Source organism: Puma concolor, chromosome B3, assembly GCF_028749965.1.
Source record: "Puma concolor isolate L17-30 chromosome B3, mPumCon1.1.hap2, whole genome shotgun sequence".
NCBI lineage: Eukaryota > Metazoa > Chordata > Mammalia > Carnivora > Felidae > Puma > Puma concolor.
The window spans coordinates 11520592-11589595 of NC_141672.1; the positions used below are offsets into that span (position 1 = coordinate 11520592).

Consider the following 69004-nt stretch of genomic DNA (forward strand, 5'->3'; position numbering starts at 1 on the left):
AATGGTGAGCACGCCCCTCTCACACCTGAGAGACGCTTGTGGACACCGAGGAATACTTATGCCACACCTGTCATTTGTAGGCTGTCGCCTCGTATATAAATTCAAACCCGCGACTGAGAGGAGAGTGGAACAGGTTGTGACTCCTTCCCGAAGCTCCTAGGACAGCGGGTGACGTGAGCAGGAAGGGCGGAGGGGGCAGGAGGGACCCTGGGGAGCAGAGGATTTGCAATGAGGGGACAGAATCCAGCCTGGGTGCTGACCCCATCACTGACCCAGCCACCCGGTCGGCGGCCACAGCCACAGCCACAGCCACAGCTTTACCTCCCGACCACAGCTGTCAAGAGAAGGCTGGCTGGCTGTTGCTGTCGCTCTTTTTAAATGGAGGACGGTGTAGGAGAACCCAAGCCCCTCAGAAGGAGCCTCCTTGGAAACTGCCAACTGGGAACGAGGTCCAAGCGAACGTCGTCCCAGCAGGGATGAGTCAGAGCAGAGAATCACGGCATCTTGGGAGCCATTGAATGACATCAGACGATTTTCCTGGGCCACTGGCTGCGTGCCAAGTGCTGTTCTCCGCATGTATACATGTTACCTCATTTCATCTGATGACGCTTCCAGGGGCTGTATGCTCTGATTATCTCCATTTTACAGATGGGCCAAGTGAGGTCCCCGGGGTGGGGGAAGTAACCTGCTCCCCATCGCACAGCCAATAGGTGGCAGGGCCAGGGCTGAACCCGGGCAGTGGGACACCCGTGGCTGTACCACCTGCCGGTGCAGTGATCTTGATAACAGCTCCGCTTCCAAGGTTTGACTCATTCATTCATTCATTCATTCATTCATCCAGCATTTAATAAACATCTACTGTGCATCTGGCCTTGGGTTACGTCCTGGGGTCATGACACGAATGTGATAGAGTCATGCAATTTGGAAGTTTCTGGATTCTATGGGGAGATAGGCCCAGAGCAGGCCATTAGAGCAATGGAGGCAGCTCTGGATGCCTCAGACATCGAATCAGGGAGGCTTCCTGGTGGAAGAGATGCTTGAACGGCATCTGGAAGGACGACTGGCCATGTGACAGGCAGGGAAGGGCCGGGAAGGTGGATGAGCCGGGTTCCGTCTATGAACAGCCTCACGTCTGGAAGTGGCTTGTCCCGGCTCATACTCCTGACCCCGGTCCCCGGTTGAGAGGCAGCCTGGGGTGCTGGATGATGACTGCCAGCTCCCCTCCTTGGCCCATGCCCTCCCAACCATGCCCCCATCACCAGTTTTCCGATAAGACACCGACGGAGCCACTCCTCCCACCGCAGCTCCCAACAGCCCCGGGTCCCTACCCTCCGCTCCAGAGCCACTGCCCAGGCAGCCCCTGGTTGGCAGCAAGCTGGGATCTGTGGGAGGGAAGGGACTGAGGGCAAGAAGGACCACTTTGCAAATGCTATTGTTTCATCCTCAGCACATCCTCAGCCCCTGCAAGGGCCCATGTCTGTGTGCCCATTTCACGGATGGAGAAACTGAGGCCCAGCCTAGAGGAACACTGACTATGGATGGGCCGGGTGCTGCTCAGAGTGCTTTGCATGTGCTAAGTCAAGGAACCTTCAGAGTCGCTGTTGTCCCATTTTACAGATGCCACCTGGAGAGAGAGCTCCACTGGAGCCAGTGTTTGGGGTGCTGCAAAGGGGGCAAGAGAGGGGCCCCCGGAGGCCCCAGGGGTGGCCCTGGTCTCTCCTTTCCAAGCTGGTCTTGGACTGGCTGCCCTTGAACTCCCCTCCCTCTGCAGGCCCCTCGCTTCCCCGGGTAAAACCACCTGCCTCCTGCTTTCTCTGGGAAAGGGCTATTTGTTATCCCAACCAGCCTCCCAAAAGGTCCCTAGGGATGGCTGGCCTCTCTCCAGGACTCAGGCCTAGAAGGTGGCCCAGCCCTGGGCAGAAGCCTCAGAAATCAAGCTAGGCAGCATGCAGAGAAAGGAATCTGAGGCCAAAAGAGGGACAGGGCATCTCCCAGGATCAGTGTCCCTCTCTCTGACATGACATAGGCACTCTTATTATGTCCGTTTTATAGACAGAGAGCTTGGGATTCTAAGGGATCACACAGCTAATCACTGGCAAGGCTGTGACTTGAATCTGGTCAAGCTGACCCCACAGGCTGCTTTATAACTGCCCCTGCCGCTGAGACCGAGCAGCGCCAGCCGCCTCCACCCCCCACCCCCACCTCCTCCTCCGGGAGACAGACCCCAGTGTCCCTGGCAGGCATCCCGGGCCTGTAACTGCTTAGGCCCAGGGCTGCAGAGTCCCCTCCTGAAGCAGCCTGCCGTCACCTACTAACGGCCAGGCCCAGAGCTGAGCCTGTGCACCCCTGGGCCCTGATTCTACCACCAACCCCTTAATACTACTTACTCGTGTCTCCATTTTGCACGTGAGGAAACTAAAGATACATGACTTTCCCAAGGCCCCTCGAAGGCTGAGGATCTCAGTGGGGAAAGCAAGAGCTATCTAGGCTCGGTGGGGTGTGGGGGAGTTTGCCCTCTCCGGGGCTGAGACCCTCTCCCTCGGGGTCCCTTCAAGGCCATTTTCTACCTCGCCTGTCCGTGTGCCCCTTCCTCTGGGTAGGTCAAGGGCCTGATGCGGGCTCCCTGCCCAGGTGTAGGTCAGGCATCCTGGCTGGCTGAAGATGGCAGTGTCACCCCCGCCTGCTCCGAGCCGATGCGTGTGCTGGTTACTTGGATGGCGTTCCTGGAACACGGGCGCTCCAAATCCCAGCTTTCCAGCTATCTGTCCTTCCTTGTGTGGACCTTTTCCTTCCCCTTCCTGCACCTCAACTGCCTCATCTGTAAAATGGGAGCAACCACACAGGGGCATCAAGTCCTTTCAGAAAGAGTAGAGGTATAGAAGAATTAACGTCAAGCCGAGGGAAGACGTTCCTACTTTCTAGAGCTGTTGTTGGGACAATGCCATGAAATAACTGACAAGTCTCTGGATGCCACCAGACCCGTTGGGGAGGGTCTGGGCCAGACCCGTTGGGGAGGGAGTCTGGAATTGGCTGTAGGAGACTGACAGGTCCAGGTCATGGTTACCTGGCTCCTCCCACAGGCGTCTGGTCAGGAAAGGGGCCCAGGAGCTGGGTGCTGTCCTTACGCCTCTGATCAGCTCATGCCAGGCTGCAGGGCCAATGGCTGCGGGAGGGGGTCCCGTCGACTGCTTGCTGGGCCTCCTACCCAGACACTGCCCCCGCACAGGCATCGGCTTCTAGAACATGGTGAAGTGGGTGGTCTCATTCCCATTGTTACTGATAAAGGAACTAAGGCCCAGCAAGGGGAAGTGATTCAAATAAGGTCACACAGCTAGTAAGTTGCAAATTGAAACTAGACCTGGGGCTTCTGACATCCGGATCTGAGACCCTTCCGCTACCACCGGGTTCCTTATCTCCTCATGACTAATGTTAAGCTCTTTGCATATGGTAGACCTGTTAAGGTGGCCATAGGGGACCCTGGGGGACAGGGAGTTTGGGGTTTAATAACACAAACACAAATCAAATGTCTCACTGAGTTGTAGAGGCTAAAGGACTAGAACAGCACTTGGAAACCCAAAACTCTCTTTTTGCAATGGGAAACTGAGGCCCAGAGAGGGGCAGGGACTTGGCCAAGGTCACACAGCACTCTAGTATCAACATGGTTACTATAACCCAGGTCTCTGTCTCTCTCCAGTGTCTTCCCCCTTGTCAACCTGGCCTGGAGCAGATGCCCTCAGACGGGGGCACAACGATGCCAGGCCAGGCGCTGGGCACCAGCACTTCCGGTCAGTGTAGCACCACATGCGGGGATTCCTGCCTTGTGCCAGGTCGGGGTGGGTCGAAGCCTGACCCTGGCCCTGGGGCAGCCAAGGGGGTCACCTCTCACTGGGCAGAGCCCATTCCCCACCCTCCCGAAGGTGAGCTGGGCCCACCCAGACCTCAGGCACAGGGAAGCAGGGCGCCTGGGTCAGCTGGGCTGGGGACCCACCTGGTTGCACAGCGCCCCTGTAGGGACCAAAGGATCAGAGGACGCGCTCTAGGCCATCCTGATATTTAACACGTGGAAAAATCGAAGGCCAGAGAGAGGAAGAGAGGTGCTCACAGTCAGTTGTTATGTGAACCTAAATCTCTTGATTCCCCGTCTTTGGCTATTTTTACGATACACAAAACTAATGTTGATGCTGCTACAAAAAATCAACATCCCAAACATCAGGCACAAAATGATTCTGAGGTCACAATGCCCCTTCCCCCTCCTCTGGTGTGGAAAACCAGCATGGCCACCTGACATGTTGATCTAGAAAAGGGTTCTCAGCCCTGGCTACGCACTACAATCGTTAGGGAAGCCTTGAACATTGCAGTGCTTGGGCCCCAGCCCTGGAGGCTTTGAGTCCATCCATCTCGGGTGAGACCAGGGCCTTGGCATGTTTTCAAGACTCTTGGCCAGACCTGAGAACCATACTTTAAGATGATTTTGACTGCATAAAAAAAAAAGCCCAACTAACATTTGCTTAAAGCAGAAGGATCTTCAGTCTCTACCTATCAAGCCAGAGAGGGCAGACCAGCATTGGTTCAGGACGTCAACAATACCATGAAGGACCCAGAAGACCTAACAACGTTCACTCTGTCAAACTCATGGTACCAGCACTTTTCCCCTCATGGTCACAAGATGGTTGCCGCTGCTCCAAGCATCAAGTCCTCCAAACACAAAGCAGGGGTGTGGGTGAGGAGTTATTTTCTCCACTGCTGTCTCTTTTATTAGGAAGATGAAGTTCTTTCTAGGAGGCCCCAGCAGAATTTTCTTTATGTGTCTTTGGACAAAGCTAGGCTATAGATCCACCCTAAACGAGTCACTGGCCAAGGGGGTGAGATCATTCCAACTGGCTTGGAATAATCATGATTCATCCATGGGAAAGGGCACTCTGTTGTCTGAAGAGTTCTGCTCGGGCACTGCTCTGTTGTCTGTTGTTCTGCTGTCAGAGGAGATGGGGGAACTGGATGTTGGGTAGGCGGTCATGAGGGTACAGTAAACTTTAACCAGGCATTCTCTTCCCATGGCCTCGGGAAGAGGACCCAAGGTCAGGTCCACACATGAACTGCTGACCACAGCCCAGAGGGAGAAGTTGTAGCAGCAGGATACTTCTTGGAAGAAACTAGGCAGGCATCCTGGAAGAAGAGACACACTCGATCTGGGCCTTGAGGAGTGAGAAGGGATCCTGAGGAGTGCAGAAAGGAGGAAGATGAGTCGGCACAGCCCAAGCCAGGGCGCTGGGGTGGGAGCCGCAGGTGGGTTGGGGGAAAGGTGCATCTTCGCCTTACCTGGAAGGTCAGGTGTGCTGGGGGAACGGGTGCAGGGAGAGGAAGAAATGGATTCAAAGGGCTGGAAGTCCCGGGCAACAGGTGCAGGTAGAGGAGGGACTTGGTGAGGTCTGGGGTGTGGGTCCTCAGAGGGGACGGTGGGTGGGTGGGGCTGGGACACCGCCGTGAAGGCCACTGCCGAGGCAGGCAGGAGGAGATCCAGGCCTGAGCCAGCCAGGATGGGTGGAGAGAGGCAGACAGAGGGGAGTGATAACCAGCGAGACTGAGGCAGGGCACAGAGTCATTGTTCCCAAATGCCTGTGTGCCGCTCGCTTGCTGATCTGCTGTCTTCAGACCTGCAGCCTCCTCTACTGTGCTTGAAAAGCCCAGACCTGCTTCATAATAACTTTGCTAGTGCCGGACGGAGCAGTCGTTGTGACCCTCAGGGCTGTTACCAGAATTAGAAGGGTATCTATCAATATCAGGGTATTTTTTTTTTAACTTTTTTAATGTTTATTTAATTTTTGAGACAGAGCACGAACGGGGGAGGGTCAGAGAGAAGGAGACACAGAATCCGAAACAGGCTCTAGGCTCTGAGCTGTCAGCACAGAGCCCGACCCGGGGCTCGAACTCACGGACAACGAGATCATGACCTGAGCCGAAGTCGGCCGCTCAACCGACTGAGCCATCCAGGCGCCCCTCCTGCTTTATTCTTTATTCTCCAGTTTTTCTCCTAAGTGGTGGTTTCCAGTCACCAGTGGAGCTTTTCAATAGAGGTGTCATCCCTGGGCCACACTCCCAGAGATTCTGACTTCATTGGTCTGAGACAGGGGGTCCCAAGCACCAATACTCTTTAAAACCTAGTTTGTATACTTTTTAATGATTTTATTTTTTTATTCTTTTTTAAAATTGTTATTATCCCTTTCCAATAGGCTCCATGCCCAACATGGGGCTTGAACTCACGACCCCGAGATCAAGAGTCGCATGTTCTGGACCGACCCGAGCCAGCCAGGCACCCCTACTTTTTAAGTAGATGTGTTATTGCAGTATGATGCGCTCACAGAGGTGTGTAGATAAAGATCACGCTTGAACAGTTTCCTCGCAAAGAGAACCGACCAACCATGTTACCACTTAGCTCAAGAAATACCAGGGGTGCCTGGGTGGCTCAGTCGGTGGAGCGTCCGACTTTGGCTCAGGTCATGATCTCGCGGTCTATGAGTTCGAGCCCCGCGTCGGGCTGTGTGCTGACAGCTCGGAGCCTGGAGCCTGCTTCGGATTCTGTGTCTCCCTCTCTCTCTGCCCCTCCCCCGCTTGCTCTCTGTCTCTGTCTCTCTTTCTGTCGCTCTGTCTCTCTGTCAAAAATAAATAAACATTAAAATAAAATTAAAAAAAAAGAAATACAGTGCGGTTGGCTCCCCAGAAGTCTGGCCCATATGTCTTCCCAGTTAGTAGCCACCAAAGGTCACCGTTGTGACTCCTGTCACCACAGTTTAGTCTTCCTGTGCTGGCCCTTTGTATAAACGAGTCATGGATAGATGCTCTTTATGATCCGACTTCTCTCGCTCGCTATGGTTTGTAAGAATCGTCCCATTGTGTGGAGTGGTGGTTTGTCTATCTTGTTGGTGCATCACGCGAATACACCCCAACGCGGTCACCCATTCAACACTCAACCCATTCAAATGTTCAGAGACACTTAGGTAGTTTCCACTCAGTTTTCTTATGAGTGGCACTGCTGTGAATATTTTGGGGCTTGTTTTATGGTGAATGCATGTACATGGTTCTTTTGACCCTAGAGCTGGGACTGGAATTTGGGGGTCACAGGATGCGTTTGTTCAGGTTTAGCAAATGCCATCAATTTTCCAAAGGGCTTTTTACCATCTGATACTCCTACCAATGGTGGTGGGTGATCTGGTCGCTTCACATGCCCCTCCCCCCACCCCCCAACCCTTGCTATTGCACATCTTTTCCATGTGGGCCATTCTGTTGGGTAGACAGTGGTGTTGTATTAGGATCTTAATTTGAACGGCCTCCCAAACACTTGGGAAGTCCGGCATCCTTACATCTGGTTCTTGGCCACTTGGATACCCTCGGGCATCGGTTAGCTAGAGCCGCAAGGATGCTGTGTAACGAAGCACCCCAACCAAGCACTTATTCTCATGCTGTGGGTCTGCGGGTCACTGCAGCTGGGCTGATGTAGACTTCCGGTTGCAGTCTTGGCTGGGAGGGGCTCCCCTGTGCGGGTTGGGCTCAGGCTGCCCCAAGTAGGTCCACTCTGGGGCCCAGCTAACGGGCAGCGGCTCCGGGGCGACACAGACCCACTGCACGTGCACATGTCAGTAGCTGCTTTACCAGGTCTACCAACGTTCATCGGCCAGAGGAAGTCACAGGGCCAAGCCCGATCTCAGCGGGAACAGGGATACCCTTGCCTCCGGGGAGTGGGGAGTGAATATTTGCTAAACAAACCAAATTATAGCACTGGTATTTGGGGTAGTTTTCAAACGGCCTCATGGGTTCTAATGTTCCGCCAGGGCTGAGAACTACTGACCTACAGTCACACTGCCTGTTCGCCGGTCAAAACAGAAAGCAGGCTTCGTTGATTTGACTTTATTTCCGAAAATGAGTTGATTCAACCAAAGTCCACTTCTCCCCGAGGCAATTTCTTTCAAGAAGAGAGTCCTTGGAATTCACACGGCAAATCGTTTTAATGATTGGTTTTAACTAGATCCTGCGGACCCAAGGGGCAGGCCCATGTCTGATTGATCTCTAACATTCTCAGCCCCGGCCCAGCACAGAGACCAGGAGACGTGCTGGAATGGGAGGTTGTTGGAAGGAAGGAACATAGACATTGTTGTGTAATCTCGGTGACGGCAGGGATTTTTGTCCATTGGCATCATTTTTATATCGCCAGCGCTTAGAGGCGCACCTGACACGGAGTAGGTGCTCAATAAATACTCTGTCAGTTAGTGAAGCATGCATGCACGTGTAGATGAGCTGTCTGGGACGGAAAAATGAATGGTGGGCAAGCGGATGGTTGGTTGCATAGAGAGATGTAAGAGCGGGTGAATGGGAAGGTGGGTGGATACATGGATAGGTAGGTGGACAGATAGATCAGGGGACGGGTCACGATCGGTTGGATGGATGATTAGGCGGTTGGATAAATGGACAGATGTAGATGGGTAAATGAGTAGGTGGGTGGACAGATGGCTGCACGGGAGAATGAATCAACGGGCAGATGGGCAAACGATCGGATGGATGACTAGACAGGTGGGTGTGTTGATGAGCAGACGAGTGGATGGAGAGATGGGGAGCTGAATGGATGTTTGAGTGGATCACGTGACAAAATGAATAGATAAACAATGATCGTGAGCTTGCCAGAGGAAAGCACAGCCTTCCCTGCTGGTAAACATAACTCTCTTGCCAAACTGTTAGTGACCAGGATGGTTTCGGTCTCGTCACAGGGCTTTCTGACTTACTGCTTTCTCCTCCCCTCGGAGTGCCTCTTCTGGAGGCCGGGGTGAGAGGCAGAAGAGAATGACCATGGAGATCAGCGCTCGGGGCGGACAGCGTACCATTGGGAATGAGGAATACAGCCTGTATAGCAGCCTGAGCGAGGACGAGCTGGTCCAGATGGCCATTGAGCAGAGCCTGGCTGACAAGACTCGGGGCCCAACCACGGCTGAGGCCACTGTGTCCACACGAGCCAACCGCCAACCTGCCCATTTCTACCCATGGACCAGGTGAGCGAGGAGAAGCCAACTAGGATACCCGTGAGGTGCAGATCCCAAACGCTGCTAACCCAAGACCAGAGCCTCGGTCTGTGGGGTACCTTTTTACAGCTTAAAGACTCACGTTTGTTATCGAAACTTACCGAGGTTTGACAGGCCAGGCACTCTAGTAGGCGCTATACTAGTTTTGCCTCATTTAACCCTCTTAAAGACCTTCCAGGAGGCTCTCTGCTATATTCCCATTTTATAAAGGAGGATACGGAAGCTCAGGGCTGGTAACTAGTCCCAGGTTGCACAGCTAGTGGATGGTGTTGCAGAGACTGGAACGATCCGGTTCCAGAGATCATGGCTCGGCTTTGTACCACTGGCTTTATATTTGAATGCGGTGGGGTTGATGTTCTGAGTCCTGAGCAGAGCTCCCCACCTTACCGATGCAGTCTTCCTGGGAAAACACGTCTGAGAAGCAAGGGACATTTGCCCAGCAAAGTCACCCATTCCTCCTTGGCTCTGGCTCCCCTGTCTCAGCAGGACCTCAGTGGCAGGACCTCCTGGGGCAGCACCGTAGAAATATGATGGGAGCCACCCCCGAAGTTCCACACAGACAATTCTGAATCTCCTAACAGCCACACTACACACAGAAAGACAAAGAGGTGAAATTAATTTAGGTGGAAAATATTATCATTGCCACGTGTCCTCAATAGGAAAATTACGAAGGAGACTTTTACGTTCTCTTTGCCCTACCAAGTCTTTGGAATCCAGTGTGCGCTTCGCCCTCACAGACCGTCTCAGTTCAGGCTAGCCGCATCGCCACGGCTCACCAGCCACATGTGGACAGCACAGATCCAGAGGGTACCTTCTTTGCAGGAGGTGGGAACCAGAGAGGTAATCAAGCATTGGATCTTAAGATGCTTTTAGGAAGGAAAGCTGTGTTTAAAAATGCTCTGTTCCTCCCTGAATCCAGGTCAAGTCCGTATTTGGGGGTGGTGGTGGTGGGTGGAACAGTTATATTCTGTGGCCACAGGACACGGGCCTCAAATCTCATTGTCTCCAGGGGCGCCTGGCTGGCTCAGTCAGTGGAGTGTGCAGCTCTCAGGGTCGTGAGTTCGAGCCCCTGGTTGGGCATGGAGCCTACTTAAAAAAAAAAAAAATCTCACCGTCTCCAGCAGCCAGCTGACTTTCTCTGTGGCCTTGGGCAAGTCCCGTAAGCTCTCTTAGCAACAGGGGACAGACCGTCTCTAATATCCAGTCTCAGTTGACAGGGTTGAAGGTGGGTGGTGGTACCTCCCAGCCCTGTCCTGATGATCGCCACCAGGCGCTCCCCAAAGTGACTTTGGCCCTTGTTGAGGCTGGACCTCCTCTGCCAGGCAGGTTGGGCAAAGACTCGGGCTGCCCTACACCGAGGAACCCCTTCTAAGGGGGAAGATGGGCAGCCTCCTTGGGCGGTGGGAAGGAGTAGCAGGCACCAGGTTACTGGGCTGCACCTTGAGGGTGTCCCATTCTGGAACCCAGCCTTAGAAACAGAAGTGACTTCATGGCCGGTGCTCTGGGAGGCCCTGGTTCCTGTTCCGGCTGGTTCATCCTAAGTCAGACCACAAGTTCCTCTTTCTCAAGAGGAGATCAGATAGAGAGAACATCCCCTGGGGTATCTGCAGCCTTCTCCCCAGTGTGGGGGGGCCCCACCCCCCGGCCTCCTGGGGACACTTACAAACATTAGAACCGAGTGGGCTCGTGGGGTCCGGACCCTGACCTCCTCTTTCCTCTGGTGGGCAAGGAAGGACAGACCCACCATGGGACACAAACCCTTATCCAGCCTCCTGAGACAAAAGCTCTCACAGAGGAAGGGAAATGACTTACCCAGGGTCGCACAGCCATCACCTAAGTTCCAGGCACAAGTAATACAGGGGAGGGGATTGACCCTGCACCTTCTCACTCCTGATGGGAGCTGAAATCTCCCAGATTCAGCTCTGCCCTTTCATCTCTGGAAGACGGGCAGGCTTGGGTCCTGCTGGGGAAGCCCATGCCTCCCGCACCCCCCGCCCCGCCCCAGATGCACACTGAGTGCTTTCCATGCGCCCAGCACACAGCCTTTCAGCTAATCCTTCCAAAAGCCGAGCAAGGTGGACATTTCTGGGCTCGATGTTATAAACGTGCGCACAGCAGGACCAGGAACAGAACCGACGTCTGTCCCGCTCTGCCGCTCGGACGCTTAACCAGCTCTGCCCATCCTGCAAAGGCCTCTTTCCGTGCCTCTCCTTCCTCCGCTTTGAAGTGGGGTTCGGGTCTCATTACAGCCACCTCCTACCCACAGAGTTTCAGGGTCCCCAATGGCAAGAGACACACCGGTTTGTGCCCACATTCCCAGACATGGCATTTCAAGAAGCACAGGACCCAGTAGAATCCTTTTATCCCCAAATAGCAGAGTCGCCATCCAAAGCCCAGAGTAGGTGTCGGGACAGGACATCATACATGTCCCAGGGCTCCACACGGCTGGCTCCTTCTCAATGGAAGGTCACCTCCTCAGCAAACCCTGCCTGATCACCCTTCCAGGTCAAACAGGTCTCCCCCTTACTCGCTCCCTTGGCTGTTTCCTTCATCGCCCCGACTATGACTTACAGTTTCTATGTACTTGTTTCGGCCACGAGGGCAGGGGCCTCACTCATCTTCCTTCCTGTGAAGCCTCTTGTCTAGCACACAGCTCTTGACCCATAGCAGCCACCAAATGGCTGTCTGTGAGCGACTATTGGGTGAATAAAGGAATGTATAGAAAGGTAGCAGAGTAGAGTGGAAAGGGAAGTGGGTTTGGAGGTTCAAATCCTTCTTCTGTTACATATTGGCTGTGTGACCTTAGGCAAGTTACTTAACCTTTCTGAGTCCCAACAATCCTACCCTTAAAATGGTAATAACAAAAACTTGCCTAGCCGACATGCAGTGTTCTTATGAAAAGCAAATAAAAATGGCACCTTCTTCACATCTCCCGGTTTGAGGTGACCTTCCCCCACCTCCTCTCTGAGCACCCAGAGCGCCCACGTCATGACCGCCTCTGTTTCATGGACAAGCTTTTGCGTCACTATAGGAAGGCATTATCTAGCCTCCTGAGAGTGTCCCCAACTATACTATACAACCTCTTTGGGGACAGGGAGCAGATATTGCCTACTTTGGTATCCTCAGTGCCCGGCAAAGGGCCTAGATTGTTGTAGGTGCCCAAGAAATGTTTTGAGGCAAATAACTGCATTTCAAAACCAATAAAATGCTCTATAAATATAATTTATTGTTATCACCTTGTGACCAAAATGGCGACTGTGGACGCAAAGGTCAACTGAGACTTCGGGGTCCTAGAAATGAAAGCCAGATCCACATCCCAGAGAAAATGTAACGTCCCCTTCTAAAGCCATTTTTTTCCAATTTGCTTCTCTCCCACCACGATGTAAGGGATGAAGTCAGAAACATGCATAGGGATCATCTGCTGAACTCTGGCCCCCTGAGGGCTCCCTGAAAGGCAGACCCAACTTCCCATCCCATGGAGAAGTAGGGTTCATGCAGCCATGAACCAGAGAGCCCAAGGTTACGATGATGGACCAGCCCACAGTGGGCCCAGGAATCTGGGTCTTCCCAGTATTTAAACTTCTGCGCGTTTTTAAGGTTACATTTCTAAGATGACAACGGAGGAAAGCATAAAGTAGAAATTTGTTTGGGTTGATGTGTGCACAGCTGCAGAGAATTCAAATCAAACCACCCACACCGACCGTGCTCTTAGGAGGTGCCAGGTGCCTTCTTGGCACCTGGATGTGAATCAGGCCTCGTCCCTCTCCTCCCCAAGTTTGCAGTCTAACAAGGGTCCCAGATGTACACAATGGTCCAACAGGAAGGGCGCAGCAAAGAGGCTTGCCTCAGTTTCAGAAGGACACAGAGAGGGTCGATTCCCTTAGTCAATCAGGTGAGTTTTGCAGGATGAACAGGAGTTCGTGAAGTAGGCTGGAGGAAGCAAACCTCTTTGAATCTCTGGTTTGAGCCACCGGTGTTCAGCCGGGTCCAGCCGAATTTAATGCCCTCCCTGGGGTTGTCAGCTCTCGGAGAAGTTGGGGAGCCTTGTCATTGCAGCCCAGGTCCCCACTCTCCCTGAGCCTGACCCGTGTCTGGAGTAGGGGCCAGGACTTTTGGTGACAGTGCTGTACTCCTGACCCCCCGAGCTGCCGCCTACGTGAAGGACAGGGGCCCTACCTGGGCCTCTTCCAGGGCATGACCTGTGCCCACATCCTGCTAGGTTTCTCTTACCTCTGATGACTAACCCCGGTGGTTTTCTCTGCTGGGAATTCCCCCCCTGCCTCGGGGCTGAGGGGAAGTGGGGCCCGCAGCCTTGACCGGACCGGCTCCCCATGTAGCGTGAGGCTCAGCTCAGCACTCGGTTGCTCTGAGCGCTTGCCCTGCCCATCCCCCTAAAGCCGAGTTCACAACTGACCACAGGGTTCCAGGAGGAGTCCCTGCTCTCTTTCCCCCCTCCCCGGAGACTCTATGGTCTGCATCCCGGGCCCTGGCACAAGGCTTGGGACGGAGCAGGGAGTGGGAAACTCTTGTTGCACGGGACTCGGTCTCCCTGCTTCCTCCTCTGCGAAGCGGGAACAACATCCAGCTGGTGGGGAGGACAGAAGTGAGGCGAGGCCCTGCACGGTCGTGAGGGACATCCCTGTCACCACAGCTGTCACCCCCAGCCGCCTCGCCATCCCTGTCTTGCTGTAGTTATTTTGCCATCAGAGATAGTCCTGGTCTTAGGGTGGTGTGATGGGTTTTTATTGGTGCTTATCGTCTTGCTAAAAACATCCTGACAGCAGTAACACACGGGCCAGTGATGAAGGTGGCTGGGACTCCAGGATCCTGCGCAGACCGAGACCCAGAGCTTTGTCAGGACCACACAGTGGGGGGGGGGGGGGGGGGGTTCTGTGAGCTGGGCCCCAGGCCGCCTTCCACCCTGCCCAGCATGCTCCGCTTTCCGGGGGGTGGAGAGGGGCCTCGGCAGGGCCAGGCTTTGCACAACCACCCCCTTCCCAGGATGTGGTCTCTTAGATCTGTTTGACACGCAAAGTTTCCACGTGAGTTCATTTCAGCAAAGGCTCCTCAGCTACAGAAGCAGTGGGGAAACCCCCCTGTCCGGTCGCGCCTCCACATCTAACAAATGAGGAAACTGAGGCACAAAGGGGGGCGGGGGCTTGCTCAAAGTCGCAGGGCCGGTCAGAGTAGAGCCCTTAGAGCCAGAGACAGGATGAAGAGGCAGGAGGCAGGGGCATCAGGACCTCTGCAGACAGACCTGAGTCGGCCTCTGCTCTGCTCAGCTGCGTGCGAGCCCGGGGCAGTGACCCACCTCCCGGAGCCTCAGTTTACCCGTCTGTCAAGGGTGAGGACGTTGGTACCCGCTCTAGAGGACTGATGGATGGGAGCACACAGGTGGTGGTCAGGAAAGGTGAGTAGTAACATTCAGAAGAGCACGGAGGAATGCAGTGACAGTGAGGAGAATGAAGGTGGCCGGCCTGGCGGTCCCCCCCGCGCGGAGATGGCCAAAGCAAAGCGGGCCGGCTTCCTTGCCTTGCCTCCGCCCCTCTCCACCATGACCTGGCCTTGCTGAGGGCACCCACAAAATCTGCAGCTTCTGGCCTATCTTGGAGGAGCGTGGGCCTCCTCAGGGTCACAGTTCTAGCACCTGCAAACGCCACAGGGTGCTGGTCACACGTAGCAATGTCCTCAGTCCCACAGGGCACCCCCGAGGGGTGCGGGGGAACCAGGCCAGGCCTCCTGGAGTGTCCATGGCACCTGGCACCCCAATCAATTCGATCTGTGGTGTGGCCACCACACCCCCTTTCACCCCTCTCATCCTCACCAAAGCCCAAGGGGGTGGGGAAACTGAGGCTCGGAGAAGTGAAATCATGATCAAGTTAGTGGCGGACGTGTGCCGAGCACCCCCGTGCCTGGACCCCAGCTGAGCTCACTCGCTCCAGCCTCACGGCTTCCGACACTGGGTTATGCAGAAAACTAAAACCCAGAAAAGCTCAACCGGTCTGAGGTCACAGGGCCGGAGAGTGCCAGAGCCTAGATTTGAACCTGTGTCCGTCTGACTCCAAGCCCTGGCCCACCCCCCCCCCCGATGGCCTTTTGCTGTAACTTCTGTCCTGCGTGTTCCTGGGACAGCAGGACCCTCTAACGAGGACCCGGCGAGGCGGATGCGGGAGTCCAGACCTGGTTTGGCTTCCCAGCCACGCTCCCTTGTCCCCCCGACAACCTCCAAGAACCTCTTGCCCATCCCTGTTGGGACCCAGCCTGGCCAGCCCGAGACTGAGCCCCTTCCATCCAGGGACCTGCCGCTGACCCTTCTCACATCCTCTCTGGTGAAGAATGTCACCTTGCTTCGTATCTGCCTCCTGCGGGGTTGGCTGGGGAGGGGGCCGTGGGGGCGGGGATGAGGTTAACCTCATTGTTGTCTTATATGGTCATTTAAATCTCCCAGGGCTTCCTCCAAGGGCCAAAAATAATCCGGAGACACAGCAGCTGTGTCCAGCACACAGAGAGGACCCGGCCATCTGCTTTGGTTCAGAGCCCTGTGTCTGTCAGTCTTTCCCCTTGCGATCCCTCCATCCTGGATCCTGCCTCCGGCCATGACCCGCTTCTCTTATGCAGAGTATTTTTCCCTCTTTCACTCCTGCCCTGCACCCTCCAGGTCGACTGTGCCTCCTGAGAACTCGCCTGCCTCGGGCCCCATGGGCCTGTTCCAAGGGGTCATGCAGAAATACAGGAACTCCCAGCTGGCGTAAGTGACCCCCAGCCCCTGAGACCGTGCAAGTTCACTCTTCCACTTAGGGTTAGTGGGGGGTGGGGAGTGGGAAGCAGACCCCAGGAAGGGGGGCATCCTGGAGGGACCTCCCGGGCATATCACTCCCACGTGTGTCCCCCCTGAGACCCAGCTGAGCTGAGCTTAGCAGTCACAGACTCAGTTCAAGACTGTCAGCGGGGCTGTGCCTGTGACTGAGCCCGCAATGCCCCCCACGTGGGCCCCGGGGGACGGAGCAGCCCCGTGGGAGACGGCCCTAGGACCCCCCCCAAAAGCCCAGAGGAACTCCGAGCCGAAGCTGATGAGTCAGCCGCACCTTCTGTTTATCTCAGTTTCCCCCCTGCGTCACCATGGGTGTATCTGAGCACATCTACAACGCTCACGCCCGTGGTCTTTGTTTTGCCTCGTTGCCTGTATTTGTTCAGTGCCAGGCGGTAAAGTCCAGAAATAATCTGGGCTGCAGGAGGGGTTCTGTGTGCCTGGCACCAGGGTGCTGGGCTAGGTGCGTCCTTGGAAAACAGATCCGTGCTGTCCCTTCTCTGCCCCCCTGTATCGACCCCAGAAGCAGCTAAAAGCAAAAGAGGGGCCCCCCATCGCGGGAACCCCTATCTCCTTGCTCCAGTTATGTTGCAGAGAGGGGAGGAGGCAACGGGCCAGTGTTTTGAGTCTCTTCCCAGCTCTTTTCAAACCCTGCCGCCCCGGCTTCCTTGGGGCTGTGGGTGGAATTCTGACGGTCTGGAAAAGGGGGCCCCAGATTCTGGTCTCGGCACTGCTGCCCCTTCCTGTGTGGCTGCCTGTGAGTCGCTGTCCCTCTCTGAATCTCCCCTCTCTGTGAGAGAAGGTTGGAGAGGACAGAGCGGCCTCCAGGGTCGTGTCTAGCTCCTCGGTCTCTGATGGTCTGACACCCCCAGCAGCCTCCCCCTACCTCAGGGCGGGGCTTTGGCTGAGCTCCTAGAGCAGCAGTCAGCATGTGCGCCCGAGAGCTTCAGGGTCCTTGCACCACAGCTGGACGAGAGCCAGGCTGGGCGGCAGGTCCTGGGAGTGTTCTCATGAGACTGCGCATCCCCCACCCCCACCCCCACCCCCCGCCCCGTCCACGAGAACAGCCAGCCCTCCTCTCTTCCACTTCAGCTGGGGTCCCACGGGAGACCTGCCAGGGGAGCCGGGATACATACCCAGCCGGGCTCTTCCTGACGCCAGCAGGGGCTGCTCTGGCCGCTCGTAAGAAGAACTCACCAAGGTGGTAGTGATGGCGTTGGTGGGGACTTCGGGGCTTATCTGGTCAGTTGCCCAGTTTGCTCGTGGGTCTGTAACTTAACCGGCATCTGTGCTCTGAAGCTATTAATAACCGGAGGGGCTGAAAGTCAGGAGGAAGTGCCGCTCACGATGGAGGAAGCAGCTGGGAGGGTCAAGGGGCCGGCCCCATGGACCCTCGGGGCCCATCCTGCCCCCTGACGTGGGTGAGCGCCCTGGGAACAAGGCCTGCCTCCGGTCTCACCTTCTCCATCTAAGAAATGGGAGCACTTATGCAGAACATTCCCCAGGAGTGGGTCTGGGACTCACAGCTGTCCTGGTCCTCACTGACGCAAGGGTGGAGGGAAGGGAGCTCAGTGAATGAATGAATGAATGCATGAGTGAAGTAGCAAAGAAGTTGTCATTCATAGGAGCCCTGAAATCTCTCGGACATTCAGAAGTTTAAGACTGTGCAGACTTCACATGTATTAGTCCTTCAAGGATGGAAGTCTTTCAGCAGCTAAAGCTTCTAGGGGTGAGGGTAAAGGGTGAGGAACAAGGAAGGGAAGACCCCAGAGACATGCTCACTGGAAAGAGCCCCCCTCTGAGGGACTCTGGTCTCAGAGCTGCTTGATGTGCAAACTGGCCCCAAAGGTTCCCGGTAAGTGCTAGCACACTGCACTGAAACAGCTCCCACGGGGTCAGTTATCCATCCGTCTGGGGGCCGGCACTGTCTGCCCGAATCCTCTTGGTAGACATGGTCTCGGTGTAACATTAAATGCAGCCCTGCAAGGCGCAGGGACAGAGGGCTTCCTTCCCTAATTTTCTTTTGGCCACCAAGGAGCCTCGTCTAAAAGAGACCCTCGGTTTCCATCTGTGGAAGTGAACGAGCCTGCCATGTGTCGTAGACTTTCCCTACATGGTGCCCACTTGGAGATAAAGGCGTGGAAGGACCCCGGGTCCTGGGCTGCTCGCAGGGGGACCAAACACTGGCAAGGCTCGACCGGAGCCCCCACATTTACTTGTATAGGAGAGTTTGTCCTCCAAATGCACAAAGGAGGCCGTTGCAAAGAATGTTTTGAACAAGATACAAATAAAATTCCCAAAGAAGCAAGCAAAATGCTAGTAGGGGAGAGGTCATCTTTTTGGAAATGGAAGGATATAGAAGAGATGAAGGAGTGAAATAATCATTTGGGTCTGGAAGTTTCCTTCCTTCCTTCCTTCCTTCCTTCCTTCCTTCCTCGTCCTTCTTCCTTTCTCTCCTTCCTTTCCTCTCTGCCTCTTTCTTTCTTTCTTTCTTTCTTTCTTTCCTTTCTTTGAATATTTACTGAGTACCTATTATGGACCAGACACTGAGCTAGGCCCTGAGAATGAAATCATGAGAGATGGAAGAAATAAAGGTGCTGTCCCTGTCTTCCTGGGACTCATAGTCCAGCGGGGGACACAGATAGCATCAAATAACTGTTCAGAGACACGCAAAGGCCAGTGGTTACATGAGGGCTTAGGACCGGAGGCAGGGAGAGGCTGACCTGGGCCTGCGGGCCGCGCTTGACAGGCCTGAGGAAGCTGTGATGGATAGCTGGTGGATGGATAAGCCAGAGGGGCCAAGGTCAGGGCCAAGGTCGGGGCTGAGTTCCAGGGCACGCCCATGTGGTTTAGGAAGGATTATTCTCCTTATTGAGGAGGACACTGCCGGCAGGGGGCTGAGCACCTGTTCCAGACCAGCAGGGGCCAAGCAGGACCGAGTGGTCCCACAGCCAGCACTGCCCCCGGCCACCAGCAGCCCCGCGTTCCCTCTCCCTGTGGGGAGAAAAGCGGCCCGCCCCTCCTCTGCCGCCTGGATCCTGAGGAGTGCCCCGCCCCTTGCTGTCACAGGCCTGTGGACCCAGTGCTGAAGGCCATCAAGGAAGGTGATGAAGAGGCCTTGAAGGCTATGATCAAGGCAGGCAAGAACCTCGCAGAGCCCAACAAGGAGGGCTGGCTGCCGCTGCATGAGGCGGCCTACTACGGCCAGCTGAGCTGCCTCAAGGCCCTGCAGCAAGGTGAGGCCACAGCTCCGGGTGCAGCCAGGGCTGGGAACAGGACTGGGGGTGGGGCTCCTTCTTTTCCAGAGCGTCAACTGTCTTGGGCAGGGGGAGGGTGAGAGGCAAGATTCTTACCCCCGTGGCAGAGTTAAAGTCACCACACTGGGAGAGAAAAGTGGTTTGTCCCCACCCACCCTGCTGCCACCGCTCTGGGCCTTTCAGGACAGCAGAGCCTAATTCCTAGAAAAGGAGTGGGGGAGGGCTGACTTTTGGGAGAGCCACTACCAGCTTGTTCCAGAATGTTCCAGGGGCTGATGTGGTGTGGAAAATACTGCAGCTGTGCCTATGCCCTGCCAAGGCTGTCCCCCACAGCTGTGGGAACCTGGGCAAATCATGCCTCCTCTCGGAGCCTCGCCTTGCCCCCAAGCCAGATGTGGATAAGGTAACACTTGCGGACAGGACTTACCTCTGCCCTGAAGGAGCATGAGCCCCAGACAGCCCGCCATACGCTAGGGCAGAACCAGTTGTAGGAGACGGAGCTTCTGGCCGTGGCTGGTGGGAAAGGACAGGGTCATTCAGAGACGGAGAGGGGTTCAACCAGGGAAAGCTTCCCAGAGGAGGTGGCATCTAAGCTGAGATACTACAAGTGGAAAGCTGAAACAGCCCCGTGAGAGCAACGGAGTCCAGGGCCAAAGGATGGATGGTATATTTAGGTGGATGCCACACATGTCTGTCGTTGGAATTGGGCAGAAATCGGGGCCACCTGTGTGTTGGGAAGGTGGGAGAGTCTTCCCCCTTCACGAACTCCCTGTCTGTTCTCCCCAGCATACCCTGCAGTCATCGACCAGCGCACCCTGCAGGAGGAAACGGCCCTTTACCTGGCGACGTGCAGGGGACACCTGGACTGCCTCCAATCCCTCCTCCAGGCTGGCGCCGAGCCTGACATCTCCAACAAGTCCCGAGAGACCCCGCTCTACAAAGGTGAGCCCTCCCACAGTGGGCTTCCCTGGGGAAGGGTCCAGAGGGTAGGTGGGCAATTGGGAACATTGCTCCCAAAGTGCATAACTCCCTCCCTAGCCCCCCTTCTCCCCAGCCAGGGGTCTCCTGTGAAGGGCGGATGTCTACGGGCCACGCTACCCAAGTCTTCCTGTGGGCCCGGCCCGCCGAGGAGCGCTGAGGGCCCAAAAACAAAAAGCTATGATCGGTGCCCCAGCGCTCTCCCCGCCCAGTGGGCAGCGACACACAGACAACATAACAGCCAGGCAACAAAGAGCTCGGCATGATGCACCCGGGAGCATCAGGGAGGGCTCTAGCGTTGGGGATGAGCACCCACAAAAGGGGGCGTCGGAGCTGAGCTGGAACAGGAGGCTGTTTCCAGCTGGACAAGCAGAGGGAACAGCATAGGCAGAGGCAAAGAGGTATGAAAGAAAATCTGTACCTCTGGGACATTTAAAACAAACCAGAAACTTAGCCTGGCTCATTCAGTACATCACCCAAGGACACTGGCATCTCTAGCAAAATCTGAATCATCGTAATAGCTGGTATTTACTGAGTGTTTACTCTGTGCCATGCACTGTTCTTCAATTTAATCCTAATATCCATCTACATAGGAGACGGGCATTACATGGGAGGTATCTCCATGTTATAGATGAGGACCTAAGGCACAGAGACATGAAATGAGGCACCCAGGATTTCACATATGCTAGCAAGGGGCAGACCTGGGATTTAAACTCAGCAAGCTAGCTGCCTCACAGTTCATATGCTGAACTATGACATTATAAAGCGTCCAGTTCATGCCCACGGGCTTAAGCAATCAGGCTTGGGTCTTGCACATACAAATATGAGAGGGCCTTTACACTTTGAAAAACGACAGACATCCCTGCTTTCCCGTGTGACTGGTATCCAGTACCTGGAATATTCCACGGGAAGCAGGTGCCTGGCAGCTGGTAACTGGGTCCACTGTAGACCCGAGATGGAAGTGTTTCTCAGAAGTCGTGTCTGCCCAGGCACCAGAGCCATCACCTAGAGGCCGAGCTGCCCAAAGGGAGCTTCCCGAGCACACTGGGCAATTCTCAGCCGAGGCTTGGGCCCTGGTGCTGAGTGCACTTCTCCCACGTGCCAAGTACTGTGCTAGAGTGTTCCATGCACTCCGTCATCCAGTACTCTCACAAGGTCCTCTCAGGAAGGTTTTATTATCTCTGGTTGACAGGCGAGAAAACCAAGGCTTCGAGAGGTGGGGAGCTTTGCCTGGGGTGCTGTTTGAAACACTACCCAGGAAGCCCCCTTTCTCTTCTTGCCCTCACCCCTGCCTGATTCGAAGAAGTGGTAAATTTAGACAAGAGCCCAGCAGCCTCCCTGGTGATAACCCTGGACCAGAGCCAACAGTGCATCTAGGTTCTAGAAAGCAATGAGGCTTGGGGCGCCAGAGTGGCTCAGTCCGTTAAACATCCGACTTGGGCTCAGGTCATGATCTCATGGTCTATGAGTCTGAGCCCCGTGTCAGGCTCTGTGCTGACAGCTGGGAGCCTGGAGCCTGCTTCGGATTCTGCGTCTCCTTCTCTCTCTCCCCCTCCCCCACTCGTGCTCTGTCTCTGTCTATCAAAAATAAATAAACATTAAAAAAAATAAAAATAGAAAGCAATGAGGCTTAAGAGGGAGGTGTGAGCAGATCGAGAAGACTCGACAAGACTTTGTCTTGTACGCAGAAGACAGATTTTACCTCAGTTTAAGCGTGTAGCCTGAGGAAGGGCTTTGAGCAGGGCTTCTGGGACCCTCCACCTCTCCTGGCTCTGGTGATGCAGAGGACTGCAGCCTGTAGCGCTGGAGAGGGAGAGGAGTCAGGGACACCCTGGAACATTCCAAGGGACAGAGACGCTGGGCCTGATTGCCTGAGTTTGAATCCCTGTTCTGCCACTATCTGTGTGACCTTGGGCAAGTCGCTTAACGTCTCTGTGCCTCATTTTCCTCCTCTGTTGGAAGGGGGGTGATAGCACTACATCCTTTATAGGTGACTGGGAGAATTATATTGGAGGGGCCCAGAAAGTGCTTTGAACAGAGTGCCTGCCGCCTAATCTGTGCTACATACACCAGCAAATATTACTGCTATGAGTAGGACTGTTATTTTAGGTGTGCATCCTGGGTAAAGTGCAGGGACTGGAACTCGGGACAGACCCAGTGGATGTCTGTTGACGGAACGTCTGGCGGACGAACGGGTGAATGGACAAATAAATGAATGAAGTCTCGGCCGGCCGGGTCCGGCCAGGGCCCTGCTGACCACCTCGCTTCTTTGTGCCTGGGCTGCAGCCTGTGAGCGCAAGAACGCGGAGGCGGTGAGGATGCTGGTGCAGTACAACGCGGACACCAATCATCGCTGCAACCGAGGCTGGACCGCTTTGCACGAGTCTGTTTCTCGCAACGACCTGGAGGTCATGGAGATCCTGGTGAGCAGAGGCGCCAAGGTGGAATCCAAGAACGCCTATGGCATCACCCCCTTGTTCGTGGCCGCCCAGAGCGGGCAGCTGGAGGCCCTGAGGTTCCTGGCCAAGTACGGTGAGTGCTAAGGGTCCCCGGGTCACGTAGCCCCCGAGGGGCAGCGCCGGGGAGGACCTCAGACGTCCAAGGGGAGGCAAGCTTAGGTCATACTCTGACCTGGGAATAGCATCCTCTTGGAGGCCTGTGTTGAGAAGGGATCTGAGGCCGTGTGGAAGCTCGGTGGGAAGCGTGTTGAGATCCACCAGCGACGCCTGCAACGAGGCACAGGCCGGGGCGGGAGGAATGGCGTGAAACACGTGCCGTCGCTAATCTAGCCCAACATCCTCATTTTACGAATGCGGAATCGGAGGCCCAGGAAGGGGAAGTGACTTATTTGCAGTCACGCAGCAAACTGGTGGTGGAACAAGCCAGACCCTTGGGCTGAGCTGAAGTAATTGGTTGAGGACCTTCTGTGTTAAGCGGGAGCACAGGATAGGCTAATGGGGTTTTCCCCATAGCCGTACGAGGTGGAGAGTGTCCTCATCCCATTCAGTAGATAAGGAGACTGAGGCTCAGAGAGGTGAAATGGTCGCTCACATCAGAGCCTGGGTTCCAACCACACGCACCTGACTCCAAACTGCACGCTTCTTCACTTGGCCACGCTACCCCAGGCCTCGAGAATTGCCATCGTGGGACTTTGCTTGGATAAACATCCACTTGCTCAGCACGCGCCTGAGCGGTTGAGAAAACAAACCCAGGACCCTTCCTTGCAGCCAGGGACAAATCTGGACCGACCCGCATGAGAACAAAGGAGCAGGGGCAGGGTCCTGGGAGCCCAGGCAAGGAGACTGGGCAAAGGGCAGGGTGCTCAGCAGGCAAGGGGAACCGGCCAACTCTGAACATCTGTCCAGCTCTCCTGCCGACAGTCTGAGTCAGGGTCTCGCTCCCTTTGTGGGCTGAGTCCATTTTTAAGGCCAAATATTTTTCTTGTGAGAGCGGGCGGCTTTGCTGGTGGGGTCCAGGCTTCCAGGGGGCCTGACTTCAAGAGCTTGGACCCGTTCACTGGCTTTCCCTCAGGGTGGCGGGGGGGCAGAACCAGCCTCTGTGCCCCAGCCCTTCCGTGCTGGAGAACCGGCCTTTGCTGAGTATCTTCTCTGTGCCCAGCACTGTGCAGGGAGATTGTCTTAGTTTGTTTGGGCCACTGTAACAGAATACCATATGCCGAGGGGCGAACAGCCTCAGGTGCTTATTTATTTCTCACGGTCCCAGAGGCTGGGAAGTCCAAGATCAAGGTGTTGGCAGATTCGGTGTCTGGTGAGAGCCTGTTCCTAGTTCACAGATGGCCACCTTCTCCCTGGGTCTTCACGTGGTGGAAGGCGCAAGGCAGCTCTTTGGGGTCTCCTTTGTAAGGGGACTAGTCCCACTCATGACAACTCCACCCTCGTCACCTGGGCACCTCCCAAAGGCCCCACCTCCTAACACCATCGTGCTGGGGATCAAGTTTCCACCTGGGAATTTTGAGGGGACACAAACATCCAGTCCATAGCAGATAGTAACATGTTTTATCTTCTTAAAGCAACGCGGACTGGTAGGCATTATTCTTCCTGGTCTACAGATGGGAAAAGTGTGGCCCCTAGGGGCTGCCCGAGGCCACAGGGCTTGCAAGCCCTGAAAAGAAACGGCAGCTAGTTCTCGTCTCTTTCCACTAGACCAGAAATCAGTTACCAAAATTGAAAAGTACCAGAAAGCCTGAGATAAGCAGAATGCCTGGGCAGAGCAGAGCTGTGGTTAACGGATGCTTTTGACTTCGGCCCTTACTGACACTTTCCTGCTGTCTCAGCTCTCTTTCCTTCCAGAATACGGAGGGACTGGTGAAGAGACCGTACCTCTTTTCTCAGGGAAACCCATGGGGCTCTGAGAAGGAGATGGGGAAGTTGTAAATGAGGCTGATAGGGTCTGTCCCCGAGTCCTTACCTCTCAGCAGGCTGTAGTGCCCTCTTCAGAGGGGACAGGAAGCAATCCCTCTCGTATTCCTTGCGATGGAGGGCGGAGGAGGACAAATCCCAATTAAGGCGGTTCTTGGGGTCTTTCTTTATTAGGGGGCTCTGCACTCCTAGAGCTGGTGGCTTCCTCAGAACAGGGTCTGGATGCTTTCACATGGAGCGAGGGGGAAGAGCATGGCCTCTGCCATCAGACCAGCTGCCGGGGCTTCCGCCGTCAGACCCCCCGGGGTTCAGGTTTGGGCTCCGCACTTATGACCCCGGCGGCCTGGGGCAAGTTGCGTGGGTCCTCTGTGCTCAGTGTCCTCGTCTGCAACACGCACGTAAGAGTTGTGACTGACTGCACGGAGTGACGCTGCGGATGCAAAGAGAGAGAGCTCCCCTACGGCAGGGTGCCTGGCGCGTAGTAAGTGCTCAGGAAATGCCGGCAGCAGCGAGGCAGCTGTTCATTTCCGAGAGCGCCCCCCCCCCCCCCCCAGTCTCAGGGTCGCAGAGTGGTTGTTACATGATCCAATGCGCCACGGCGGTTGGCACCGTGCTTGACAGTGACCGCCCTGGTCACTCCTCGACCCGCCTTCTCCTTGGCCAGGCGCCGACATCAACACGCAGGCCAGCGACTGCGCGTCCGCCCTCTACGAGGCTTGCAAGAATGAGCACGAGGATGTGGTGGAGTTTCTGCTGTCGCAGGGCGCCGATGCCAACAAGGCCAACAAGGACGGCATGCTCCCGCTGCACATCGCCTCCAAGAAGGGCAACTACAGGTCAGCCCGGGGCCCGGCCACCAATGCTCGCGGCTTCCCCGCCTCACCCACGCCGCTGGAGCGGGGGCCGCGAGCGTCCTGCCCACGGGACCAGGGGGGCTCAGGAGGGGTCAGGGTGGAGGGTGCCTTCCAGGTGGAAAGGAGGAGACTCCCCAGTAGTCGGCAAGCTCGAGCGCGTCGCCTGATTAACCTTCTTCACCCTCTGACTACTGTTAACAATCCTTTTAACACGTCTCCGGAGGTAGATGCCTTTACCTCCGTTGCATCACACGAGGAAGCTAAGGCACAAAGAGGTCAAGTGACTTGCCCGAGGTCACACATCTTGCAGGCGGCGAGAACTGACCCGCTACAAAAGTCGCTTCTACGGGAATTGCACTCAGGGGGAAGGATAGGAGTCGGGGCCAAGGGATATTTCTGTTGGGGGTGCAAACGTAACCTCTGAGGAGGTGCCTGGCCGGCTCGGTCGGTAGAGCATCCAGCTCTTGAAATTAGGGTCATGAGTTCAAGCCCGACGCCGGGCACGGAGCCTACTTAAAAAAATAAAAATGAAAAAGATAGCCTCTCAGGCCGTTAGCAAGCACGTAGGGGATACATCCAATAATCTGAATAGTGCCAATGATACAATAACACAGACAGTGCCAATGATAGTAGCTAGGCTTTATTGAGCACTTACTATCTGCTGCACACTTGGATTAAGACGAGAGAAGCTTAAGTTCTCCGGGAGTGATCTCGGGGGAGGGAAGACACACACACACGAACTCATGACATAATGGAAGAGTGTGGAGAGCTGGGCTCCATAGCAACCCTGGAGGAGAGGGACTCAGGGGGCCCGGAGGCAGAGGTGCGCTAGAGCCGACTCGAACCCGTTCACAGGAGCCGACTGTGCACACGGGCAGCCTGAAATTGGCCATGGTGGTAATGTTTACACCACGGAAATTGCTGGCTACAACATATCAGGGCCCCCTTTGCTCCCCATAGAGCCAGTTGTTAAACGTGCACCACCCCCAGCTGGTGGGGTCACAGAAGACTCTCCAAGGAGGCAAGAGACCCCCAGCTGCATTTGAAGGACGCCGGGGCTCGGCAGTTGCCACTCAACTAGCATTTTCCAAACTTCGTTCACAGACTTCCTTCCTGATCTCAGGCGTCTCTACCCTCATTGCTGAGTATTTTCTTCTGAAGACATGTTTACCGAAAATCTGTTTTCAGAAGGAAACAGCCATCACACTACTAAATTGCTAAAGTTGCCAATTTACAACTGATTTTAAAAAAAGCTTTGTACATAAAATTCCATCCCGTGTACCCCAGACGACACACTCTGGGAAACACAGCCTGCCATCAGACAGAGAGAAGAGGGGAAAACACAGACTGTGTGCGTTGGTGGGGGTGTTGGCTGTGTTTGCTGAGGCAGAGGGAGAAGGGGGTGAGAGTGACATCCCAGAGAATGAAGTGGAGACGGAGAGACGGACCCCCACAGCCCCAGGCCCTGCTGTGCAGGCCGTCTGTACCTAAGGCCACCCAAAGATGCCCTCTCCACCCAATCTGCCCCCACAGAGGAGACCCTGCCTTCTCTGGACTGCAGGGCAGGCTGCAAGTCACAGGGACCTGGGTTTGAATCCCTGCTGAAGCCATGGGGCATGTTTCTGAACCTCAGAGAGGTTTTCCTCTTCTGTAAAATGGGCGATAGTTACAGCTGCCTCATGGGGTTGCTGTTAGGACTGGTGCAATGGATATATGTGGCTTATGGAATGGAAATAAAGTGCCCAGCAGAGTGCCAGGCACACAGCAGGGACCCAGTAGGTCTGTGCTCACTCTCTCCCAGGTTGGAGGAGCCTTCAGTTTTTAGTGAAGCCAAGAGACGGGAGAAAGCACCAAGTCAGGCAGTGGTGACAGGCAAGACACGTTATTTCCCTTCTGCCCCGGGAAACAAACGTGGTTTATCTTGGAGAGAGAGATCCCAAGAATGCAAGAGAAGGAAGGGGCTGGAATCTCCAGGCCCACGGGATCCCTGCACTGGCCTGTAGAGCACAGTCATTCTGGGCTATTTGTTAAATGACAAATCCCAGAACCACTAAACCAGAATCTTCGGGGGTGGGGGCGGGGGCGGGGGGGGGGGGGGCGGGGACTGCTAAGCCTCCATCTTTGAAAAGCTCCCTGAGAAGACCAGATACAGCCCATCTACACCTTTGAGGGAATCGCTGATCTCATACAACTCCTGATTTTGTAGAGGAGAGAGATGGGAAGTGGCTTGCCAGAGAGTGGCAGGGCGGGGACTGTCCCTCGGCATCCTTCGATCACACCCGGATGCCTCAAGTGGACCCCGATGTTGGCAGTCTGGCCCCAGCTGGAGGAGAGGTTGAAGGAGCACCTAAGGATGACTAGGGAGCAAGGCGGGTCCTCTCCGGAACCACCCATATAGACAGTTTGTGTTCCCCCCAAATCTGCTTCGGATTCATGACTCTCAGAGCGATTTCCCTGGTTACCCACCCTCCATTCCCAGGCCCCATTTCCCTCTGCTCCCCAAGACTGAGAGGAGCCAGGCCCTTTTTGAGGGCTGCCCAACAAAGGTTTAAAGCCGTGTTCCCAGCAGCTTCTGCCGCAGGGCCCATGGCCAGGCAAGTCCCGGGCACTTCACTCCTTGGGCATGTGGCATTAATGGCCCTCTCCGCGCTGACCTCCCATGAGCCGCTCAGGGATTTGATGTGACATTCCATGGGCATTCCGCTCTCAGCCACCTGCCAAAACGCCCTGCCCACCTATAGCATGGAAAGCAGAGCCCAGTAGCTGGTCTCTGTGCTCGCCAGATGATGCCATCTCTGTAGCACATTTAACCAGAGGCTTTATCTTCTATTTCATTTCCAGTTTAGCAAAGTCACCTTATGAGATTAAGCTCAACACCAAAGATAGATTAAAAAAAATTTTTGTTATGTTTTTGTATTTGAGAGAGAGGGACAGACCACGAGCGGGAAAGGGAGACACAAGATCCGAAGCAGGCTCCAGGCCCTGAGCTGTCGGCACAGAGCCTGACGCGGGGCTCGAACTCAAGGACGGTGAGGTCATGACCTTAGCCAAAGTTGGACACTTAACCCACGGAGCCACCCAGGCGCCCCACCAAAGACAGATCTATTAAGAAATGGTTTGTGTTGGACAAGACCAGGTGCCCCAGACATCTTTCAAACTGAATTTAGAATAGCACTAAGACCAGAGAGTCTCAGTCTTGGCTACATACTGGAGCCCCACCCGCACCCCACTAAAGGGCTCTAAAAACCCTGATGTTTGGGCCTCACTCACCCCAGAGATTCTGATAGAAGCCGGCTGGGCTGGGCCTTCAGGGTCTCTAAAAGCTGCCCAGACGATTTCACCGCACAGTGTGGGACAGAACCATTCTTTTAGGGTGCATTTTGTCGCTGGTATATAACTTGCCTTTTGGGCCTCGCTTCTGATGCCCTTGTCTTTAACTATTCTTTCTCTTTTACTTCTAATCTCTATCACATTTGCAAGCCGCTTAAAACTTTTTTTTTTCTTTTTGGAAAAAGGGAGGATAGAGAACATGAAATACATTAAATTAAAAGGCAGACTATAAGGCACATTCACAAGCAAGTTAGTATCCCTATTAATTAAAAGGGAACTCTGGGGCTCCTCCCTAGACCAGCTGAATCAGGCCCTGGATGGCAGGGCCCAGAAGTCTGCATCGTGGGGATCCGCTGAGCTGTTCTGAGTCCTGATGGAGAGCTGGCGGTTTGCATCCCTGCTCCAGCTCCTAGTACCTCGGGACAAGAGGTACACATCCACCTAGAAGGGTCCCTCGCGGGCAAGAGTCCTGCTGTGCCCTTGGGAATGTCCACAGGCAGATTCCTCCACTGGTGGAGTCTTTTCTGGCTCAGCATGAGCATCACCTGGGCTCAGAGAAGAGGCAGTCTCTCCCCTCCAAAATACACACACACACACACACACACACACACACACACACACGGCAGGGTCACCACAGTGCAGCCCGGTGGTTTTGGCAGCCGAGCCATCTGTGGGTGACTGGCTCCCTTGTGAAGGTCTAGTCCGCAATCAAATTACACCCAACGCTGACAAAGGTCACTCCACCGTGATCTTGTGACCCAGAATGCCCACGTGCTGCGTGTGCAGGGCAAGTGGGCTGCAGTCACCACGGTGGTCAAGACACCAACGGCCACCGTTTATGGGGTCCCTACTACTCGAGTGATCTCATTTTATCCTGAAGACCAGCCTCAGGGAAAGGTATCAGCGAATTGTGTTTTGTAACCGGGGCAGAGGGATCCCACCTTGCTGGGTTGTTACGACGAGTGAATGCGATAAAGTCCTTAGCTCATACGGTCATTTCCAGGATAAATGAGGTCAGTGAGTAAAGTACCTTGAATGGTGCCTGGCACAGAGGAAATGCTCAGTAATATTATTTAGGAGGGTGGGGTGCTCCCAACAATTCACAGGGGCTCCCTAAAGGGCAGCTATCATCGTCACCATCGTCATCATCACTCTTGTTGTGATTACCTCCCTGTTAAACACGTGGTTCAGAGAGGTTGAGTGACAGGCCTGAGATGGCCCAGCACTGACAGACGACACCGGTGGTGTAACCCAGGTCCACAGCCCCATGTGGGACCCCACACCGCCAGGGGCAGCTTGCTTTGACTCGAAGCTCTCTGCTCTGTTCCCTATCACTGGGCTAAAATTCAGGCAGGACACTGGAACCAGGGCAGCGGCCTTGAGGACACAGAATCCTGGGTGGGGACCCGGGGCCTGGAGAAAAGACAGTGAGGCTGTCTGGGACAGAGAAAGTTGGATTCGTTTACTGGTGGGTCCTAGAAACAAGGCGGGGGGGGGGGGGGCAGTTATTGTGACTGGGGTCCAAGGTCACCTGCCCAGCTGCTGCTCTAAGCCTCCTTGAAATAGCCCTGAGCTGGGTCTGGTCTGGTCTCAGGGCTTAAGCTGGTGGGTGTGGCTCTAGCCCCAGGGAAGGGAGAAGGGGGGGGGGGGGGGGCACAGGGAACCTGGCCTCCCAGACACCAAAGGTTCTAGTGGGCGGTGGTCAGCTTTGTTCCTCTTCATGAGGTACACTTTGAGCCCTGTGGCCCCAGGACCTGCCTGTGTGAGAAGTAGAGAGACTCAGATCAGTGGGGTCACCACCTCATCCTCCAGCCCTCTGTCCCACAACACGGGCTGGGGAAAAGGAGTGATGATTTGTGGCAGGGCCACCAAGGCGGCCACTCCCTGGGGCTGGGGGAGTGAGGCATCACGGAAAGGCCTGGCCTTGGGAATTCTGGACACCTACATTCTGCCCTGGCTTTGTCATCCGCCTCCAATCCAATCTCACCCTCTTCCTCACCCCATGCCCGGGGCCTCAGTTTCACCCCCTATAAAATGGGAGGGCTGGACAGGCTGATCTCCAGACCCCGTCCTGCAGGGCATATTAGTTACTCTGTGAAGTCCTACGGAAGCGTACATTAAGATGACTTTATCGTGTTATTAGGATGACGTTTCTGGGACTGTAGGCGACGCTAGTCATGTCCCCACATTCCTGCCGCTTTCCCCTGGTTGGGCAGGGCATTGCTGGAGGCCAGCTGTGACCTGCCGGGGATGCCAGCCCCATCTGGCCAGCGGCCCCAGGGCAGTCTCTTCTCGCTGTTCTTTCCCGGGCTTGGGCATGCCACGGCTGTTAGGGAGCATTTGTTGGCGATGGCTGTGGTCCAGGGCGAGGCCCCAGCCCTGCCTTTGACCAGCACCTCTACAGAGTGAGGTCAGGCCTCCTGCGCCTGCACAAATAGAAATTAGGAGGCAATTAGCCCCCCTGGGTGTGTGAATTTCCTTTTGAGGTTTTAGGGGCAGATTTTAGGCAAACACGGCGTCACTAACAATAATAATACTTTCCGCTGAGATCTTAGCAGGAGATCACTGGCATGAGATTTCCAGGAAGCCGCAAAGCCAGCATGCCAGGAGGCTGAGAGGCATGGGAACAGGCCTGGTGGCACCTGCTTGCCTCACCACGGCCACCTCCTTGGTGGCCACATGGGGCTGGGAAGTCACCTGTCAGCAAGGGTTGGATGGATTGGGGTCAGTGGTGGAAGCTCATTCTTGCAGGTGGCAGTGGTCTAGGGGAAGAGAGTAATACAAGGGGTCAAGAGCCCCCAGAATTGGTTTACTACCTTTGATGAGTTGCCTCCTCTCTCTGAATCACATCTGTCAAAAGGAAGGTCACAGACCTCAGGCTATCCCACAGGGCTGCAGTGAAGGTAAACTGGGGCAGGCAAGTTAATGCGCGGTGACGCCAAACTCTGTGACCTATCAGCTGTCACCCTGCGTGCGACACAAGACGTACGGCAGGGGTCGAGAGTGTGGCCTGGGGAATCAGACTGCCTAGGTTCAAACCCTGGCTCCGTCACTGACTGGCTGTGTGTTCTTGTGCAAGTCACATACCCTCTCTGGGCTTCTGTTTCCTCATCTGTAAACTAAGATAGCACACGTACTAGCTCACAGGGCTACTGGGAAGTTATAATAGATGAATGCAGATGAAATGTTAAGAGCAGTGTCTGATTCAGGAGAGAGCAAAGCCAGGGATCACAGGAATCTCCAGCCTCAGCAGTACCTGACCAACCCTCTCCAGGCCACAGGCAAGGCAGACAGCCTGGGAGAGACTCGAGTTAGGCTTCAGGGAAAGAGGTGTTGAGACTCACAGGAGAGGGGAAGGGACTTTGTGAGTCACCAAGGGCTGACCGGGGCCGAGCGCAGGAGCGGTCCACGCCAAATACATTCATCCGCTGCTGTCCCCCAGGACCTGGCGGCTCCACAGAGATGCAGGACGGCACAGCCCTGGGGCAGGAAGGGGGTACATTTCTTGGTTTGCCTTTCCCGATACACGGCCTGGACAAGTCCGTCAACCTGTCTGAGCCTCCAGCTTTCTCATCAGCACAATGGGAATGATGAGACGGACTTTATGGGTTGTGGAAAAGATTAAACCAAACTGTGTTTGTAAATCCTTTAGTTGTCTCCTGGGACGCTGTGAGCTCTGGGATAGGACTGTCACTGTCCCCCTATTCCCCCGCCCCACCCAGGCAGGGCAGGTGCCAAACTTCTAGCTCCAAATTTCACTACGGGCTCCACTGCCTCCTGCATCAGGTCTGTGGGCCTTCCGGTCCATTCCTTCAGGGAATGAGTTGGGAATGGGGAACACTCTTTAACCTGAAATAAGTCAGCAGGAAATTCTTGAAACCACAGGCCAGTCGGGCTGAGATCTTTCAGAGGTAGGACTTCGGAGGCCATGGGTTCTGAGAGTGAAGCCTAGCTCCACCCCTTCCTGGTTCTGTGACTTCGGGAAGATGGTCGAAGCTCTCGGAGCCTCAGTTTCCCTGATCTGCAAAGCGGGGATAGCCGCAGACCCGTCCTTCCCAAAGCGGTCAATGTGGGACCGGCTGGCTCCCCGGCGCCCCCCGCTGGTGGGCCACTGCCTCCTCACACGGTAGTCCCCAGCGGCCCGGCCTGGACCCTCGACGCCCCCTGCCGGCCGGGCCGCCCCGTGACCCCGGCTTGCCCGCCCCACCCGCAGGATCGTGCAGATGCTGCTGCCGGTGACCAGCCGCACGCGCGTGCGCCGCAGCGGCATCAGCCCGCTGCACCTGGCGGCCGAGCGCAACCACGACGCGGTGCTCGAGGCGCTGCTGGGCGCGCGCTTCGACGTGAACGCGCCGCTGGCGCCCGAGCGCGCGCGCCTCTACGAGGACCGCCGCAGCTCCGCGCTCTACTTCGCCGTGGTCAACAACAACGTGTACGCCACCGAGCTGCTGCTGCTCGCCGGCGCCGACCCCAACCGCGACGTCATCAGCCCCCTGCTCGTGGCCATCCGCCACGGCTGCCTGCGCACCATGCAGCTGCTGCTGGACCACGGCGCCAACATCGACGCCTACATCGCCACGCACCCCACCGCCTTCCCCGCCACCATCATGTTCGCCATGAAGTACCTGTCACTGCTCAAGTTCCTCATGGACCTCGGCTGCGACGGCGAACCCTGCTTCTCGTGCCTGTACGGCAACGGCCCGCACCCGCCCGTCCCGCAGCCCTCCAGCCGCTTCAGCGACGCGCCCGCCACGGATAAGGCGCCCGGCGTGGTGCAGGTAGGCAGGGGCGCGCTTCCCAGGCCCAGCACGCGCCAGGGTGGCCTGATGGCGGATGCCCTTCGGAGCCCGGGCGGGGGGGGGGGGGGGGGGGCATCGCGGTCCGCACACCCCGCAGGCCGTGGAACCCCGTGGCCGGCGTGCTTCAGAGGCAGCAGAGCTCAGTGGCTCCCGTGCACGGGTTGCGTCCTTTGTTTGCTCCCCGGTCTGGGGGGATTTAAGGAAACAACAGCGGAGCAGGGGAATGTGGGAGACTGAGGGGTTCATCACCCACAGCAAACCTGCGCCCGGAATATGATGTTGAATGACCCCGATGGGGATGGAGGTGAGAGCAGATTGGCTAAGAGCAGACGAGGTGCAAAGAGGGACCCAGAGGCAGGACGTGGCCGTGGTGGTGACTTAAAAAGTCCGAACTTGAGATGAAAAGGAGGTGAGAAACACCCTTCTCTTGGAGATCAATGTAGTGGTTAATGGGAATCATTGCAGGGCCACTTGCTGCGTGCAAAGAAGGTGATGTTCACATTACCTTAATTCTCGTAAAAAATAACCCTCCAGTTGTCATAGTCCCATTTTCCAGACAAGGAAGTTGAGGCTTAGAGAGGTGATGTCCCAGCTGCCCGCCTTCCGCTTGTGGCAGCAGAGGCTGTGTTGAGGAGAGGGGCGAGGGCCGGTAGAACTGGATCCTGCCATGGGCGTGCCCAGTGTCCGTCCTCGCATACACCCCTGCTCTCCCCGGCCTCGGGTCCCCCGACCGATGTGCTCACAGAGGCGCTGCCTTTGGTACCGGGTGCCCCGGCCACAGTGTGTGATGTCTTCCAGTTCTGCGAGATCCTGTCTGCCCCGGAGATGAGCCGCTGGGCGGGGCCCGTCATCGACGTCCTCCTGGACTACGTAGGCAATGTGCATCTCTGCTCGCGGCTGAAGGAGCACATCGACAGCTTCGAGGACTGGGCTGTCATCAAGGAGAAGGCAGGTAGGGGCCGTTGCTGCTGCTGCTGGCGGGGCACCCTGCCCGATTCAGGCCCAGGACTCGGGGCACGTGACTGTTACTGACGTTTAACGAGCACCTACTATGTGGCAAGCTCTGTGCCGCGTGTCACATAGAGGGTCTCCAGGACTGTTCTGTGACTAGAAGACTGGCCCTCAGAGAGATGATGTCGTCATCTGAGCCAGGGTCTGCCCGCTAGTTGGTGGCATCTGGGATTCAAACCTAAGTTTGACCAACCCCGGGGTCTCTTTGCCAAATCGAGCACGTTTTCAATGGCTCCAGCTCACCGAGGGGTACCGGGACTTTCAGAGTAAGTTGCCCATGTTTGTGGGCCACTGAGGTAGTGTGGCGGGGTAGAGGAGGGAATAGTGGTCTCGGGCATTTCAAACGGTAAAGTGCATACAAAGCACCTGGGCATTTTGTTAAAAATGCAGATTCTGACTCAGCAGGTGTGGGGCAGGGCTGCATTTCAGCGTGCTCCCAGGTCTGGTCCACAGACCGCACCGGGAGCAACACTGTGGCCTGTCCACTGACTGTCCAGGTGCCCCACCCCGCAGTGCCCCACCTGTCCCTTGCCACCTTCCTCCTTGATCCCCGTGCCCCGATGAGCCCAAACGCACTGTAGGATTTTTCATTTGCACGAATGCCTGGGAAGCACTTGCATTGGACCCTTGATCGAGTTACTGGGGCAGCGACAGCGGAGGGTGGTGGTGACTTGCCCACTCACCCAGGGCACAGCTCTAGCGGCTCTCTAAACATTCACCGAGTTCGTGAATCATTGGCTGCTATCACGGTGATCCTCGGCCACTAGAGGACCGCGGAGCAGTCCCTGCTTAGATGTTGGCCCCACCCCTCCCAGTCCCCTTCTGCCCTCCCTAGAGAGGGGTAATCGCTCTCGAGACCTAGTCCCAGGGACAAATGGGCAGAACCCTTCGGTGTGCTATAAACATTTATTAGCAGGTAGTACAAATAGTTCTTAACCAACACCTGTTGTGGTAACTTTAAAGCCCACCCTCCATCTACAGAACACTCTCCACGTGCTTTTCCGTTTAATGCTGTGATGTTGACGTTATTTTACCGGATGGAGGGTGGACAGAGGCTCTAAGAGGCGGCAGGTACCCCAGAGTCTCCGAAGCCAGCCAGGCCAGCGGCCCTGTCCTCTGCTCGCCAGTGGCCTTTTGCCCTCCTCCTCACAAACTCAGTCTTCACTCAGCCGAGAAAGGGACTGAGCTTCCTGGAGGGGAGGCCCTGTCCTAAGCGAGACCAAGCAGCCAGAAATGCATCTGGATGGCATTTGAGCCACCTGGCCCCTCTGCCGTTGTTTCCACATTCCCTCTGCATCCCGATCTTCCCGGGATGGCCACGGCCTCCTCGGCTTGGCGTTGCTGTTTCCCCTGCTTGGAATGTCCCTACCTCCCTTCTTCGCCTGGCAAATACCTGCCCACCCGCCAAGACCCTGCTCAGATGGCACCATCTGGTGTGGAAGCCTTCCCCACGGTCCTGGGTTGGTTCCTCTGCATCCCTGGCGGGAACACGGGGCCAGGCAGCCAAAGGGTCAGCATGTGTTTGTTGAGTGAATGGATGGCATTCTTTGATTCAACAAACCCCTCGCCTGTGCCAGACCCTGTGCCCAGGACTGAAATAAATTGCCCCATCACCAGACACATCAACCCCTGTTCCTACCTCACCCCTCCCCCTCAGCTGAGAAAACTCCGCTGTGTGAGATATCCCGGGAGGCCTCCCAGGAGGCGGCAGCCAAGTGGGATTTGGGGACGTGTGGGGAGATGCCCCATCCCTGCCCCCACGCTGGCCTGTCTGCACCACCAGAACTCAGAGCTTAATTCCATGCATGGGGGCACTTAAGAGGTCGAACTCCCCGACCCCTTCGCTAAGACTGTGTTGGGGGGTCCGGGCTGTGTATATACAGGAAGGAGGACAAGACGAGGGGGCTGGCAGCTCCGGCTCCAGGTGTGCCCCCCACTACGTCCTCACCTGTGAAATGGGTTTGTACCTGCCCTAGCTGCCGCCTTGGGCCGTGCGGATCGATGAGGGGCGACGAGGCGGGAGCTGCCTCGCCAGATCTTTTCAGCTGACAGGGGCCGGGGTTTCGGAGCGTGGTGGGGTCCAGGCGCCCCCCTCTTATCCAGTCGTATCGATTGGGTGTCTCCTACCTGCCAGCAGTCACAGGCAAACTCTGCTGCTTGCAAACGACACGCTGGCACTTCTCTTTCTCCCCTTTCCCAGAACTCCCGAGGCCCCTGGCTCACCTGTGCCGGCTGCAAGTGAGGAAGGTGGTTGGAAAGCACCGCATAAAACTCCTGGATGCGTTGCCCCTCCCGGGCAGGCTGATTCGGTACCTGAAACACGAGAATACCCAGTAACCAAGGCCGCGTGGAGGAGTCGCTCCTCGGACTGTCACTAAGCCTCAGGACAGCCGTGTCCCCAAATCCCAGGGGGCCTGATGACAGAACGAGGCCGTGGGTTGGCCTCCGTGGCAGCTGGGGCAGCTGCCGTGACCTCACCAGGTCTCTAGGCCAGAGCTTTGCCTGGACCAGAGAACGCAACGTGTCAAGTGGGAGAAAAACCCGTGTTTGTTTTCAACCTGATGAGTGGAGCCCACTTTCTCTGCCGTTGGGAATGGCAGAGGCCCCAAGGGCAGAAGTTGTGGGGGGGCGGCAGGTGGGAGCCTGCAGGGCAGCCGCAGCCCCACCCCCGACGCTTTCAGGGATGAGTCTGCCTTTCGGAGACAACCTGCCACCGGGCTGTCCCGGTCCCCTCCCACTTTGTCTGTAAAACTCTCCACTTGACTCCTGAGCTTTTTTCCTGGAGGTGTGATCCGGCGGGGGTGGGTGGGGGACCCACTTGTCAAGTACAATAAATGTTGCACAGATGACACCTTGCCCCGCGAGTTCCCTCTCGCCCGACCCCCTCCTTCCCACAGGGCCTGGGGTCTTCGGCGCTGCTCTTGGCGCGTGTAGGGGTGGGGCAGGTGCTGGGACAGGGTGCACGACACCTTTGGGCTTCTGAAAGCCACAGGAGAGCCGGCAGCTGGAGGAGAGGGGGCAGCTTCCTGCTCTGTGAGCTGAGCGGCCTGGGGTTGGTTTTTCTGTCCTGCTTCAATCACCGTGGAAACGGGAGAAGCATCGCAAACAGGGCTCCGTGTCTACAAGCCTCCTGACACCTGGGATTGCCTCGCCCACCCATGTTTCCTGGCAGCTTGTCCTCGCATCCGGCTCACCCGTTTGCCACAAAACTTGAGATACCAGGAAGGAAAAGAAATCTGAATACGGGCCACCGCGAGTGAAGGTGCTGGAGGGGTGGCCACTGTCAACCCCTGCAAAGGCACCGAATTGGAGGCACGAAGCCTTGTCCCCTCTGCTGCCCCCCGGGATCCTCACGTGGCTCTGTGGGGGAAGCCAGGCATTTTCGGGAGCCCCCAGCCCATTTTCAGGTGGGCATGGTTGTGACACCTTCTTGGGATGCTGGGACGCACTGGGTTCTTAGAATATGAGTGCTCGTCAGTACCGGTTGGTCACAGGCACTGGTCAGGGCCCCTCCTCCCCAGGTGTCTCTCCCCAGCCTTGGCCTTCTCAGATCCCGGCCCCTATTCCCCCCCACACCCCCCACCACCCCAACCCAGAAGCTTAAGGATTAAGGCCTGGGCTGGGGCCTGTTCCCAAGGGTCGGTTGTGATTGGCTGGTGCTCAGGTTTTGCTTGGTTGTTCCATTTCCTGACCACCGCTGCTCCAGAGAACGACTTTGGAGCCACAACCCTCTGCAGAGCCCTCCTCCCCCACCCCCATACTTGGGCCGCGGAGATGTCTCAACAGCATCACCAAACACTAAAAATCCTGCAAGTGGTTCCGGTTTGTGCGCACAGCACATGGGACGTTAGTGCTGGAGATGTGAGGCTAGGAGGTGAGTTCCTGGGTTTCACTTGGAACCAGCACGACTTACTTTTTTGTTCAGGGAATCCTCTGCTGCGGCTGTATGTTTTTAACCACAGCTGTCCTACATGTGTTTGCCCCCAACTTGCTTCTGCCTGGGGAGTCACGGCGCCGTGTGCTTCTGTCCAGCTGCTTCTTAGTAAAGGTTTCTGCTTCCAGACAAGCCTCCCTGCGTTTGTATTCATGCATCACTAGGGTGTCCCCTGGGGAAAGGAGCCCAAGAGGGGCTGGGGCAGCTTTCTGAGAAAACACGCCTCCCTGGGCTCTGTTCCTCCCCCGGGGGGGGGGGGGGAGGACAGTTGGATGGCCCAGATGACTAGGGGAGGCGACTTTTGGCGGGTGCGGCTTTCTGTCAGGTCTGTGACACTCAAGAGTACCAGGTGCTCCCATCATCCCTATGACAATCTATTTTCGGTCATATTTTTCTGATAAGGAAGTTTTGGCCCAGAGAGGTTAAGTAACTTGCCCGAGGTCACAGAGCCGGTAGGTGGATCAGAGCTTCTAACACCTTGCTGTACTGTGTGGAGGGGCAGAGCAGACCGGAGCGGCCTGCGGCGAGCGTCCTGATGCCCTACCCTGTGTGTTAGATAACGACTCAGAACAAGTCTGCTGGCATCACATGGCTTCCGTGGCTCTCAAGTCCTCCCAGACCATCAGACAAACTACCAGAAACCCACTGGCTTCCCAGGGAGCAGGCCGCCCTCCCATAGAGATGCTCCACTCCAGGGGAATCCTAGAGCAAAACCAGGCAGAGTAGGAAGGGCCCTTCACAATCGCTAATCCTGGAGCCTTGTGTTAGAAAGGATTCCGAGGTTGTATCCGGCCCCCGAGGGAGAGTGACTGTGACTAGTTGAGGACACTTGCCTTGGGTGCAGAAATGGCAGGTACCTCAGTTTGCTATCACTGACCTAGTCCCTGGCTTTATAGAGTGGGGAAACCAAGGCACAGAGGGAAATGAACTTTCCAGCATCATGCTGCTAATTAGGGGACTGCAGTCCCCAGCCAGGGCTGGCCCTGCACCTGTCCCAGTGGTGAGAGCTGTGCTTTGATGAGGTCTGTGTGCTCTCAGCCACGGAGCAGGTTCACGCAGCAGAGCAGACCCTGGGCCGGTATGGAGGCGCCATGCCTCTCCAATGGCTTTGCCCTTTAGGCAGCATCAGGGCAAGACCCAGGGCCACTCCCTGCCACCAGCACCCTGCTCTGTGCCTTGTCACAGACAGGGCACCTGGTATGTGCCAGGCCCAGGAAGGGGGCCATCAGCAGGCTACCCAGGAATCTGACTTAGCCAGAGATTTTTTTTTTTTTTTTTTGGCTTGTCCACAGGGGGCCAAGCTCCAGTGTGTCCTGATTTTCTCTCTGGCCAGGGTCGGGCATGATTGCCTTGGCCCAGCCTCTGCTCTGAGGCCGTAATCAGAGTGGAAGGCATAGCAGAGGGGGACCACTCTCATCCACCCCTCACGCTGCAGGTGGGGTAAGGAGGCCCCCGGAGGAAAGGTCCAGCACCACATCCCATTGCAGAGCCAGGACTCCAGCTCCATCTCCTCTGGTACCGGCCTCCTTATTCTCTAGAGCACTGTGGACCATCTGGAGATACGGGCCTCCCTCACCCTCTGTTTTGGACCTGGCAAGCCCGGTGACTCCTCTCCACCCTCCTTCCTTTGAGTGGAGCTGCTGGCCCGCAGTGTCCATTCTCAGACACCGTGGAGGTCTTTGGGTCATTCCCGGCCACCCCCACAGCCAGCCGCCTTCCCTAAGCTGCCCTCTCCCCGGGCCCAGCCAGCATTTCTTAACCTGGGGACCATTCAACCTCATGACATCAAGATGTGGAAACTGCAAAAGAAATGTCTTTATTCTTTTAACCTTCTTATTTACAAAAAAAAAAAAAAAAAAAAAAAAAAACACCTCGAAAAGAACAGAACTGAGATTGGCTTACATAGTGGGTGGCAGGTGAACAGACGTGTAACTCTGGCTTCTGGAGTGGCTGGCGGGCCGGGGCAAAGACTGGCACGAGGACAGTGGGATGCTCTGTCGGGCTCTGGTCTGGTTGGAGAGGGGCCGGCGGAGCCCGGCCCCACAGCTCCCAAGGCAAGGGCTGACTTGGCGGCTGCCGGAGAAGCCACTGCCCCAATCCTATCCTCCCCTCCCATCCACACACACAAAGGGAAGGTTCCCAAGAGGCCACACCACTGCCCAGCTCGCTCCTCGCGCGGAGAGCTCCCTGGGCCCCCAACACCCCTACAGGCCAGAGGTCGGAGCCGAGGGCCTCCCAGCCCGGCTAGAGGTAGCCAAAGACATTGAAGATGGGTGGCGGTACAGCCGGCTTGGTGGGGATAGGCTTCAGGACCACGGGTCTGTACACTTTCTGCCCCGGCCCATCCACATCCTTGCAGAAGTGGGCCAGCTCCCCGGGGGAAGCCGGGCTTTTCCTCCATAGGCTCAGGCCGGGGACCGGGCTCTGGGGCAAGGCCCCTGGAGGACCTGGGTAGACCGGCTGTCCATGGTACTGGAAGGGGCAGCAGCTCCAGGCATTGACACGGCCCACCAGGGAGACCCCAGACATCTTGAGTGGCTCCTTTTCAGCCGGTGCCCTTGGGGATGCCGGCACTGGGGCCGTCTCAGGATCCAAGGGCTCCAAACCTTTGCAATGTTTCTTACCCTCATAGGGAGGTCCCTCCCTGGGGCCCGGCCCCCCCTCCAGCCCCAGCGGGTAGCTGTGGGTGGCCCGAGGCTCTTCCCAGAAGGAAGCGGGCAGCTGTCTTTTCCTCATGGGCACCTGGCCAGGCCTGGCAGCTTCTGGGTTCTGCCCCTGTAAGGTCTGCTCCTTAGAGAGACATTCCTCCCTGTACGGGTTCCCCAGAGCCTTCTCCTTGCAGCCCCCACCCCCGACGGGACTGGAATCATGGCCAGAATCGAGGGGCAGCCTCCCTGGCCGGTCCTCGGGTCCCCTTTTCAGGTGAGGCTCCGCCCCTCTGCCGGGGAGGCCCCGAGGAAGCCGGGAATACTTCTGGGAGAAGCGTTTGAGCTGCTTCTGCAGGTACTTGCGGTGGTCCACTGAGCGGCGGCAGGGTGCAGACTTGTCCAGGGCCGCCTTGATGTCACTGGACGCCAGGTTCACAAAGTTCAGCAGCATCTTTACGTCACTGTCGTTTGCCATCACCAGGAGGCCACTGCATGGGGCTTTCCATGAAGCGGGTGGGTTCTGCTCGTGGCTGGCAGCTCCAGGGGAGGGCACAGAGCTGACCTGGGGGGACACACAGGCCATTGGGAGTCTCTCCGGGCACCAGCACCCAGCCGCCGCCCCCCCTCTCCCCCGAGGCCGCAGGGCCAGCGCCCCTTAGCCTGAAACACAGTCCTGGGCACCGGGCTGCCCATTCAGGCCGCTGAGCACGCGTTTCCTCAGCATCTGGGAGGGAACACGCGGGCCCACTCAGTCCTCCCAAGTCTGGCCCTCCCCTGCAGCCGAGGCTCAGAGAGGCTGGGCGGCTTGCCCAGGGCGGCCCAGCCACAAGTGGCATCGCTGGGGCCGGAGCGCAAGTCTCCGCGTGCCCAGCGCACCGTGTCTCCCACACACCACGCTGCCAACGTGCGCAACTTGCCAGCGAGGTTTTTATTTTCTGAGCCGAGGCCACCGCTCCACTTTAGAGCAAGGCCAAGCCCCTTCTCTCCCCAGTGGTGATGCCCTCCCCCTCCCACCCCCGCCCCCAGGCCTGCTAGCTTCAGCCCCCCCTCTTCGGCGCCCACGCTCCACCCCCGGCGCTCACGCAGGACAGGCAGGACCCCCGTCTGGCACTCAAGCCTGGGCCTGCCTGGCGGGCTGATCTCAGACTGTGGGCAGCGGGGCTCCCCCGCAGAAGCATCTGCAGCAATTTCATGCCTCCTGGGCCACCACCCGAGGCCCGTCGCCCCTCCCCCAGGCCCCAGCCTGCCCCACGCCCCCACCCAGCCGGCGGGAGCCGCCTGAGCCTCCACACTGACCGAGGGTGCGGGCCGGCCCCGGGCCCCCCGCCGACGTGGCCTGGCAGGTTCCCCGCGGCAGACCTGGGCCAGGCCCGGCGTGGCCGGCGAGCTCCGTGCGTCCGGCTGGAAGCAGTCGTGCAGCCCTCGAGTGGGCTGGATGGAGGACGAGTCCCCGGCGCTGGGGGGCCCCTCAGGCCAATCAGGAGCGCCTCTCCAGATACAAAGCATCCCAATCAGGCGGCAGCGCCCCGTTCCCACATTCTTTGCCGTCACAAATTGTCACCATGGGGACCATCACAAAAAAGACAGCTCCCAAATGCAATCATTTCCCGGTAAATTTCTACCCTTCAGCCCCTCCTCCCCTTGACCTCGGTTCCCTGGTTTCTCGAGGGGGCAGTGCGTGTGTGTGTGCGTGTGTGTGTGTGTGTGTGTGTGCATGTGTGTGTGCGTGCGTGTGTTTAAAAAGTCCAGGATTGAGGAGGGGCTGGGCCCAGAAGAGATGGGCTTGCATACCTCCCCCAAAGACTCCAGGCCTACAGCTGCCATGCCCCAGTGCAGACAGACAATCGGACGGGGTAAGCCGGGGCGGGCTCTTTCCCCTCTGTCCTTGAGTGTTGAGTGTCTCTCCCTCTCCCCCTCCCGCCCCGTTCCTCTCTCCCTCTCTGTCTCTGTCTGTCTCTGTCTCCCTCTTCCCAGCCCCCTCCCGGAGGCACCGGCCACTGGCCAGCCTGTGAGGGCAGGCGGCTCGCTGATGTCGGGAAAGGTAGCCGGGGAAGGACTCCCTAACGAGGTGCTGGGATATCCATGGGAAGGGAGCCGGAGCTCTCAGGAATCTTGTCTTTATGTTTGCTTCCTCAATTGAGCTGCACAAAGCCTGAATTGCCCATTCAGCGCGGCCGGACAAAAGGCTGGCGTTGCACGGTCCCCTTGCATTTGTAGTCAAACAGTTAGGGACTTAAATCGAGTCGTCATGATGGAGAAAGAGGTGGACAAAGCCCATAGAATTGCCATCAGCAAACATTTTCCTGTGTCATATTAGCCAGTCTCCATGGCTCCCCCTGGCCTGGGGACAATGGCACAAGTTTGCACACTTGGCTACTGTCACCGTGCCAACGCCGGCGGGGCCGCAAGCGGGCCGCTCTGAGCGAGCGAGGGAGCCCTGCGCTGGCCGCTGGCCCTGCCCACTGACTGGCCGGAGGGAAGGTGAGGCCGCGGGCGGAGGCAGGCTGATCGGTGCGGCCTCCGTGCCGGCCGACCTGGGCGGGCCCCGCGCCTCCTGCCTTTCTCTGCTCGGCCTCCTTTCCCTTCCACCTCTTCCCCTTCCTGTCCTTTCCCCCCTTCCTCTTCCAGCGTCTCCTCCGGTCCTCCGCTCAGCTGAACGGCCGGGCCGGCGGCCTACACCCCACCTCTGTAGCACGGTCTGTGATGCCAAGGACTCCTCTCTGAGGTCCCCTCGCCCGCATGGTAGCAGTTGCAGGGCAGGCCCAGGGGACTCACCCAGGAGGATGGTCCCACCCCCTCCTGCTGGCCAATAGACTGCTGTCTCTGGCCACAGTGGCCTGGCTTCAAGCCGCCTCCCTCTCTGGCTGGAGGGTCCCTGCAGGCCAAATGAAGGGTTTGGAGGAGAGGGCCCTGTGCCCACAAGCCGGAACTTAATTTAGGGATCGGGGATCGGGCGTGGGATCCCCCGTGCCCCTCCCCCTGCTGAGGCAGCGGGGGGAAGCAGGGGCTGGCACGGAGGTGTCTCTGGACTGGAGTCTCCCAACCGCTGGCCATCCCCCGCCCTGGAGAGCGGCCCCTCTCCGCGGCCGCACGACGGCTAAGTCATCGTTGCTCTAAGCGCTGAGAGCCGAGGGTTGTCTCTGCAGCAGAACCGAGCCCAGCCTGACCGGTACAGGCGGGAACATCCTTGCTCCTCCGAACTGGCCCTGCACAGGGCTGCCCTGAGGTCACCGGGGTGGGCCCCCTGCTTGGGGGCCAGGTCACATGGCTCGGCTAGTGTTCGAATCCCTCCGTAACCCAGCACTGGCCCACTTAACCGCCTTCTGCATCATTCTCTACTGGGACGCTGGCTTCAAACCATCCCGGCCCATTCCCTCTGTGGCCTCCTGCAGGCTCGGGGTCTGTTCCCGCTGCAGCCCACCGGGCTTTGCTCGCCGGTGACGTCGTCCCCTCACTGCTCTGCCAGTAGCAACCCCCCGAGGCCAGTGAACCTTGTGGGGTCTGAGTCCATAGCTTAAAAAGTCATTCCATTGTGCTCTTATATGGGCTGTTTTTCCTGTGTGTTCTTCCTACTTATTGAGGAGAAAGAAAAGAAGGGAAGAAGGGATGGAGGGAAGGAAGGAAGGAAGGGAGGAAGGAAGGAAGGAAGGAAGGGAAGAAAGAAGGGGAGAGGAGGGAGGAAGGGAGGAAGGAAGGGAGGAAGGAAGGGGGAGGAGGGAGAGGGCGGAGGGAGGGAGGAGGAGGGAAGAAAACTGATACTTGGTCAGCGCCTTATATGTGCCAAGAGCTGCAATCAGTGATCACATGTAGAAGACCCCACCTGACCCCGCGACAGCTCACTGAGGGGAGTACTGCTATGAAGGATGTGAGACTGAGCTGCTTTCTCAAGGCCTCACAGCCAACAACTGGCAAAACTGAACTTGAAGCCAGGCCAGTCTCCGTGCACCCTCTCCCATCCCTATGTTTATAGATCCAAAATGAAGTCTAACCTCCTTGGCCTAACCCAGAAAGCCTTTGGTAATCTGACCCCTAACCGGGGCCTGGCGCAGGGTAGTTTCTCACTAAATGTTTCAGGAATCAAATATGTTGCCCACTCCACCGAACGGAAAAACTGCTGCCTCTATTTGTTTGTTTGTTTACTATTTGCCCCACCCACCCATCTACCTCCACCTGAGTGAGCTCCGTGAAAGCAGGGCACAGCTGCTCATTCACCTCCGCATTTCTGTAGAACGGCCTCGGCACAGAGAGGACTCAGTGAAGGAGCCTGGTGATGGCTACGGTCGCACCTGACAACACATCCTCGGTGTTCCTTCCGGACTGTGGGCGTGTGGAGAACAGGGAGCACTGTTTCCTAATTGCATCTCTCTGCACCAGACGGGGCCACTGAAGCACCTGTTCAAGGCACGTGAGCGGGGCTGACTTGAACTTGAGACTGCCTTCCCCATCATCCGTCACGGATGCGGGTCTCTGACCTTCCAGCTGCGCCAACCCCTCCTCAAGATTATTTACATGGTTCAGTGTCAGGGACTTCCGGGTTCTAGTAACTCCACTCAGCACCCGCGTGCGGGGACCAGAGGGCACGGAGGAGGGGGGCTTCCTTTGCTCACTCCTCTGTCCCCAGTGCAACGTGCTGGAGGGGAGACCAACTCTGTTCTGACAACTTAACAGCCATCTTCTGTCCACCCATCACTGGGACAAACACCCCAACTTTCCCTGGTTTCCCAAACTACCTGGAGCCACCCATCCAGAATTCCTGGACGTCATCTGACATAACCCACTTCTAGAATTCAGCCAACGCAGCTGCAGATTGGAAACAAAAGTGAGAGGAGGCAGGTGACAATGCATGAACCACCCAGCCAGAGGGGGACCCTGGAAGGTCACCTGGAGCAGTGGACTTTCGAACTGTGTTTCCACAAAGAAGCCCCTTAAACAGACTCCTGAGGGAGTCCAATATATGAAACAGTGACAGGGACGTGCTAGGAGGGCAGATTTCTTTTACACACCCAAATGCGATAATTTCCACTTATTTTGAAAACAGATTCACACCAGGAGAGTGTTTTGATGACCTAGAACTTCAAAATCAGGAGTTGTGGATTACAGTCTAGTATCGGCCATATTTTGCTCTGGTTGCAGAACCTATAGAAATCTTGACGTAAAGAGATAAGAGGCTAAAATGGTAAATTTTTAAAAGTCTGTCTTGCTATCTCAGGATAGTCATCAAATGAAAACGATTCCCCGAGAAGCTTTAGTATCTAGTCCCCTGGGGCGTTAACCGGTTAACTGCCCAGGCTAACGGGTCTCGTGTGTTGGCTTGTGAGCTACAACTCGTTTGAGTGTGTGTTTGTTAGTACAGTTTTTAGCATGTAATATTTTCAATCGCCAAAAATAAATTTTAAAGACAATTTTACGTTTCCACACCTCTGTAGAAAGTTCCGTTCTAAGAGATGGGCCATCTTCCCATTTTAGAGGTGAAGAAGAGAGGCCGGGTGGGGGAGATGATTCACCCAAGGTCAGGCTGTTCTGCACCCTGACGTCTGCTCAGAGCTCGGCCCTAGACAGCACTCACCACTGGATCAAGGTATATGACACATAGTGAGCCATTTGTTCAATGGATAAGGAAACTGAGGCACAAATTAGCATGGAAACTTGCCCAAGGTCGTCTGGTCAGTAAATGGCAGACCAGGGACTGAGATGCCGGCAGCCGGGTCCAGACGCTTGGTCGTGACCATTGTATGCTGTTGCTCCCTGCTATTAACTAACTCGCAGGCCCCGACTCCCTCCTAGGGGCTTAGCTAACCCAGAGAGCCAGGCACACCCCTCCCGACCTGCCGACTTGGGCCTGACCATCTCAACTCCGGAAATACACAAGTGCCCCTTCAGAGGCACAGCGGCACGGCCAGCACCTCGCGGACGTGTGACAGACATCACAAGATGATTTATGTAACCCCCTTATATAATGGGAGTATTTCTATCAAAGACTGGCCTGAGGCAGGCTGTCAGCTGTAATCAGAACAGACAGGCCTTTCCACTTTTCTTGGAAAGAAAGGCATTGGGTTGAAATAAACCCCTTTGGCTGCCAGGCCGCCAGACTGGGGGCTTCCTGCCCTGGTGACCTCCTCTCACAGCCAAGGCTGAGCACCAGCATGGCGGTGCCCTCAGAGCAGCTGGAGACCTCGTGATGCCTCACAGCCCTGCTCCCCAGTCCCCGCGCCCCTGGCCGTGGCCCGACTGCAGCGGCAGAGACAAGTGTCAGTGTGACCGTCTTTAAGGTCGAGCTAATAGCAGCTCGCTGGCAGAGTGGACAATGAGGATTAAGAGAGATCATCTGGGGAACGCCGGGGTGGCTCAGTCGGTTAAGCATCCGACTTCGGCTCAGGTCATGATCTCACAGTGTGTGAGTTTGGATCCCACCTTGGGCTCTCTGCTGTCAGCACAGAGCCCACTTCGGATCCTCTGTCCCCATCTCTCTGCCCCTTCCCTGCTCGTGCTCTCTCTCTCTTAAAAAGAAATAAACAGGGGCGCCTGGGTGGCTCGGTCGGTTAAGCGTCCGACTTCGGCTCAGGTCACGATCTCACGGTCCGTGGGTTCGAGCCCCGCGTCGGGCTCTGTGCTGACAGCTCAGAGCCTGGAGCCTGTTTCCGATTCTGTGTCTCCCTCTCTCTCTGCCCCTCCCCTGTTCATGCTCTGTCTCTCTCTGTCTCGAAAATAAATAAACATTAAAAAAAAAAAAAAAAAAGAAAGAAACATTGGGGCACCTGGGTGGCTCGGTCAGTTAAGCGTTCGACTTTGGCTCAGGTCATGATTTCACAGTTCATGAGTTCGAGCCCCACGTCGGGCTCTGTGCTGACAGCCCGGAGCCTGGAACCTGCCTCGGATTCTGTGTCTCCCCCTCTCTCTGTTCCTCCCCCACACGTGCTCTGTCTCTGTCTCAAAAACGAATAAATGTTAAAAATTAAAAATTTAAAAAAAACATTAAAAAAAAGAGAGAGATCATCTGTGACCAAGCTAGTACAGTGCCTGGCTCAGAGTCTGTGCCCTTCCCCCAGCTCTGCCCCTCTGGGCTGGGTCCACAGCTGCCCAGGGAAGCCCAGCCTGGGCACGGCTCACCCATAGAGAGGGGCTGATGTGGCAGGAATAACACAGCAGTCATGCCTTTACGCCCCTGTTGGGTGATCCCCATGGACCACTGCCCCTCACTGATCCCAGCTACTGTGCCACATGTCTGTCACCTTGCCTGTGACTCCGGGAGCCTTTCTGGTGCGTCTCTTCACCCAACGCAGGGCACAGCCAGGAATGAAAAGTCCGTTTAATCTCAACTGCCAACTCGGATTTGATTGGTGATGGCTGGCAGGTGCCCTGTGGAAAGATTCCGAGGGCCCCGCAGGCCCAGCAGTTAGAATGCCCTGATCAGCTAGTCATGCCTTCTGTGGGTGCGGATGGAGATGGGCTGGCTGGATGCCAGGTGTCCCTGCCTCCAGCTCCCAGTCACAGGCTGCGAAGCCAGGGTGTGCAAAGCTTGGCGTTCTGGTAACCCGACCCTTGGGATTTTAATCAAGGGAACAGAGTCCCAGAGAAAGACTGATTTTCCAAGTCCTCAAGCGCTCCCACTTCCCAGACCAGAGCTCATTGACTCAGTGCAATACACAGAGACTAGAGTGGGTAGGCATTTTGGAGAATAGAGGCACCGAGACGTTTAGGACAATGGAGAGGGGAGGTCGCCATGGCAGGGCGTGGGGGCAGAGATAAAGTTAGGAAGAACGGTTGAATCCCCCATGTACTTCTGCATACAGTAGGCACATAATAAAGGTTTGCTGAACAAATCACAACATGGAGCAAAATGACTGGTTGGCTTCTGAGTCCTGTTGGGGGCTCCGGTAGCCAGTCATAAAACATCCTGGGAACAGCATATGCTCCGTGGCCCTCCCGGCCACAGCTGTCCCCCGGCAGTTCCACATAAACAATGCACTCTCTCATCAGAGAGGAGCCCTTGCCTCCCCGAATTGGGATTTCCTAAGAGAAAGGTGACAGGGGAGGAGCCCCACTCCCCTTAAATACCATGATGCACCGAGAGCTTTATAGCTGCTATCTCAGATATAATGTAATCATCCGTAACAAACCAATGACTGAATAAATAAAACTTTCTGAGGGGGGCGTCATCCTTCCCATCTGACAGATTAGGAAACTGAGGCTGCAGGAGGTAGAAAAGCTCTCCTCTGACCTCTGAGCAAAGTGGCAGAGGACCCGGGGTTTGGATTCGGTTTGTGTCTACACCACAGCGCCCCTCAGAGGAGGCAGGGGATGTTGTCCCTCTTGGCTTGTCGCCTCTGACCTCACAGCCCAGCCCTCGGCCTACTCCCTGGGTCATCTGTCCCAGTGCCAACTCGTGATTTCCTGACCTCTGATCACAACTCTGTCTGTAGCCCAAATCCAGCCCAAACCACACACTGTAAAAATTCTCTGAATAAAGTCTTGTCGAGAGAGAGAGAGACGTTTGCACAATCAGTAACTCCCAGGCTCCCCAGCATGGTCCTGCTCAGATTAAGAAGAGTTGCTACAGTGAGTGCAGGAGCCCCCTCACCTCCTCTGGGGTAACAAGGCTGACAGGGTTGCTCAGGCCAAACACCGTCAAACTCAGGTGGCGTTCAGTGCCCTGCACATGGTAGGTGCTCCCGGGAGCACATTTCTCACCTGGAAGCAGAGATAACGCACGAACCTTAAGAGTCAGGCAATTACATTCCAGTCCTGCCTCTGCTAATCTGGGCAAATAATTTCGCCTCTCTGGACCTCCCTTTTCTCATCTGTAAGATGGGGGCCATTCTACTCACTCTGCTGGCTTGCTGGGACCCTGGAGAAAGACTTGGGTCCGACAGGGCTCTAAGACGCACCAAGGCGTGGTGGAGGGGGAGAGAGAACCCCGAATAGTGCCCAAGGGCTTGACCACATCTAGCTCCAGTTCAAAGACATCTGTGAGGGGCTGGCAATGACAGTTCCCATCAGACCTTGAATGGATGATAAGGGTGATGTAAACAGGACCCCAGCTCCACAGATCCCTTCCTGCAGGATAAAGGATGTGTTGGGTGGCTTTATCTCTGTCAGGATGCAGTGGAGGGGATTCTGGGAGGAGAGAGTGTGGGCAGAGGAGGGGGGTAAGAAGCATGAGACGCAGGCTGGACAATGCAGGCCACTCCCAGGGCCAGAGATGCGGATTTTTCTGGCAGGTCCTGCCCAGAGTGGGAAGTGAGGCAGCAGATGTGCGCTCGGTATTCGCCCAGTGAAGCCTGGAGTTGGATCGTCGGCCACAGCTCCAGGAACAGTGTGCTCCTCTCCTCTGCACTCACAGCCCGGAAAACTCCAAGAGTCTCGTGACTTTTCAGCACCAGTCGTGAGCCAATCATTCCCCGCGTCCGTCTCCAGCCTGGACCTCTCCCCTAACCTCCAGAGTCCTATCCAGCCTCTCTCTTGCTCTCTCCCCAAGGATCTTCCAGATCCTCCAGCTTTCTACACCCAAGACTGAGCTCCGGGTTTTCTCCCCAGGCTTCTCCTTCTCAAATAACCGCGGCTCTTTCCTTCCAGGTGCTCAGGCCAGACCTCAGAGTCATCCCTGACCCCGCAGTCATAGCCTTCCATCAGCTCGCCCCCTGGACTCTGCTCGCAAACTATATCGACAATCCGACCCCTCATCACCAGTTCCTCTGCTCTACCCTGGACCCATCTCCCACCGTCTCTCACCTCACCCGGATGCTTCCAGAGCCTCCTAACTGGGCTCTCTGTCCCCTCCCCACACGCAGAGAAGTTTTACCAAGCTTTGCCCTGGATATAATGTTAATTTAAATATTAATTAACAGTGCCCAGGAGGACACAAGTGAACATTGGAGAGTCACTCTTTCCTCTTCCCCCTTCGATTCTGCCAAACGGTCATCTCATGTGGAGGGAGTGTCGAAAGTCTGCTCCCCACCCCCCAAAAGAGCACAAACCTTCAATGTGGGGCCGCCTTCTAACACCCACTGTGAGCATCCTGGGGGCAGTGCAGGGAAGGGTCTGCCACAGCATCGTCTTCTCTCCCTACACCCAGCCCCTAGAAGCTCTAGAAGCTTCTAGAGCCCCACACCGGGAGCTGATGATCTCTGAGACCAGTAAGCCCTGGCCAGCGCTTTATATACTGGAAAGAGACACAGAGGGGCTCATGCTCACGCTCCAGATCCTCCAGCCATACTCTAGGGCTCCTCTGAGTACCCCTGTTTCACAGAGGAGGAAACTGAGGCGCACAGTGATTTGTTCAGTTTCATTCAGCTAGGAACTGGCAGACCTGAGACCTGAACCCCAGGCCCTTCTGAGTCGGGAGGCTCCTTAGCGCTTTTCATTGGTTTCTTCCTGAGGCCAAGCCCTGCAGAGACGTGCCAGCCCAGGGAACAGAGGAGAGCATCAGTTGGTTGTGAACTTCTCAGACACGCCCAAATCACCCCACAAGGGACCAATCACCTCAGCCAGACCCCTGAAGGTAGGTGTGCCAGGTAAACTGAGGCAGCCTGGGCTCTGGATAAAAGCTGAGCTCCTGGTTGGGCAGTTGGCCCAGAGAACATTGTTTCGATGGCTAGTTGAGTGGTGGCCTAATTTCATCCTCTGCAAAGACTACGTTTTGTATACAGGGTCACTCTCCACCTGTATGCCCTGTCAACTGACTCTTTCCTTCCTGCTGTGGTCCGCTGTGAGGACCCTAATGGCCCCTGTGGATCTCTTTCCTCCAGCAGGCACCCTGAACCACAGCAGAGGTGGTGGGGATCTTGGAGACCCTGAGAAGCACCAGGGAGTCAGACGAGGGGGCTTTGAAGTGACAGACCCGGCTTCACATCTTAGTTGTGACACAAACCAGCTGAGTGACCAAGGATAGGTCACTTAACCTCTCTGAGCTTCCGTTTCCTCCCGTGTCACTGGAGGGACTGCACTCCCAGGTCAGCACTGACCGCCAAATTCCTAGAGGAGGCCCAGTGAACAGGTGGGAGTGCTTCCCATCCACCTCCCCCCCCCCCCGCTGCCCCCCACCGCTCTAGCCTCACCTGTGGTCAGCATTTCCGTTCATGAGAGCAGTTCCCTCATTATCAAACAAAGAAACTGAAGCTGAGAGGTGCAGTGGCTGGCCCAAGCAACCCGGTGAACTAGTGGTATGGTCAGGATTAAAATCCTGAGTCCCCAGATCAGGGCTCCCACCCCCTCTTTCAATAATGACTTTGGCTAAGAGGAAAAGGCAGGATTCTCCTCTGAGCGCCCAGTCTTGGCCTCAAATGGCCACAAGAGGGCGCCGTGGGAATTCCTCGGGGGTCTCTTGCGCTTCCCAGGGAAGGAGCCTTTCAGTTTCAACCTTCATGGCCTCCCTGGCTTGCAGCCCCAGGCTCCTGCCCCTCAAGAACTCTGACCAAAGCCCCCCTTCCACACCCCAGCACTTTGAAGATATTCCAGAGCCCCTGCTCATTCTTCTCCCCTGTCTCCACCCTCCACCCGCCCCCCCCATCCCAGGATTATGTATCCCCCTTTTCCTGAGTAGATGTGGGATCCTTAGAAACCCCATGTTGTTTTTGTCAAGCAGTTGGTTCACACTGGGCTTCAGGATCCACCCACACTCCCATCTTTCTATCCACAAACATCTGCTCAGCACCTGCCGGGTGGGAGGAGGGCGGAGGGGACCCATCAGAATCATCCTCTGACTCATGGGGGGGCGTAGTCTAGTAGGGGGGGACGGAGTTAGTTATAACATGTGATGACACGATGCGCCTTAGTATGTTAGCTGGGAAGCAAGCAGAAGGGCTGACGGTAGGAGCCTCAGGGTTGGCTTCGGGAGGGTGTTACCCCTGGGAAGCAAGGGACTTGGGCAAAGAAGGCCTACACTTCCGAAGGAGGGACTCCCACCCCCAATGCTGGACACAGTCTTCTCATCTGTAAATGGGGACAATAATACCTGTTCTTCCATTCCCTCAAAGAATGAAAGAATAAGCTCTGGTGTGAATAAAAATGGAAGCAGGCTGGACACTGAAATACCATGTGGACATGCGGGGTGTATATTTCGGCACCAGCATTTTTGTCCCTTCCCAGCAAGCGCTGGTTGGCCGTTGGCTGTATCCAGTCAGCTCGCACTTCACATTCTCCCACATGCACAGTCCCTCTCTTGACCCGCTCACAGATGCATTCGCCACTTGAGCTCCTGGGTGACTGATGAGAGTCCCCAGGGGGCTCCTGCTGCTGGCCCTGCCAGGGCCACCCTCCCCTCTTCCATACCTTGGTTTTTCGTGAGTCATTTTCAGGTCCTTGCCTAAGGCTTGTTAAAATCAGAGCCAGAAGGAAGACAAGCCGGTGATGCTGGAGGCCATCTCGGAGCTCCTAGAAGATTGAAATCTGCAAAAGTGACCCCAGGCAGCTGTGGGCACGCTGCCCCCTGCTCCCACAGGGTGCTGGCCAGGAAGAGTCTGGGGTGAAGAACGCTGTTTGTATGTTGGCATTGCCTGGTCCCCCCCTTTCCATCTTGTCAGACAACACAAATGACAAGCTGTTTCCAAGTTTCCCTCTCCAAACAGGGTCCTCCGGGTCTGGGGTGACAGTGGGATGAGAGGTGAGCCCCTTGCACGCCCCAGCAGCCCCCCTCCACAGCCTCAGAGGACGGCTCTAGACATCACAGAAAGCACATTCACGTTCCAGGACCCGTGGTCCTTGCAGGACGTAACACTTGGTTTTGTCTTCCCTCCTTGCCTTGCCATGCCTAACCAGGTTTGTAATTCTCTGATTCTTCCGAACATACACTTCCTCCAGAGAGCATTCTCTGAGAGCAGGCTGGAGTTGCTGCTTCCTAAAGACAAAGCCTCTGCGGGGGGGGGGGGGGGGGGGGGTCTGGGTCCAGGATCAAACACTCAGCAGGGTTTGGTGGAGGGGGGCAAGGACTTACCCTCCCTGGCCAAGGAGAACATGGGGCAGCTCAACAGTAGATTCATGTGTCTACCATGCTCCCTTTCCAGACCCCTTTCCTCTGACCGTTGCCCTAAATACCCATTTTAGCCCGATTCCAGCTAGACTTGAAGGTTGAGACAATCGGGGGGGTGTCAGAATTGTCTAAAAACAGTGCTGTGAAGGATGGGCAGAGATAGATACACTTAAGCATTCTTGGTATGAGTGTGAGTTGCTATCGCCTTTTTGGAGGGTCTGTTGGCAGCGTCTCTTAAAATAGGAAATAGGTCTGCCCTTAGAGTTCCAAGAGTCAATTCTACAGGAATATGGGCACATGGGTGCAAAGAGTTGTGCCCGAGGATGTTTGCGGAACTGTGCCCGAGGGTGTGTGTTTACAACTGCAAGAAACACACAAAAGGAAAGACAAAAAGACAAAGACTTGAAATGTACACAGTACTGTAGCACAGAATGTTTTGTAGCCACTGATAGAATGTCCTGAGGCTACAGGTGCTGACTTAGCAAGAAGGACCTCAAGATGGATGGTTTCATGAAAAAAAATAAATAAAGCTCAGAGTTAGGTGTATCGTATGACCCCATTTATGTTAAAAATAAAAAAAAAAAAAAAAGAAGAAAAGAAAAAGGGGCTGCTTGGGGAAAGTGTGGGAGGGAGGCACCCCAAACTGATAACAGTGGTGATTTATGAAAGGTTGTAGGACGGGAGAGGCTTGAAGGGGGTTTCATTTTTTAGTTTATAAACTTCCATTTAAATTTTTTTTTCTCAATGAGCACATAGGTATGTATCATGATTTCGTCTCGAATATTTATATTTGATTTTGCTCAGCATAGTCCTGCTCAGAACCTCTGAAGTAGGTTGACAGTATAATCATTCAACGACAAACATTTCCCACGTGAGCCTCTGCTCCACACAGCTCGGAGCTGGGTCCCGAGGACAGGAGACACCGTCTCCACAGAGAAAGGCACGTGAAGGGAAAAGGACCTTACAGCACGACAGAATCTATGACAGGGTTTTCACAGGAAGAGGAAGCAGGTATGATCCATTTCCCTGGGTGAAAGTAAGGGAGGCTTCTTGGAGGAAGTGGTGCTTTGTAGTCTTGGGGATGATTGGGGTGTATCAGATGCATCAGTGGGAGAAGAGTGGGCGAGTCTTGTGGGGAAAAGCATTGCAGGAGAGGAGATGTGAATGTCTGGTACATTTCAGGGATCGCAGTGGGAAGGTGATGAGATGAGAAGGGGCAGGACAAGGACAGAGACAGGGCTGAGCTTTCCACCGATGCACTCTGATGTGCAGGGGTTCAGCCAGCTGCCAGCAGGGGGCGCTGAACCCCCTCAAACCGCAGAATCTGGAGCCCGCGGTGGGGGTGTGGGGGTGGGGGGGTGGGGGGTGGGGATTTGGTCACAGGGCTTCCTGTGGCCTGTGGTGCAGGACGCTGGGCTCTCAGGGCCCCAGGCTGGATGCTGAAGGCAGGCGGGTGGACAGAGACCTTGCCACAGACAGTGACCGCCTGCATGAGGATGGGGGGGATGCGTTGGGAGGGCACCTGCCCTGTCCCACTGAGAGACCACCGGGCCACTGGCCGTGCCCTAGAAGGCCACTCCCGAGCTTCTGCAGCGCGGCCTAGGACTTGAGACAGGCCAACACAGTGATTTCATGGATGATTTTGCTTTCCTTTCCCAATGCGTGTATTTGGGTTTAAAAGGAGAGTCCACTTCCAGAAGAGTGTGAGTACGCGGTGACACAGGAGGCTGTGACCACAGGAAAAGAATGACTGGAGTCAAGGACAGCAGACACGGGGTGCCCTGAAGGCTGAGTCAGCGTGGAGTGTCTGTGGTGTGGCTGACTGCTGTCAGCCCATCCTGTCTGCCCCCCTGCCCCCCTTCTCTCTCTCTCTCTCTCTCTCTCTCTCTCTCTCTCTCAATCAGCTCTTCGCTCCGCCCCTCCCAAGCCCTCACTCCTGGGGCCTAGACTCCCAGTCCTGAGTCCTTCCCCTGACATCCGGCAGATCCACCTGGAGCACTGCTCTGTGCCCGGTCTTCTTGGGGACGCTGGGCCGCGACGGGAGACAGACACTAAGCACAGCAGAGCTTCAGGCAGTGATGGCCCCACGCAGGAAACGAAACAGGGCCACGGGACAGATCGGCAAAGGCCTTTCTGGGGAGGGGACGTCAAACTGAGATCTCAGTGTCCAGATGGAGCCAGACACGAGAGTAGCAATGTCCCAGAGAGAGAGTCCCTGAGGCGGGAATGAGTGTGGGGCTTTCAAGAGAAAGGAAAAATTGAAGGGGACCCCTAGACTTTTGGCTGAGCAACCAGTTTGAATGGCAAGGCTGATTGCCGAGAACAGGAAGGCAGCAGAAGACGTGAGGTGGTAGGACCCCAAGTGTCAGAGGTGCGGCTGGAATGTCACATGGGCAGCTGGGAATATGAGCTTGGATTCCCAGGGAGAGCTCAAGCGAGAGGCTCCATGGTGGGCAGGTGTCCAAGGCCTGGAGGTAGGTGAGGTTGCTGCCTGGTCTTAACTTACAAGGGTGACTCAGTGGCAACACAGAAGCCAATGCCATTGAAAGAAAATTTTAGTGTTACTCCCTAGGAACAGGAGGCTGCAGGCGGCATGCAGGGAAGAAGTTCAAGATCGGAGACTTTGAATAATTCGGGCAGGCTTGGGATGCAGGGGTGGTCTCCAGCTGTCGGAGGACCTGGCCCTGGGTGCTGAAGGCGGGGGAATATCAGCGTGGTGTGGGGGAGGGCTGGATTTTCGAGTGGCTGGGGTGTGGGCCGGGGAGGCTTCGTGGTAGGGTGTCCTGTCCTCGCCCCCAGGAAAGCTGGACCACAGGAAGCCGTAGACAGCTTTGCTGTTAGTTTGGCCCTGTGATTGATTCATGTCCAACAGACAGAAACAGAATGCAAGAAGAGAGAGAACAGTTGTCCAGGGGACAAGGGACGAGTGAGGGGCCGGGCCCCAGCCCCGGGCGCACAGTATGAGTTAGAGGAGGGGGAAGGGAAGGAGAATGAGGAGTGAATGCCAGGAGAGCCCCACGGTGCCTTAGCCTCAAGGGAGGAAGGCATTCAGTTCAAAGGAAGCGACCAGCTGTGGCCGATGCTGCTGACAGGTCAGGGAGAGCTGAGACCTTGCTTCTGGGAGCCTGGAGGCCCTGGGTGACCGGGACACGGGTGGTACCGGGATGTGCTTCCCAGTTCTGGCTCCTACTCCCCCTGGAGCATCTGGGTCGGCCCACACCCCCCCACCCCTGTGAGTACCTCAATTGTATCCCAAAGGTCATGTGGGGTCCTTGAGGGGCCGTCCACAAGTGAGGGACACCACTGCGGAGGTCAACTGGGGCTAGGTGGAGGGTGGGTTCAGAGAGGGCCCCGCTGGATCTGGGAGGTCTGGAATCAGGGACGGCAGAGCCCTGGGTGGGGGCAGCAGCGTGGGGACAATGTCAGGAGGCCTCAGCGCTGCTCCGTCAGGGAGGTGAGGGACAGATTCTTGAGCAGAGTGCGGCTTGGAGCTGGGGCCCGGGGGCAGGTGGGCCAGCCAAGCAGAAAGAAGAAGGAGGGTGTCCTTGCCCCCCCAGACTGCTCCCCCCTACACTGCCCCCCCAACTCGGTCCACATAGCACTTCTCTGAAGTCGTCCGGGGAGACACGGCCAGGGCCCTGGAGTCCACACTGTCCTTCGTTTTGCTGCTTTTGTACATGTCATGCCCTGTACCTAGAGCTGCATTACTTCTTCCTGGCAAACTCCTGCTCATCCTTCAAGACCCAGCCCAAGTATTGCCCCCTTCAAGAAACCTTCCAGAACCACCCATTGTCCAGGATTGACCCCTCGGAGCACCCACGGCCTGGGCTCTGATCTGTCTGGGTCTTTGTTGTTCTATGTCACCCACTCCCTCGCCTCTCTCCCTCAGAGGCCAGGGAAGGACGCTTCCTATGGCGGCCCCAACAAGATCACATGTCCTGCCCTGATGCCGTTTCTGTCCCCAGCCCATCCATGGCCTCAGGTCCCCTTGACAAGCAAGTTAAACAGAGCAAGTTCAGCTGACCCAGCCCTGCCTTGAACCTCAATGTTTTCAAGCATTTTAGGCAGGAAGAGGGGCTTGTCACTAGGGGGGAGGAACTTGACAAGTAGAAACACAGCCAGCACCTTATCCCCACTGGCATGGGGTGGGGGGTGAGGGAGCCTTTCCTCAGTAAAATCGCAGGTGCGCTCGGGTGTCTGGGATGTCAGTACCACGACGGTGACAAGAATGCCTTTTCTTGACTCAGCGTGTCTTAGAGAAGGTTCTTCCTGATCTCTCCTCCTATAGATATGGAGACTGAGGTGCAGAGAAGGTCCTGGCCCAGGGTCCCTAGGCAGTTGAGGGCAGAGCCCTTCCTCTGGGGAGCAGGGTGTGGGTTTGGCTCAGAGCTCAGAGCTGGCCTGTGTTGTGGCCCACGTAGGACACACAAATGGGTGCCGAATCCGTATTAACCAGTGGTTTACTAACAGCAGCTCCAACTCATGGAGCGTGTACTGTGCGCCCTGGCATTCACCGCTACGCGTGGAGGGTGGGCAGCTTAAGGGTCAGCCCAGTGCTCCTGATGCCCAGACGGGGCCAGGGCCGTCTGATGCCCTCAGGGTCTGGGCCAGCAGGAGCGGCTCTCCCAAGGCGCCCCCTGGTGGAGGAGAGTGGCATCCCCTCCCCCTTTCCTCCCAGATGGACAGCCGCCAGGGCAGTTTTCACTGCTACCTGCCTCTAGCTGGGCCTGTGTAGGGATTCCAAGTTCAAGGGTAGACGAGGGGTAGAGGTCATTCTGCAAGAGATGTCATTAGTCTGCAACATACTGGGGCCTCTAGCAGGGTGGTCAGCCCGCAAGGAGGAGAGAAGGGAGGCTTGACCCAGTGGGGGTTGAGAGGGTGGGCTCTAGGCGGGGAAGGGGGTAGCTAGCAGCCCCCTTGGGTGGGGAGGACCACTGGCAAGTGGGGTGACTCACCTGAGGGAGACCGGGCACCCAGGACAAGAGTACGGGAGGGGAGGCGAGGGCCCCGTGCTCCCTGCCTGCAAACCCTTCCCCCTGTAAAGCACCTGGCCTGGCGACATGGCTTCCCCCGGTGGCCCCATTGTGGTCTGTCAGGAACCCAGCACTGGCTGCCAGCCTGAGCCTCTGGGTCTCCCAGTCCAGAAGCCGGGCTGCCTCAGCTCCAGAGCCCATCCCCGGCATGGACTGGAAGGAACCCACCGCAGTTCAGGGTCCTGGAGATGCAGGACCGCAGCGCCCCCACCTCCCCTTAGAGACCTTGCAGGCACCTCTTTTACGAGACAGCTTCAGACGCGATGCTGCCGCGACACCAGAGGTGAAAGCCAAGGGCAGCCCTTCCGCCTGCAGCCTGCTAGCCCTGCTCGGCCACCCAAGCAGGAGTCACTTGTGAGCTGGGGCTCACACCACAGAGGCTGGGGCTGCAGGGCATGTCTGTCATGCGTTAGGAGTCGCAGCAGCTATTTTCAGCTTCTGTACCAAGGACGTTTGGCTTTCCTGAGTCATCTCTGATTTGGTGAGAAGCCTGACGCAGGCAGGGAGGACATCACCACGAGCGAAGATGCATGAGAAAGGGTGGTGGCACAAGGCCACCTCTGGGTGGGTCGTTCATGGCACACGCGGTCCGAAGGTGGAGCCTCAGATCCCAGACCTTGGGCCTGCCCCACCTCTGGAGCCCCCATCGGCCCCCACGACCAAGGAGAGTCACACACACATTCTCCCCAGCTCCAGTCCCCCCGCCCAGGATGCAAAAGAACAAAGAGTAAAAAGCGATTCTCACCCCCTCCCCTGCTCCAGCCTCCTGGGTCCCCTCCCTGGACGCAGCCTCTATCTCCGGTTCCTGGCGGGTCCTTCCGGAGACGGTCCAGGCAACTCCAGGCTGCTGGGTGTAGACCCAGTCTGCAACTCCTTCCAGCGTGTATACATTTGTCCACAGATGGTAGCACGCTCCGTCGGACCACCGGGCCACGGGATCAGTCCACATCAGTGTGTAAATGAGCTCCTCATTCTTTTTATCAGTCGCGTAAAGTCAGGCTCTTAACGGGTATCCCCAATTCTGGTCTCCCCCACCTGAAGCCAGAGTCCTGTTTCCAAGGCAGGTGCCCTGCCATGGTCTTTAACTGCCCCTAAACTCTACTCATTCATAATTGTGTCATCAGTTACTTAAAGCACCAGAGTTTGTGAAGGATTTCATTTTTTTTTTTCCTGAAGGAATGACGGCAGTTGTAACGTTATTGCTGTAATAATACCAGAATAGGTTAGGAATCTTTCCGACGCATGGAATAGAAATAGTGCCCAACTCTCTTAAACGAAAGGGGAAGTTTATTGGCTCTTGTAAGCTGGGAAGTGGAGAGTAGAGTCAGCTTGGAGGGATGGTCGGCTCCAGAATCCAGACGATGTCATCGGGACCAGGTTGGTCTTTAATTCTTCCGTATCCTCCCCTCTGGAGGCTTATGCTCCAGGATTGCCTGTGGCAGGCTGGGCACCAGTTCTGTCCCCACCTCGTCTCGACCTTCAGGTCTAGGAAGTACGAATAAGAATCTCTTTTCCAGAAGTCTAAGCGACAGCTTCCCTTCGTCTCTGTAACAGCTCGGCAAGCCTACGCTGCAATGACAAATAGACCCCAAAATTATGTTATATTGTGTTACCATATATATTACATTGTATCATGTGGTATTATCTGTGTTATGGAATATGATTTTCTTATATAAACTATATAAGTACATTTCACTTTCATGTCATATCCAGGTGGAGACTCCTGGTCTCTTCTCCATCAGGTTGCTCAAGGATTCTGGCTCTTTCCATCCTGTGGTCCACCGTCCTCTAAGGCAGGAGTCTGTAGCTTTTTCTGTAAAGGGCCAGATGGTAAATATTTTAGGCTTTGAGGGTCTCTGTCACATAGACATTGTCTCCTCCTTCTCCTCCTCCTCCTCCCCCCCTCCTCCTCCTTTTTTATAACCCTTTAAAAATATAAAAAACATTCTGAGGCACCTGGGTGACTCAGTCAGTTAAGCATCTGACTCTCGGTTTTGTCTCAGGTCATGATCTCCTGGTTCATGGGATCGAGCCCTGCATCGGGCTCTGCACTGACAGCATGGAGCCTGCTAGAGATTCTGTCTCTCCCTCTCTTTTTGCCCCTCCCCCACTCATTCTGGCTCTCTCTCTAAAAAAAAAAAATAAACATTAAAAAGTTAAAAAATATATATAAAAATCATTCTTAGCTGTGGGTCAGGCAAAAACAGTGTCCCACAGACCACACTTGGCCCACAGGCCTTAGCTGGCTGCCCCTGGCCCTAGAGCCTTGTCATCTGCCCCTAGGCAGTGGAAGGGCAAAGAAAAATCAGTAGCAGATACTCCTGCTTCTAAGCCTCCACTCAGCAGCCACAGGCATCTCTTCACCTCATGCTCCATCACGCAGCCCCAGTCACAGGGCCACACCGATCTTGGCGTCTGCACAGGAAGAACAGGAGCTGGGTTCTAGTCTCACTGGCTTTCATAAGGTCGCATGATTATTATTTAATGAACTGGTGGGTGTATCGGTTAGTTTTTGCTGCGTAACAAAACTGTCTTAGTTTCCCTAGGGCCACTGTAACAAGGAACCGCCAACTGGCTGGTTTAAAAAGCACAGAAATGTATTCTCTCACCATTCTGGAGGCCAGAAGTCTGACATCAAGGTGCCAGCAAGGCCACACTCCCTGTGAAAGTTCTGGGTGATAATCCTTCCCTGCCATCCCCTAGCTTCTGGGGGTTCCTTAGCTTGTGGCCACATCACGTGACCTTCTCCCTGTGCCTCCTCCCTGTTTCTGTCTCCAGAGCTCCCTCTCCTTCCTCTTAAGGACATCAGTCATCGGATCTAAAGCCCACCCGCATCTGGTATGACCTCATCTTAACTTGCTTACGTCCGCAAAGACTCTATTTCTGAATAGGGTCACAGCCTCAGATACACGGGGTTAGAGCTTCAACATACCTTCCTGAGAGACACAATTCAACCCATTACACAGGCCATGCAGGCTTCCCACTCCAGAATTCCCACCCTCTCCACACCCCACGTTATGTGCACCATGCTGGCAATGCACCCTGACCCTGCTGCAGGAGCAAGGCACCAGGTAGGTTTCAGAGACAGAGTCCACTGGTTGTATCCGATCCCAGGTAATGAGCACTCTGTCCCTGGAGGTGTGAAAGCCAGACTGAGTTTGAGAGTCACTCAATTGAAGGAACTTAACTCGCATGTATTAACAAAGTGAGGCTACTGGGCTCGGTGCCGAAAACTGAGATGATTACAGCCCTCCGGGGAGATAAACAAAAAAACAATTTCCTCAAAATGTGGTAGGTGCAATTATAGGAGGGGAAAAGCACCAAAGGCTAAAGGAAGCCAGAGGTGGGAGAGAGAAAGGTTTTGGGGAAGGCCTTCTGAGGGGGGGGGTAGACCAAAGGCATTAGATGGGGGAGCTCAGAGGCAGGTCTGGGCCACGGGGACACGGATGGATACGTTCATCACTGGGGGTCAGTAACAAAGGCCCAGGGAGTGGACAGGCCCTGAGAAGAGGTGGGGTGGGGGAAGGCAGGGACAGGAAGGGGAGGAAGAGCGAATGGAGGGAGCCACAGGAGGAGCTAAAGGAACAGAGTTCAAGACAGAGAACAAAGCAAGCGGAGAGTGACAAGCACAGTAACAATAGAAATAAAGCACAAATGATCTTTGTGTTTCCAACGGATTCAGAAATACATGTAAATACATTTGAAATGGACTCAGGGAACACATGACAAACTGCCCACAGTGGGTGGGGGGGAGTCACTGGAGTAAAGAGGGGTGGACGAGGGGGATTCTAACCGTATCTGGAATGTTCTGATTTTTTTTTTTCAACGTTTATTTATTTTTGGGACAGAGAGAGACAGAGCATGAACGGGGGAGGGGCAGAGAGAGAGGGAGACACAGAATCGGAAACAGGCTCCAGGCTCTGAGCCATCAGCCCAGAGCCTGACGCGGGGCTGGAACTCACGGACTGCGAGATCGTGACCTGGCTGAAGTCGGACGCTTAACCGACTGTGCCACCCAGGCGCCCCTGTTCTGATTTTTTTGAAGGAGAGGGGGGCCTGGGTGGCTCAGTCGGTTGAGTGTCCGGCTTCGGCTCAGGTCGTGATCTCACTATTCGTGAGTTCGAGCCCCGTGTTGGATTCTGTGCTGACAGCTGGGAGCCTGGAGTCTGCTTCGGTTTCTGTGTCTCCCTCTTTCTGCCCCTCCCTCACTCACACTCTGTCTCTCTCTCTCTCTCTCTCTCTCTCTCTAAAAAATAAATAAATATTAAAAAAAATTTTTAAGGAGAAATATATGTATATAGTATTTCTTTTGCTTCTTTGACATCCACAGAGCAAAAAGACAGAGCGGCTATGCCAAAATGGCAGCCGTGGCCAATTCTGGGGGGCGGGGAAAGGTGGTGGTGGTCGTTTAATCTTCATTCTTAAAACGAGCACATATTATTTTTCATAAACAAGAAGAGACTGGCTTTTCCTAAAAAAAAAAAAAAAAAAAAAGACTGAAAGCAAAAATGCCGAAGGTCACCTACTAACAGCAGTTAATTCAGAGTATGGGCCGTGTCATATCGTTTTCCTGTTGGTCCAATTTTCCCAAATTAAAATGAGGCAAAGGATGGGGGCCAGAGTGGAGGACCCCAGCATCTGGGAGAAGGCCCAGACTGGACAGCCCTATCTCCCTTGCTTCTCCAGGGACTTGACCTTGCACGGTTTTGGTAAAAGGGGGGAGAAGGAGGAGGAGAAGTTGGAGGAAATGAGGAAACAGGAGAGGGACGGAGGGAGGGGGGAAGAGAAAGGGGTGCCCTGCCAGCGAGCCCCATCTCCAGGGCTGGGGAGGGGCAGGCCTGGGCTCAGCCCTTGGCACTGAGTCTTTTTTTTTTTTAATGTTTATTTTTGAGAGAGAGACAGAGACAGAGAGACAGAGCTCGAGCAAAGGAGGGACAGAGAGAGAGGGAGGGAGACACAGAATCCAAAGCAGACTCCAGGCTCCGAGCTGTCAGCACAGAGCCCGACGCAGGGCTCGAACTCACAAACTGTGAGATCATCCGAAGTTGGATGCTCAACCGACTGAGCCACCCAGGCGCCCCTGGGGCAGAGTCTTATTGAGAATAAACCATCTTCTTCTTCCCAGATTGTACAGAGTGCAGCGTTTTCCTGCTCGGGGCTTTTAGAAAGAAGAAGAAAAAGTCTATCTTCTTCTGTATGTTTATCTCACTCCAGGGAATTCTCTGGAATGGAGAAAGAACCTAAGTGGCATTTGTTCGCAGTGAAAAACAGAAGAAGAAGAAAAGCCCTGTCAGCTGGAAAGTGTCTGCGTCACTGTGAAGGGCCCTCTCCCGTGGCAGGGCGCCTATTATTAATACGGACGTAATGACATTAGGCCGCCTGATGAAGTCGGCAGCCCTGGGCGCCGCCACCCCTCATCCTGCATTTACAGCCTCATCTTTCAATTATGCTTTAATTTGAACATCTTCGACAAAGAGGCCAAGAGGAGAACCAAGCAGGTTTTAGCCTGGTTTTTTTTTTTCCTTCCCCGTGAAGCAAACGAAGCACATTTCAAACTCAAGGAGTCTGGGATCGCTCCCCAAATCCTGACACTCAGTCTTGAAAAACAATTATGTGAGCCCTGTGCACCTGTCACCAGCGGTCCCTAATAATAACACAGAAGACTTTCAGAGCTGAGAGGATTCCCCAGGGATCCAATCCAGCCTCTTCGCTGACAAGCCGGGGAACTGAGGCCCAAACGAGCCCTAACTTGCTTGGAGCCAAGCCGGACCCAATTCACAGAGTCTAGATTTCTAAACCTGCATCAGAAGGAGAAAACACCTCCGATGGATGTCGGTGCTTCTGTGGAGCCATCCCGTCACCACAGTAAGTGGAGGGGCCTTCGCCGCTCAGATGGGGGCCTCCCGGGGCTGGTGCCCATCAGACTACTCTCCTCTTCCTCCTCCTCCTCCTCCTCCTCCTCCTCCTCCTCCTCCTCCTCCGTACCCGCCTGCAGTTCCCAGCGCCGCCACCAGGTGGCCGCAGGCATCGCCGACCACAGCTTCCCCAGGCGAGCAGCCTGGCTCCACTCCCGGGGGCAGTAAGTGCAGAAGGCTCCGTGTTCCCCGCCCTCCTCCCTCATTGTCTATTTGATCAGCTGAACCCTGGAAAGGTCGTGAAGTCTTGGGAGGCGCAGGAGCACAGGGACTGGGGGCGGGGGCGGGGGGGAGGCCTGCAGGTCTCTGGAGCCTGTCACTTCCTATCTCTGAGTCTTGCCTCACTCACCTGTGAACAGGTGAGTACCTAGTCCTAGAGTTATTATGATGATAATGGATGCAAAGCCCTGTGGGAATGGCTGTCCAGAAGTTTCCAAATGCCAGACAGTGAGTCAGAACCCCCCGGGGAGCTTGTTAACAAGATGCAGAAGGTTCAGAGCAGGTATGTCTACAGCGAGGCTCCTCCCTCCTCGCAGGCAAGCGGGTGATGTGATCCTGTCTGCCATCTCAACGCAGAATACTGGTGAGGGGAGAAGGTGTCCTGACCCTCCGCCCTGTCCCAGAGCTCTCCCCGGGGGCACGGCGGCTGTCTTCCCACCATGACACCTGCCCACACCGGGGATCACAATCTGGCAGGAGGCTGACATGGAGATTGCTAGCATCCTGCCTGGAAAGCCGTGACCTTGCAGTGGGACGCGGCTCACGCTGGGATGCTGTCACCCTCTGTGAGGTGCACAGCAAGACAGCAGTTACCAGCCGTCGCCAGAGCTTGGCGCTTGCCGGTGACTATTGCTACAGATGAAAGCTGATTTCAGGTCATTCCTATACAAACATCAGTCCCATCTAGGATTTCGAGAATGTCCTGGGGGTATGGCTAGCACAGCCATGCAGACAACCGGGTCCCACCCGTGGGCATGTGTCCTGCTGAGGCGGCCATGGGACAGTGGAAAAGACAGATTCTTTGTGCTTCAGGGGTTTAGGGAATGGCTCTTGGAGGAGAGGGCATTTGAGCTGAGTCTTCGAAGAGGTGAAAGGGCCCTCCGGGAAGTGAGGGTGTGTGAGAAAAGGGACAGAGGCCCGCAAAAGGCTGGGGAGATTACAGATATTTGGGTAGGGCCAGAGAGAGAGAGAGCAGTGGGCGGTGGGTGACGGGGAGGGAGTTCTGCAGGGGCTGTTCTGGAAGGCTTGTGCCTTGGTGACAGGAGCTGCCGGATGGCCCCTTGGGCAGGTGGGCCTGGAGCTGTGGCCCAGGGAAAGGGCTGGCAAGAGGAACCGGGGAAATAGTAAGTGTCAGCTCTCAGGGCCGTTCCCTCTGCAGAGGCGGGCAGGACGGGTGGAAGAGGAGCGGGTGAGGAGGCGGCCACAGGTCCGGGGGTGCCGGGACCTGGTCTGGTGTGAGCGAAACCAGGGGCAGTTTCGCTGAAACTCCCAGGGGCCACAGAGGGATGAGCAGAGCAAGCAGCACAGCATAATTGGGACCAGCTCACTGTCTGACTTTGGACAAGCCCCTTCTTCTCTCTCAGCCTTAGTTTCTTTATTTATGTAGTGAAAAAAGGTGGATGAGGTGGTCTCAAAAGGCCCTTCCAGTGTGGACTCTCCAGAGTTGTCTAACTAGGGCATATCTTTGTTCCTTAAGGAAGGCCACATCCTTAAGAATGATGGGGACCTCCATACTGCATATGGGTCACTTCTGGACATGCCCTTCACACTGTCTGGAGAGTCTTTTCATGTGCTTCTGTCAAGGACTGCTGCATACAGTTGCACAGGCTACGCACCACACAACTCCAGGCACTGCTATCTCTTTAGACTAGAGTATGATGGAGCCGTGCCGTCTGCTGAGAGCATCCTGGCCGTTCCATGGACGTGCCATATGCAGAGCACCTGGAAGGCCTCGTTCCGGGAGCCTGGAAACTGTCCCCTAACGTGACTGAAGACAATATAGGAGCCCTGAATCAGGAAACCGAGGGCCTGAGTTCTAGGCTGACCTGCTGTGTTACGTGGCAAAACTGTCCCCTCTCTGGGCCTCTGTCCCTTTCTCTGTGAAGTAACAGGGACAAGCGGCCTCTGAGGCCTTGTGCAGTGACTGTGTTCCCACCGCCAGAACCACTCACCTCTGAGGAACGTGCAACAGCTCCCCCATAGCGGGTACAAAGATCATGACCACTGCCAAGGTCCTCGACAGACTCCAACATTGAAAGGGCCACACGGCCTCTCCTGGCCCATCTCTGCCAGTCCTGGGAGCCGAGACTTTTCCGTGGGCCTACGTGCCGCAGAACAGAGCCTCCCCTGGGCTCGGTCCAACCCACAGGCTCCCGGGAGTCCCGGGGGATCATTCCATGTGTCAGCGGCTTCCCCCTGGTCATGGCCATGACCTAGGGCTTCATGACTGCCTCGGCTGCCAGGCCAGCATTAAATGTCCAGGCTGAGTGCTTGGTCACCACGGTACCTGACAGCTGGGTGGTTCTTCCTCAAACCGTCATTGTGCCCTTTGAATCCTGTGAGTGAGACAGCTGGATGTGCTGCTGAGGAAAGCAAACAGGGCATTCATCCTGGGGACTCTAGCCCACGGACAGGGTTGATGAGATTCATTGCTTTGCAGGAGCTCGGCCCTGTGACAGAGTGTAACGAACATAACGAACAGCATTCCCTCCACACCTCACAATCTATGAAGCTCTTTCCACGCTCATTAAGTCACTCAACAAACACGGAGGGCCTGCTCTGAGCCAGCTCACGGGGGCTGTCGACACGAACCAGCCCTGGTATTGCTCAGAACTGCTCACAGCCTGCCTGGCTCATAGCTCGTTTCATTCTTATGATCACCATGTGAGACAGGAATTATGCTCACCCCTCCTTTTGCAGAGTGGAAAACAGGACAGTAAGATTAGGGGACTTATCCAAGATCCCATAGCAAAAGGCCAAGCTAAGCCCTGAATGCAGGCAACAGACTCCAAGCCTCAGGCTCTTTGTCCCCTCCCAGGTACTGTGGCCTGGAGTCAACACTTTCCCTTTCCTTCAGTTTCCTTGTCTGTACAGAGGGAGCCCCGGACGGGTGACCCAGCTCTGATGCGCACAGATCCTTTGATCCCCTGTCTAGAGCAGATTTAGCAAATAAGAGAGTCAGCTCCAAAAATCAAGTTGGCAGATCTAGATCTCTAAATCAGAGGAGGCTCTGCCTGACAAGCCAATGGGGCAAGCAGGTGTTCGGGCCAAGTTTGAAATACGCACAACTCACCCTTGTAAGCTATAAACACACGGCGATGCGAGTTCGTGCTGTCCGTCATCCGGCCTGTGAGTTGACGTCCGCAGTTTCTGAGCCAAGTTTCAGCCCAGAAGCAGACGTTCATTTCTCCCACAGAGTCCCACATTGTAAATCAGGTGCCGGGCAGGGAGAGGGGAGCGAGGGGGCTGGACCTGGCCACACTGAGGACGGGGTGGGGGGGCGGCCACAGATCGTGGAGGACCAGTGAGCCTCCACAACAGCCAGGGAGCTCAAGATGTCCCATCCACAGGGTCAGCTGCTCCTGCCCACGGGGCCTCGGTGTAGAGCGCTGCCTTAGAGCGGTGGGGGTTAGGGGGTAGGAGAGGCCCACTGGAATACCGACCCTGCTGTTTGTGGGATGCTTGCCAACAGCTCCCCCTCCCAGAGCCACCCCCACTCTCCATGCTGTTCTGTGTCCCCGGGAGGGTGATCACGCTTCTCAGCGGTTTCTCACAATGGCAGGCACATGCACAGAATGGGGGTACCAGAGAGTGAGGTTGGGTGTTTATTCCTCTGGCTCTTTCCCTTTCAAAGATGGCAGGGTCAGCCAGGCTGCTGTCCCCTGCAGCCTCTAACGAGTTTTGGTAACCTCTCACACTCCTTGCCCTTCAGGCTGAGAGGTGACAACGGCTCCCAGGTGTCATCAGCCTTGTTGATTTCCCTTAGCCCTGCCTATGACTTTGTAAATGTCCCCATTCTCAAACTTGTGATTT

At 55.9% G+C, this 69004-nt stretch overlaps 2 protein-coding genes and 1 long non-coding RNA gene across 9 annotated transcripts; 1 reads left to right on the top strand and 2 right to left on the bottom strand.

The window, feature by feature from the left end:
* Window positions 1–7884: 7884 nt before the first annotated feature.
* On the bottom strand, window positions 7885–17328 carry LOC147579744 (uncharacterized). Its single transcript, XR_015252062.1, has 3 exons — window positions 17007–17328; window positions 9746–10148; window positions 7885–9648 (listed from the first exon to the last, which is right to left on the bottom strand). It is a non-coding gene; the product is annotated as an uncharacterized LOC147579744 (long non-coding RNA).
* Window positions 8827–37327, top strand: ASB2 (ankyrin repeat and SOCS box containing 2). Of its 2 annotated transcripts, none has more exons than XM_086708905.1 (9): window positions 8827–9032; window positions 15721–15810; window positions 18940–19106; window positions 19914–20069; window positions 22392–22637; window positions 25149–25320; window positions 32882–33446; window positions 34266–34419; window positions 36679–37327. In XM_086708905.1, the coding sequence occupies exons 1-9, from the start codon at window positions 8827–8829 to the stop codon at window positions 36813–36815; spliced, it is 1893 nt and encodes a 630-aa protein (XP_086565031.1). In that variant the 3' UTR covers window positions 36816–37327. The 2 variants fall into 2 exon arrangements, with proteins under 2 accessions (XP_086565031.1, XP_086565032.1); XM_086708906.1 differs by lacking the exon at window positions 8827–9032 and adding an exon at window positions 13999–14472.
* Window positions 37328–40266: 2939 nt separating this feature from the next.
* FAM181A (family with sequence similarity 181 member A) lies at window positions 40267–48382 on the bottom strand. Of its 6 annotated transcripts, none has more exons than XM_086708911.1 (3): window positions 48290–48382; window positions 45273–45452; window positions 40267–41622 (listed from the first exon to the last, which is right to left on the bottom strand). In XM_086708911.1, exon 3 carries the CDS (start codon window positions 41533–41535, stop codon window positions 40657–40659), a length of 879 nt encoding a protein of 292 aa, XP_086565037.1. In that variant the 5' UTR covers window positions 41536–41622; window positions 45273–45452; window positions 48290–48382; the 3' UTR covers window positions 40267–40656. The 6 variants fall into 6 exon arrangements, with proteins under 6 accessions (XP_086565037.1, XP_086565038.1, XP_086565039.1 ...); XM_086708912.1 differs by lacking the exon at window positions 48290–48382 and adding an exon at window positions 46064–46695; XM_086708913.1 differs by lacking the exon at window positions 45273–45452 and having other exon boundaries at window positions 48290–48371.
* Between the last annotated feature and the right edge of the window lie 20622 nt (window positions 48383–69004).

Bases quoted from the DNA above. Each gene is read 5' to 3' on its own strand.
- ASB2 (XM_086708905.1), top strand. From the start codon at position 8,827: ATGACCATGGAGATCAGCGCTCGGGGCGGACAGCGTACCATTGGGAAT. The intron at 19,107-19,913 runs GTGAGGCCACAG...TGTTCTCCCCAG, and splicing joins CCTCAAGGCCCTGCAGCAAG to CATACCCTGCAGTCATCGAC. The intron at 34,420-36,678 runs GTAGGGGCCGTT...CCCCTTTCCCAG, and splicing joins TGTCATCAAGGAGAAGGCAG to AACTCCCGAGGCCCCTGGCT.
- FAM181A (XM_086708907.1), bottom strand. From the start codon at position 42,566: ATGCTTTGTATCTGGAGAGGCGCTCCTGATTGGCCTGAGGGGCCCCCC. The intron at 41,623-42,356 runs GTCAGTGTGGAG...GTGTCCCCCCAG, and splicing joins GGGGCCGGCCCGCACCCTCG to GTCAGCTCTGTGCCCTCCCC.